Raw genomic sequence first — 72089 nt, 5'->3', positions numbered from 1 at the left:
GTGACACAATTCGAGACCCAAGCACTGTATTTACAGTAAGGATTCTTGCCCAGTTGCAGCTTATTCTCCATATCCGTTTCCATAAGGTGGTGAATTCTTTACCAAGAACTAAATCGTATCAACGACACCCTTTAGAACACTAAATGACAAGTGTTGAGCCAGAACTGTACTAAGAGTATTTTTAAGGCCCATAGTTAGTTAAGCAAAATTCTTATTGCAACAGCTCCTTGCGATTTAACGACCATGTCTCCTTTCCCAGGATCCCAAGAGCAGGACTAGAGATTTACAGCCAAACGCTGTATGCCCAGACCTGAATTCCACTTCCCCTTTCAAGATGTTCTAAAACCATCAATGTGAGCGCTTAAAAAAACCCACATCTCAACTTTAAAGGCCTTAATGACTTGTCAAAAAGACAGTTTTGCAACTACGGGAGTAGGAGGCAGGAAATAGGAATCCTTTTCTTCTCCTGTAGACTGGGATCTAGCATGAAAAGGAAACAGGCCCTTAAAGGTTCTCACAGCTGGGGAGGCACTCGCGGGTCTCCCTGGAAACCTGGCATCCCTCCTACCCGAAGCTGGCAGCTCAGAATCCTGGTGCCCGCTGAGCTCAAGCCACAGCAGTGGTTTCTGGGGTCGGTAGTTACAGACTTTTTTTGACTGCCAGGCTGACAGCATAGCAATGGTGAGAAATGACAACCTAACAATAGGAAAATCCTACCATGTTGTTATTAATCATGAAACAGGGGAGCCTGTTCCCAGAGCCGGTAGCAAACAACTACTCAATCCCACCACCCACCCCCTTTGGAGCACATTCAGAAACCGAAGAATCCGTGGGGAAAGCCTGGCCAAAGGCTGCACTTTCTTATTTTCTCAGAAAAACTATCTTTATAACTAGGGTGGAGTGCATTGTTATCAGATAAAGGCCAATGTAGCAGCAAGACAACTGAGTGACTAATAAATCGTTTATTGTTTGATGGCGATGATTAATACAACAAAGCACCAATGAATGACTCAATACCCAATCCTTATTCAGAAGATCTTATCAGGTGCTTGTTTTAAGCTTGCGTGAAAACCTGAACGATTTACCTGAATTTTCTTCTCCTATGTATATAGAGAAAGAGGATGCTCTTAGGTATCTCCTTGCTTAAAAAAAGAAGGAAAGAAAAAAGTAGTCTCTTTGATTTGTTTTCCTATTTTTTTTTCTTGTTACCCTATTCCAGCAACACCCAGGGTTCAAAGAAAGCTGCTCGCCTCTCAGAATGAAGAGAGGGACTCCCTGGGGCCCTCGGGGCATTGATGGGTTTGCACCAGCCCTCTCGCAGTAACATCACTCCCAGTAAGGTCTATGTTCATTACTACTTAGGGTTTCAAGTAATAGTGAAGAAAATTTGGAAGATGGAAATAGTAAATCACCCTAACCCAACTGTTTTCATTCTTGTAAATTCCTTTGTATTCATTGCTTATATACACGCTGACTTCCTGCACGGTAGCTAATTTAACATGCACGGAATGACACAGCTTTCTTTATTTTACTGAACACTATATAGGAACCATTTTCCTTCCTTTTGGTGGGCCATGTAGTATTTCAAATGGCTGCACCATGCCATAATTTAATGTCCTGCTGTTGAATAGATCGCTTATATTCTTCCTTTCCTTCTTCCTTGCAACTTCTTAACTCCTCCACTCTCCATTCTTCCTGTCATAAATATTAGTGCTTTTTATTTCTTTGGATTCGTTTGCACTGAGTTTCCAGAAGGAGATAACTGTGCCAACGTATGTGAAGATTTTTAAATTGTTTTATATATATATATATACACACACTGCTAAATTCTTCCAAAATATTTGTGGCAATTCACACTGTCTGCAACAGTAGATGAGTATATCAAATTCCATAAGCCTTTTCTAACAGTTTGAATTATTTTTGAATTGCCAAAAAAAACCTTGCTTTTTTTACGTGTATTTTTTTTTTACTGAGGTTCACAATTTTTTTTTTAAAGATTTATTTATTTATTTAATCACCCCCCCCCCCCCCGGTTGTCTGTTCTCTGTGTCTTTTTGTGCGTCTTGTTTCTTTGTCCGCTTCTGTTGTCCTCAGCGGCACGGGAAGTGTGGGCGGCGCTATTCCTGGGCAGGCTGCACTTTCTTTCGCGCTGGGCGGCTCTCCTTACGGGTGCACTCCTTGCGCGTGGGGCTCCCCTACGTGGGGGACACCCCTGCGTGGCACGGCACTCCTTGCACGCATCAGCACTGCGCATGGGCCAGCTCCACACGGGTCAAGGAGGCCCGGGGTTTGAACCGCGGACCTCCCATGTGGTAGATGGACGCCCCAACCACTGGGCCAAGTCTGTTTCCCTGAGGTTCACAATTTTAAATCTTTTTGTTTACTGATTATGCTTCCTCCTCTTTGAATCATTTATTTATCTACCAGTTTGAATGAATTTTTAAATAATAGGAAATTTTGATGAATTTATCAGATTTGTGGTATACATTTTTCCATAGCCACTTGTACACCTTTCTACTTTGCTTAAGGAAGGTTTTGTTTTTTGGTGCTCTGATTTTGAGATGTAAAGGTTTTCAAAGTCTCTTTGGCGAAATCTACTGATTCCTATTTTTTAGTCTTTTACTTCTAAAGTTAAAAAAAAATCTAGCTCTTAGATTTTTGATATTCAACTTTTTCTATAAGTTAAAATATTTAATTTTTAATGTAATATATAGTGTGTGGTGTAACTGTGAATGGATTTTCTCTTCCAACCATTAACCACTGACCCGTCCCTTGCTGGTCATTTGATGAGGCCTCCCTTATCATGTATTAAAATCTTTTAACCATGAAACTTCCCTAGTGCTACATACAATTGTTGCTTTAGAATATGTTTTCATATAGGGCAGTGCTGACTCTCTTTCCTGGTCTTTTTATTTCTAGAGTATTCTTTGTCTATTCCTTCCTTTAAATGACATTTAAAATCATATTATCAGATTTTTTAAAAAATCATGTTGGTTGGGGTTTGATGTTGTTACTTTAAACCTGGGGAATTCTTTCTCTGTAATTGTGATGATTTAAAGCTATACACCCCAGAAAGACATGTTCTTAAACCTAATCCATTTCTGTGGCTTGAACCCATCGTAAGTAGAGCCTTTTGATGAGACCACTTTAAGGTGTGACTAACCTCATTCACAATAGGACTTAATCCTCTTACTGAAGTCCTTTATAAACAGAATGAATACAGAGAGAGAGAGAGAGAGAGTAAGTGAGAGAAAGAGCCATGGAAGCAAGAAATTGCAAATGACAGAACCCAGAAGAGAAGGGAGAAACCAGCACATGCCTCCGTGTGCCTGGCCATGTGGCAGAGGGGCCAAGGATCACTGGCAGCTGGTCTTCAGGAGGAAAGCATCACCTAGATGATGCTGGATTTGGACATTTTTCTCAGCCTGAACACTGTGAGCTAATAAATGCCCATTGCTTCTCATGGTACCTGCTCTGAGCAGCCTAGGAAGCTAAAGCAGTACTAAATGGGATAAGGTTGTGACTTAGTTTCCTAGGGCTGCCAAATGAAGTTCCACAAACTAGAAGAATCAGAACAATAGAAACTGAGTATCTCACAGTTCTGGAGGCCAGAAGTCCAAAATCAAGTTGTTGGCAGATCCGTGCTCACTCTGAAGTCCCTAGGAAAGAATCTGTTCCATGTTTCTCTCCCCACTCTGGCAGAAGTTTGCTGGCAATCCATGGTGTTCTCTGTCTCACTTGTCACATGGCTTTCTCTCCTCTCTCTCTGTGTCTAATTCTTCCTTCTTAAAAGGCATGAGTCATATCGGATTAGGGTCCACTCTAACCCAGTTTGGCTTCAACTTAACTGATCACATCCTCAAAGACCCTATTTCCAGATAAGGTCACTTTTCTGGGACTGGGGATAGGATGTGAACATGCCTTTTGGGGAGCACAATTCAATGTATAACAGGTGGCATACAGTGACTGAGATATATAAGGAACAGATATCCTGGGCCACGCTGAATTATGTAAGTTTTTGCTCAGAACAGCCTGTGACAGACATGAACTGTGAGGCCAGCATTTATTATAGACAAGGACAGAATTCCAGATTGGTATCAGAGGAAAATAGCAAAGATCAGGTTCAAAGGAATGAGTTAAGCCTTGAAAGGAATACAGACGATCAAGAGATCTAGAACCAAGGAGGGGAGGAATCAGTCAGAAAACAGATTCTACGTGACCACTAGTGTAAAGCTAGCTTCTTGGTTCTTCCTCCCAGTACATTTCTGCAACTCCATTGAATTATCCTTTGTGTTGGCAGCATCATCCCAGCTATGTATTTTATCAAACAAAATATAAGCTTTTATAATTGTGTATAGACTGTCTGAGGAAATCCAAGCAGGACTCTTACACAAATTAACATAGTCTTTCATTGCTGTTTCTTCATTACCTAATATTGAATATGCTGAAGAAACATTTACTTTGTGATATTCTGCAATAATTTGTTTTGAAATGTGTATTTTTTTGAGAATCATAATATTTGTAAGTCATAATATTTACATTAACTGTTTCCCAACTCAAAAATTCCTCTTTTTGGCCTGACTTATAATGCTGTATTAATTGTAAACAATGTTTTCTAGGAAATAAAATATTTTCAACAACAAATTTCAGGTATATGCTATTTTCAGAAATCTAGATCAAGATAAAGGGAATAATATGCCAGATCAGTTCCCCATAAATGTGTCTTTACTTTAAAAAATGCTGTGATTCCAAATAAATCTTATTTATAAATGCTTTCTAAAATTCTCAGAAGCTTTTTAATTTCCAATAGAAACTCCTTTTTATAAATGATGTCTCCATGACTAAATACTGTTGTAGAACAAGCATCATGAAGAACAGACATTTCCATCATTGTAACACCATATTCCAGTGTTCCATTAATAGCTCAAGACCGCGATTCTTTGAAATTTTAAGGTTATCTGTGGGATTCTGGTGTGAAAGTACTTCACTGGTCCTAACATTTTGAGAGGTAGCTATAGTAGACAATTTTTTTTTGAATCTCTCACATTCTTTGGGGGAAACTTCTTCCCCTAGTCTGAGCCATGAGATCCAAATGGCAGCAGCCATCATCTATGTAATCCCAAATCCTTGGACATCATGACTGCTCAAAAGGAGAGTGGATCACCTGGGACAGTTGAAGGTACCATAGAATCCCAAGGCCCTGAGCAAAGAGCCGATTCTGGAGAAGCCTTGTGTAACAGACCCTCTTGGTTCTGTGTTCAGGTCCCCTACAGCCCCCATTTCCATGTGTGAGCTCCACTCTTCAGTGTGCTATGACTCTAGAGCTCAGATCTGTGATCCTCTTCCAAGGACAGCCTTGGGCTACTGGACATGCTTTGCTTTCACCCCTTACCTACAAGCAAGTATCAAATTGATGCTTCTCAGGGAGCCTGTTTTAGTTTCCTAACCACAAACCGGGTGGCTTAAAACAGCAGAAATGTAGTGCCTCACAGTTCTGGAAGCTAGAAGTCTAAAATCAAGGTGTGGCAGGGCTGTGCCCCCTCTGAAATCTGTAGGGGAGGATCTGATCCATGCCTCTCTCTTGGTTTCTGGCACTGATCAGCAATCTTTGTGTTCTTCGGCTTGTGGAAGCATAATTCCAATTTCTGTCCCTATCTCCACATGGTCTTCTTTCTTGTCTCCATCTTCACGTGGTAGCCCTCCCTCTTGCATCTGTCTCTTTCTTTCCCCTTCTTCTAAGGACACCAGACATTGGAGTAAGGCCCTGCCCTACTCCAGTATGACTTCATTTTAAATTAAGTAATTCAATTTGCAAAGACCCAGTTTCCAAATAAGGTCCCATTCACAGGTACCAGGATTAAGACCTCAACACATCTTTTATTTTATTTTTTTAAATGATTTATTTTATTTATTTCTCTCCCCTTCTTCCCCCCACCCCACACCCAGTTGTCTGTTCTCTGTGTCCATTTTTGCTGCATGTTGTTGTTTTTGTCCGCTTCTGTTGTTGTCAGTGGCATGGGAATCTGTTTCTTTTTGTTGCATCATCTTGCTGTGTCAGGTCTCCATGTGTGCGGCACCATTCCTGGGCAGGCTGCACTTTCTTTCGTGCTGGGCGGCTCTCCTTACGGGGCGCACTCCTTGCACTTGGGGCTCCCCTACGTGGGGGACACCCCTGTGTGGCACGGCACTCCTTGCACACATCAGTGCTGCATGTGGCCAAGCTTACCACATGGGTCAGGAGGCCCTGGTTTGAACCCTGGACCTCCCACGTGGTAGGCAGATGCTCCATCTGTTGCACCAAGTCTGCTTCCTTTTTTATGCTTTAAACATTGAATTATATAAATTGGGTTTCCTTTAAATACCGATGTTAAGATTTGATTTGTAGTATCTATTAAGATAGTTTTAGACTTGAGTTCTTTAGATGTTTTAAGATTTATACAAACACACAAACATACACATATTTATATGTATGCATTGCATATTATTGGTTTCTAATTTAAATGCTTTGTGGTAAAAGAGTATGCAATCTAGTCTTTGAAATTTATTGAGACTGGCTGCATTGTCTAGTTCATGATTAATTATTGTAAATATTCCATGGTTAATTAAGAAAGTTGTGTATTCTTTAATTGTAGAGGGTAGTGTTCAGTAAATGTATTATTTGAATCTTCTATTTTTTGCTCCATGCTTATCCAATCTATTATTGAGAGGAATTACTGAAATAAATCTCTATGCTGATGGATTTATTAATTTCATCCTTTAGTATTTTCATTTATTTCTTCATAAATTTTGAGGCTATTTTATTTGGAGCAAAGAAGTTTAGACAAGATCCCTTTATCATTATGTAGTGTATTTCTCTAGTTTTAATATAAACAATTTTGAATTAAGCTATTTCACTGAAACTATGTAGCTACACCAGTTTTGTTTGGGGTAATAGTTGTCTGGCCTGTCTTTTACCATCATTTTCATTCCAACTTCTCTGAATCCTTAAGATTTAGTGTTTCTTTTATAAACAAAAAACAGAGCAGAATTGAATTTTTTTAAAGCCTGGCAATCCTTGTCTTTTAAGTGAAGAATTTAGTCCATTTATATTTATTGTCATTGATATTTTGGACTTATTTCTTCTATTTTATTTTGCACTTTCTATTCATCCTTGCTTTTTTATGCTTGTTTTTTTTTTTTCTCTTGGTCTCCTTCTTCTGTTTTTATTGATTGATTTGTATTTTTTTGTGTTTGTTTATTCTTATGCAATTTTGCCCCTTACTTGTATGGAAATCATAGTTCTATTCTTTGAGTGATTATTATTGAAAATTTATCATACATACATATTTTAGTATTTACATTTTTTGAGTAGCTTATCTCATTTCTTGATAAAATCCAAGACTTAATACACTTTAACTTACCCCACCTGACATGCTGCTGTCCAGTACTGAAATGCCTTTTTAACCTCACAAAAAAAGATTATTTTTGCTAATGCTATTAATAATTTGGTATTTTATATAATTAAGTTTTAGATTCATCAATCTAATTTCCTTCATCATCATTCCTTCCTGCCTCTTATGCACACTTTATGGAGTTATTTTCATTCTTCTTGATTTGCATTCTTTTTAAAGTTCCTTTAGTGAGCTTTGTTGGTGATAAACTTCCAGGTTTTTTTATATGAAATGTTTTTATTTAACCCTTATTATTGAAAAATAGCTTTATTTGATATATAATTCCAAGTCAACAGTTATTTTCTTTCAATACTTTAAAAAAATATTGCATACTTTTGGCTTTCATTGCATATGTTGAGAAGTTCGATAGATAATTGCTCTCTTTTATCTGCATTTTATCTCCTTTTCAGGTAATCCTTCTCTTTTCTCTGGCTGCTTTTAAGAGCTTTTCTTTGTCTTTAGTGTTCTCGAGTTTCACTAGACAATATCTAATGAGAGTGTTGTTGTTTTTTTTAACTTAGTGTGTATTATCCCTCCTTTATTCATGAATTCATGTCTTCTATCAGTTCTAGAAATTTCTCAGCTCTTTTCTTGTTGAATATTGTCCCTTCCTAATTCTTTTTGTCTCTTCTGGAGTTCAGAACAGACATATTTTACATTTCTCATTCTCTTTTGCATGTCTTTTAATCTCTTTTCTCTCATTTCCCATCTGCGTAATTTTCTGTGTTGCATACGAGTGATTTATTCAGATCCACTTTTTAGTTCTCTAATTCTCTCTTCTTCTATGCTTAATCTGACTTTTAACCCAAATTAAGTTTCAAATTTTAACTGCTATGTTTTTGTTTTTGTTTTTTTCTAAGAGTTTTATTTGGTTACATATCTTTAACTGCCTGGGCATTTTTTGCTATTTGTTATTTCCTCATTTAAAAATTCCACCTTTTATTTCTTCATATATACTTATTTTATATTATTTATCTGATAATTCTATAACCTGAATTATAGACCTTGGCAAGACTAAACTTGTTGTGTTATTTCTGCTGACTCTCACTCACAGTAAAATTTTTCTTTGCATGCTTGACAGTTTGGTTCCTTGTGTGCTTGGTAATTTTTTTTATGTGAGCCCATAATTGATTGAACTAAATCCATAGGGATCTATACTGCAGTTATTTTCTTCCAAAGTAGATTTATTTTTTCTTCTGCTGGAAACATGGTATGGTACTACATTGATTTTCTGTTTCTGCATAACAAATTAACCACAAACTTAGCAATTTAAAACAATACCCACTATTAGCTCACAATTATATGGCCAGGAGTCCAGGGGGTTCAGCTGTGTTCTCTACTTAGAGTCTCATAAGACTGAAATCAAGGTGTTGAGTTGGACTGATCACTTCTCTGGAGGCTTTGAGGAAATAATCCACTTCCAAACATATCCAGGTTATCAGGAAGAACTCAGTTCCTTGCTTGTAGAACTGAGGTTGTCAGTTCCCTGTTGGTGGCTGTCAAGTAGAGGCCGCTCATAGCTTCTATGGGCTGTTCCACCTTCTTTGCATGAGGCCCCCCACATCTTCAAAGCCAGCAATGGGCATGGATCTTCCTCACATTTCAAATCTCTCTAACTTCCTTTTCTTCCACTAGCTGGAGAATATTATTCTTTTACAGGACTCACCTGCTAGAACTAGATGAACATATATAATCTCTGTTAAGGTCAACCAACTTGGGACTTCCATTTCAGCTGGAAAATCCTTTCACAGCAGTACCTATATTAGTGTTTAAATAAACAGTTTGGGACAGGTATCATGGGAGGACGTCTTTAGAATTATGCCTATGTAGCTACCGCCTTGGAAACACTTTAGTCCCCCTTAGACAGTCCAGGATTAATGTGGAAGTTTCTACATCCCGGAACTGGTGTGGTATTTTCTCCTTAGAGCAATTCAGGTTTTGGGGTTCCTTACTGCTCACCATCTGGATTTTGTCTGCTATGCTTCCTCATCAACTTATTCTTTGTCGTTGGGTATAGGGCTTAGAGATTCCTCCTGAGTTGTCCTAAATGATATTGCAGGGACAGATCCTGGACATTATATATCCTGCCATAATCCACTGAGGGAACTGGGGGAGAGTGTAAACTACAATGTGAATTATAATCCATGCAGTGCAAAGTACTCCAAGGTGTATTCACCAAATGCAATGGATGTGCCACAATGATGAAGGAGGTTGTTGATGTGGGAGGAGCGGGTGGGCTGGGGTGTGGGGTATGTGGGAACCTCATATTTTTTAATGTAACGTTTTTTGTGATCTATGTATTTTCAAAAAAATACAATAAAAATGTATGCTTTTTGAAATTTAAACAATATCTGATTATGTTGTAGAAGGCATTTTGGAGTATAGAGTTCCCGTTTCTGAGGTGTATGTATGTGTATTTACTGATGGTATGGCCTGGCTCCTGGCAATCCAATACCTCAGAAGCACTTTAGTAAGTGCTTTGGGTGAGACAAAGATGAATACAAAAATACATATGACATAAAAATCTTGAGGAAGATGAGGCATATTTGTAAAAAATAATGAAGACAATTATGTCAAAAGAGAGATTAAAATAGTAATTTGGAGGTCAGAGGGAGAGAGAGATTATTGTTAGCTAAGAAATCTAGAAGTTTCCATGGGGGTATGGTAGTGAGCTGAGGCCAGTGGAGACCAGGGACTCCAGACCTTTCACCATCGCAGCTAGAGAAAATCCATTTATCAAGCGCCTGGGGAGCTCCTTCTACCACTTGCACGTCAGTGGGCTGGAAAAATGGGGGGGGAAATTCTTTAACGTCTAATTTGCCAAAAGCAGGAGTGGTTCAATATAACTGTAGCTTTTCAAGAAATAATGAATGGTTGTCATTTTAGGCCACTATGTTTTGGGTTGCTTTGTTATATGCTCATAATTCCGTTTCTCCTTTGAGGCTAGCTAGTTAAAAGGGCAAGTCCCTACTCTGCTCTTTAGTAGGGTTTTAGTTTACCAAAGGGCTGCTGATACACAGTACCAGAAATGTGTTGGCTTTTATAAAATGTATTTCTTTTAGGGTAAAAGCTTACAGTTCCAAGGCCGTGAAAAGTCCAACTTGAGGCATTGTAAGAGGTGCTTTCTCACCAAAGTCACTTACTGTTGATGCTGGTGGTGTTGCCACATTGAAACCAGTGGCTGCAAATCTCGGTGAAGGTCTCTGCCTTCCCTTCCATAATCTACAAACTCTTGTAGCTCAGCTGTGAGCAACCAGGCAGGGGACTTGTCTTTGTCGGGGTCTCCTACATCATCAGTGTGGGCTGTTCCGTTGCTCTGTGGGCGCAGCCTCTTGGGGGCTTTGTGCTTAAGTGGGGACTCGGCATGACTCACTGATATAATCCAGTCAAATGCGCTTCACAGCCAAAGGAACGGATTAGTTTAAAACATAATCTTTTGCTTTTGGGGATTCACAAAATTCAAACTGTCACAAGTAGCAACATTAAATAGTAACCTGAGACAAAGGTTTCTCACAGAACTTTGCAAGTGTAACATATTTCATTTGTTTCAGTAATGTGCAGATTATCTCTCCATGATAGGTACACACAGATTTTGTGAAACTTCCTTAGGAACAATGGTCACAAGCCAGAAAGTTTTATATTAATAGTTTTTTTCAAAGAGTGAAAAAAATCCATTAAATGTCTGATTTATTTCAGGGACTTCCAACTAACAAAGAGGAATGTAAGGGAGGGTCTCCAGGACCTCTGTCCTTTCCAAAGACTTTGATGGTGGCATTTATACCACCAAAGCACTGGCCAAATTCTGGAGGGCTCATCTGAAACATCCAGATAACAAAAAAAACCTTTTTATTCTTTTTCATTCTTACAGTAGTTTCTTCTTATAAATAATATTATAAGACACTTTAGCTTTCACAGAGCATTTAATCCTAATACCTTTAACATGTGGGTGTTAGTCCTTCTTCCCCTAACCCCCATTTTATAATGAGAAAACCAAAGATCAAAGGGATTAAGCAACTTTGCCTGTAGATAGAGGCAGGGTAGGTTCCTATTTCCATGGAAAACCAAAATTCATGCATTTTCCTTGTGTTGATAACTGAGCAATGGTTTGGAGTTTGACAGTAAGTTTCTTGAAGGCCTTTAAAAATATTGATCACTTCTCTTCTTACAGAAAATATATGTCTTTTATTTGGAAAATATTTAGTGGGGGAATCAACTTATAACAATGTCATTTAATTTTTCAAAATTTACCATTGCACTGCTTTTGACTGTATTTAGCCATCATCTATTACTAACTTCACTGTGAGGTTGTTTTCATCATTCCTCCCAACTTTGTATTAAGAACACTTATAAACATCCAGAAAAGCTGAAAGAATTTTAAAGCCCATCTACTCACTGCCTAGATTCTATAAGTTACCTTTTACAGTCCTTGCTCCATCATATACCCTATCATCTATCCAAACCTATCTAGCCATCCACCCATCTGTAATCAGTTTTCATCAGAGAGTTCGTGGCCGAGGAGAAAGACTGTTAAGAATATTGCCTTTTGAGAAAGGTTTGCCGCTTTGTCTTGGTACCAGGATCTGCAGCAGAACCACTGATCTCAAAGTCAACTTCAAAGAAGGAGACTAATAAAAGCACCAACTGCAGTAGTTTCAAAATGACTTACATAGCCTGAATGGAGGCATTGCCGGCCCGATCATAAGAAGGGTTTGCAAGAATGCAACTCCCGTATGGGGCCTCAGAGAAGGTGTCTTTCCTGAAACTGTAATTCTGAATCAGAGTTTAGGCCTTAAAAAAAAAAAAGTAAAAACCTCCTTGGACTACCGTCTCAATAGTGTTATGAACAAAGATTAAAGACATGGCAGGGAATCAATTACAGGATGTCTAAAGGCAGAAGAACATCTCAGACTGCCACGGGCACCAGGTTCCAGATAAATGGCCAAGTTCACTGAGTTCAGCAAACTAGAAAACACAGACTGAAGGGGAGAAGAGGCAGGCAGTTCCAGGAGAATGGTGCAGCTGGACATGAGCTGGAAAGGTGGTTGGTGTGTGCACCGGCATCTGGGAGTCAGGCCTAGGTCCTACTCCACTAGCTCTCGTAGAACCACAGTGCCCTCATCATCCTACAAATGCTTTTATATCCCAAGCACATGTTCCTTAGTGCATTGTTCTGAACCAAAGGAACAGGTCTTATCAATGGATTTGAGACTTGTGGTGCAGGGAGCCCTGTGAGTTCTAATGTATGACGATTTATTTTGAAAATGGGTTGGGGGGATTTCCAGAAGGTACAGCCCAGCTATCCCTCCTGCCCTGCTCAAACCACAACTGCCCTGCTTGGGGACGAGCAGGTGTTTTAAAAATGAACACTTATGAGGAGATCAGGCAGAGGAACAACTTGAGGAACAGAAAGAGAATGGTAAGAGGGAATTTTGGACAGATTTAGGCAGCTGTCTTGGGATATGATCATTAAGGAGAAAAGTCTACTCCAGCTATGTCTTTTCTTGGTGCAATGTATTATTCATGGGTACTATTATATTATTCTATGCTCAAGATTATTTGGGCCTTGGCCTGAAAAAAAATGAGGGTCTCTGATAGTAGTTTTTAGAAAAGAAGGTAAAATGTAAGCCCGGGACTAAAACAATCATGCCATCATCTTTGGTGATGGCGATAACATGAGGCTACAATCATTGCCAGAGATGGATGGGGGCTTGGAGGAAGCCCACAAAGGGAAAGGGGATTGAAACTGAGCACACTAATGCGGCAGGAGGGTGAGCTGAATCCTATGAAGTTGCCATATCTGCATGTCAGCGTCCATTAGACATTGGTGGTTTTCATGCTTTTACCTCCTAGCTTCTCTCAGTTCTCCAAAAGAAGCCTTGCAGCATGTAGCCAACCAGAGGGCCCCAAAATGGAGAAATTGTGAGCTCCGTTAGCCTGTGTAATGACATAGTCTCACCACTGGTAATGGATGTGCGATCATGCTTTCGGATGGCTTTTTTTCTAGGTCAGGCGTCACGTACTTCCTCTAAAGGGCCAGAGAGTAAATATTTTAGGCTTTGTTGGTCCTACAGTTCCCGTTGCAACTATTCAACTCTGCCGTGATACTGCAAAAGCAGCCGCAGACAACATGTAAACAAACAGGGGAGGCTGTGTTCCAATAAAATTGTACTTACTAAGACAGGCAGTGGGCCAGAATTGGCTGATGGGGGACCATAATTTCCTGAACCCTGTTTGAGGGTATTGCTTTTTCTGTAAGAGCGCTAGTAAGTAGATATAAGTCGTCTTGGATTTTTGCATGGAACAGCAGGTTACTTGACATAAGGAAAGCTATACAAATTAACTCTAAGACCCAAGAGGGTCTCTATATGTTACCTAGCTTTTAGGTGAGACAACCAAGTACTGAGTTTCTTGGAATAGAAGGAATCCCATTTCAGTAGCAATTGTGAAGTTTAGAGACAGAGATGAGAGGATCCTCAAAGTGTAGAAAGCCCTCTCCTTTCTAATATAATTGGTGTTTGGCAAATGTTATCTTAACCAATACATACTTCAAATAAATCATCCAAAATCATGGTAGCTTTCATTTGCAACACCTGAGTGACTTCACTTACTCATAGACTGTTGGGGCTGGAAGGGCTCTTCTGGCTGAACTGATCCAAACTCCTGATTTTTTACAGAAGCAAATATGGACTCCAAGAGATGAAGAGATTGACTGTAGTCACACAGATGGGGGAAGTGAGACAGTGCAGGTTTGTTAACTCATGTCCGTTCATGGAGATTCCAAGCATTTAGTGAGTACCTCCTGCATGTTGGGCTTTGGGTTCAACACTGGAGATAAAAGGAATTTCTTTCCTAGAAAGGTTTAAACATGCATGAACCCATGAGCCAAACCAAAGCATGTAACTCTGAGATAACTGGGAAAAATGAACAAAGTGGGGGGCAGCTAAATGGGTTGGTTTCATTACTAACTAAAGGCTAGGAGACCTTTGTGAAATTTCTGCCTCTAAGTTTCAAGCGCTTCCATTATTTTATGCCATCATCAATTGTAAGAGTACGTGTGTTGCCAAAGCAAGGATAACTCTAAATATTCCATGTTATTACTTTTCAGGGAAAGAGAGTTAAGACTATGTTAAAAATACAGTCTGGTGTCAGAAATATAAATCATGCAAAAGGACATTTTAGATCTAAATAAATATGGTTATTAAAAAAGTAAATCTGAACTAGGCCTCTTCCTTAGTCAATGCTTTTGAGACATCCAAGAAAATATGACTCTGCTACTAATTATATATATTTTTTGAATTGTTAAAATTTGATCTCATGTGTTTAATAAATATTTGTTGAATAAATGAATGAATTAGTGTATTGGGAAATAAGCTCTTAGATGTTGCTTTCTGGTCTCTGAGCTATGTTTTCATGTCCCTTTTTCCCCTTTCCCATCATGTTGGTGAATTTCATGAGGGAGGGGCAGTAATTTCATGTCTTCAATTCATTATGTTGAACCAGAACACATGTATTTAATATATTTTCACTTTGGCAGATTTGAAATGGGGTAGGAAAATGGATTTAAGACAGTCTAAGTAAGGCCAAGTCCACTGCTGCCCTAACCAAGCCCACCTTTCCTATCTGCTTCAGCCATTCAGGTGGTCATTGCTACTGCTGACATGAGGGACTGATAAGGGAGGGCAGTAATCAGTCAGGATCTTTCTAAATCACCTGTTGGGGAGCTTAGGTGATCAGAAGAACACTGTACACCACTCTCAGAAGAAATGAAGGAAGAGACTGGCCACCTGTGGTGAAGATCTGTGAGCAGATCCCTCCACGCTGCAGAGGCCAGTGTCCATTCCCCACTGGCAGGGCAGGTCAGGTCACCACAGAGGCCACTCCTTGGCTGGAATTGGAAGTTCCATTTCCTGAAGACAGGGGAGCAAGAGATGAATGGGCACCAGTTTCAGGTACAGACCAGCAAATTCAGCTAGCTAGATTCCAATTTAAGTATAACTAAAGTTTAGACATGGCTAAGTCAGAAAGAAGCCAGCAGCCACCATTTTAACTCTGTGCCCGGCAGGAGTGTAAGTGAGGCTGGTTGAAAGTCACAGTGACTTCCCAGATGGTTGGGATCAGCTTCTTTTCACCCAGGTCCAATTACCTCCCCAGCCTGGATTCCAATCCTCCCCTGGCAGGGGAGGAAGGTGGGTTGAGCTTTGTCAGTTTCTCCTAGCAACTAAACTCCATTTTAGCCTACATGGCTTAGAGTACTGCCCACAACCTCAGCCGAGGTGAGGAAGGTGGTGGAGTTTTATCAGTTTCTCTGGGAAGCTGAATGCAGTTTCAGCCTGAATGGTTTAGAATGCTGCCCACACCCTTAGCTGGATCCCGGTACTCAGCAGGGGAGGAAGGAGGGTGGAGCTTCATTAGTCCCTCTGGGCAGCTGCAGACAGTTTTAGCCTGTATGACTTAGAATACTGTATTAGTCAGCCAAAGGGGTGCTGATGCAAAATACCAGAAATTGGTTGGTTTCTGTAAAGGGAATTTATTTGGGGTAGGACCTTACAGATACCAGGCCATAAAGCATAAGTTACTTCCCTCACCAAAGTCTATTTTCATGTGTTGGAGCAAGATGGCTGCTGACGTCTGTGAGGGTCCAGGCTTCCTGGGTTCCTCTGGGCTCAGCTCCTCTGTTTACTCCACAAGGTCCACTGTAGACTGTGAGGCTCTCTAGGCTTTGCCTCTCTCTACAAGGTCATCTGTAGACTATCAGGTGAAAGACTCTTTCTCTCTCTGGGACTCCAGCTTAAGCATCAACCTCCAACATCAAAACTCCAACATTAAGAACCCTCAACTCCCCTGGGAGAGCAGCGGCAATCCTCCAGGTGCAACGGCAAGAACCAGGAAGGAAGGAGGGCCCAACAGTGGGCTCGTGATACTAATGGTTACACTTTTGAGCCTATACACCTGCAATAAGAACAAGGCCTAGAGTAGCATTGTGCCTGGGGGTTTCCTCCTGACAGCCTGCATGTTACTCAAATGTGGCCACTCTCACAGCCAAACTCAGCATGTAGATGCGACGCATTCCCCCCAGCGTGGGACATGACACCCGGGGATGAGCCTCCCTGGCACCGAGGGATCACTACCACATACCAGCTGAAGAAGCAACTAGAAAATGACCTTGAATTAAAGATTCAATGCGGAACAGCAGAATATACCTGTCTACATATAATGACATGACTTCGGGAAGCTGTTTGACCTAATGTAAGGGGGAAATGGAAAGGAGAAATGAGATTATAAGGCTGTGAGTCTCTAAAAAAGAGTCTGGAGGTTGTCAGAAGGAATACCCCTATGTACAACTGAACAGAGTCTAAGAGACAGATAAGGTAGATACAACCCCAGGTATTGGTTCTTTTGAGGGATAAAGAGACCCACGGGTTCTATGGTCATGGCAGAAGGGGTTCACTGCCATGACAGATAGCCCTTCTTTGGAGCTGGTGTTTCTGCGTGATGGAATTGGACTCAGAGGGGATCTCTTTTCACAAGACTTGCATGCTACTTTATTGGAATTGTAGTCGGTGCTGGGTTTAAGATATATGTAGGGGATTCGAATCTCTGGACTGATAATATGACACCCAGGCCCAGAGCCTCAACAGACTTCAGCTCCTACACTTTGATTTATTGGACTTACTCCACTCAGCTAACATGGAGTTGAAGAAGGTCAACCACCACAACATGGAGCCTAGAGTGTCTACAACTGGAAGCAGGAGGAGTGCATCCAGTACCCATATGGAATCTAAGCCCTCACTTGACATAGAAGTGCAATGGACACAACCAATCCAATGTCCACAGAGAAAATGTGGAATGGGTGTGGGAACGGTAGCCATGGTGGCTGCTGGGTGTGGGGAATGGGAGGAAGAGATGAGATGTGGAGGCGTTTTCGGGACGTGGAGTTGTCCTGGATAGTGCTTCACGGACAATTACGGGACATTATAGATCCCCCCAGGGCCCACTGGATGGAACATGAGAGAGTCTGGGCTATGATGTGGACCATTGACTATGGGATGCAGTGATGCTCAGAGATGAACTTACCAGGTGCAATGGATGTGTCATGATGATGGGAGAGAGTGTTGCTGTGGGGGGAGTGGGGGGCGGGGGCGGTGGGGTTGAATGGGACCTCATATTTTTCATAATGTAATTAAAATAAATAAATAAATTAATTAATTAAAAAAAAAAAAAAGAACCCTCAACTCTGTCCTTTGCCATGCCTTTTATCTCCTTGGTGGGTGGGGACTCAATGCCCTAATCATAGCTCAGTCATGCCCAGGTACAGATCAGATCACAAACATAATCCAATATTTCTTTTTGGAATTCATCAATAATATCAAACTGTTACAAATACCAACTACACTCTTACCTCCTACACCACCCTGGCAGGTGAGAAAGATGGGTGGTGCTTCATCAGTTTCTAGGGCAACATGAGTAGCTTCAGCCTGCATGGCTTAGATTACTGCTTGTGCCCTTGGCATCAACCCCACCCCCAGCAAGGTAAAAAATTGGATGGCACTTCATCAGCTTCTCAGGTAACATGGGCAGTTTCAGCCTGAATGGATCAGCTTACCCTTGGCTCCACCTCTGCCCCAAAAGGGGAGAAAGGGCAAGAATCAGATGAATAAGAACAGGAAAAAATTGAATTGAGTAAACACAAGCTACTATAAAGTTCCAAAATCGGTTGGACCAAATGGCCAAGAGGAGCTTTAGCACTAAACAATCAACAAGAAGACTCTGGGCTAAAGAGGGAAACTGAGCTCAGAATAAATACTTTAGGAAAATCGAACACTGAGACACCTGCAAAAAATACAAACCAAGCTAAGAAACAGGAAGATATGGCTCAGTGAAAGGAAAAAATTAAACCTCTAGATGACATACAGGATTTGAGACATCTAATCAAAGATATTCAAATAAATCTCCTTAATAAATTCAATGAGATGGCTAAGGATATTAAGAAGGCACTGGGTGAGCATGAAGAAGAATTTAGAAAACACGTGTATTAGTCAGCCAAAGGGGTGCTGATGCAAAATACCAGAAATTGGTTGGTTTTTATAAAGATACTTATTTGGGGTAGGAGCTTACAGATACTGGGCCATAAAGCATAAGTTACTTCCGTCACCAAAGTCTATTTTCGCGTATTGAAGCAAGATGGCTGCCAACAGCTGCGCGGGTTCAGGCTTCCTGGGTTCCTCCCTTCCAGGGTCTTGCTTCTCTTTGGGTTCAAAGTTCCTTTCTTCCCAGGGCTTGCTTCTTCCTGGGCTCAGGAGTCCTCTCTTCCTGGGGCTGTCTTGTCTTTCGTCTGTGCTCTTACTTCCTGGGGCTCCAGCTTAAGGCTTCAGCATCAAACTCCAACATCAAAACTCCAACAACAAAAACCCTCAACTCTGTCTTTTGCCATGCCTTTTATCAATGCCCTAATGGCATGGCCAAGTCAAAATCCTAATCATAACTTAATCATGCCCAGGTGTGGAACAGTTTATGAATATAATCCAATATCTACTTTTGGAATTCATAATCATATCAAACTGCTACACTCCACCCTCTGAATTCCAAAAAGACATTACAATATTCAAAAAAAACCTTAAATCAGTAACAATGCAAGTCCTAAATCATATCACAATTAATTTAAAGAAATACAGTTTGTCTTAGGGCAAAGTCCTGTTTGCTATAGACCTCTGAAACTTACAAAACAATTTATCTGTTTCCAATACACAAATGGATAGACAAATTATAAACATTTCCATTGCAATATGGAGAAAATGGGAGGGAAACATGAGTCACAAGTCCTCTACAGTTGAGTAAACCTGCAGGGCATTCTCCATTTGATTTCAGTCTGAGAGTCATTCTTAAGATGATGGTTTCTTCTCCTTAGTGCCTTATGGGAATCCACCTTTTCCACAGGTTTACCTAACAACCATTTTCTTGGTTCCACCTTCATCAAGCATCTGGGTGTTGACCAAGCTCCAGACCTCTCCCTCCAAGAGTGTTGGGGTGGTTGCCACATCTTACCCAATCTTTGGGTTAGAGTTCTAGCCCCTCTGGTACAGTGATATGAAGACAACATTTCCCCTAACCTTTGGCATACAGGCTCAACCCTCTCGGAGCAATGAATTGACTACCTGGCCTTCCTTAACCTTTGGCATACAGGCTCAACCCTCTCAGAGCAATGAGTTGACCACTTGGCCTTCCCTAATCCTTGGGGAAAGGTCCATTCCTCTCAGCCATATGGGGTGCTGATCTTAACTGCCCTAATCCTTGGGGAATGTGCTCCACCCTCTTCAACTCCTGGTGCAAACTCACCCTCTCTGTACACACAGGTGGGGTTCCTCTCTTGGCCCAAGGTGATGTCTTAATTCCAGATCTCAGCTTCCATGGTTTTCTTCTTAAAGCTGTTTCTCCTTCAATCTCTCCTTTCTATGTCCTTTTATTCCAGGCTAATGGTTTTGTTCATACATCTCTCTCAAAAACCTTGTTGGTTTAGCATGCAGGAAGCAGGGGCCCAAGCTATCAGATAGTAAGACTTTCCACAAGTCTTTCCTAGATAACTGCATTTTCAATCCTGATTTACAAGTTCCAAGTTCAGTTATATCCTCCAATGGGGCACTTTCTTCTGGGAGCTTGATTTCCAGAGGCTTGGAATTTTCAGAATCAGTTTCTGTTTTCTTTGTACCTGACAGTTCAGTCCTCAGCATATCTCTCTCATTGTAGCAAAATGCTACAAGCTGCAAGAAGAAGCCAAGCTGCATTCTCTGGATTTACTTTGGAAATTTCTTCAGCTAAATGCGAGGGCTCGCCATTTTCCAATTCTGCCTTCCATAAAACACCAGGAGTTAATCTTGCTAAGTTCTCTGCAACTCTAAAACATGGATCACCTTTCCTCCAGTTTCTAATAATAGTTTCATCATTTACTTCTAAGGCATCATAAAAAGTCTCTTCAGCATCCATTTTGCTATCAACAGTCTCTTCAAAGCAATGTAGGTCTTTTCCATCAAGCATCTCACAATTCCTCCAAAGAATACCCCTTCCCCATTTATGAAACTGTTTCAGCATTTCGGTAATTGCAAAAACACCACCCCACTCCTGGAACCAAATTCTGTATTAGTCAGCCAAAGAGGCGCTGATGCAAAATAGCAGAAATTGGCTGGTTTTTTATAAAGGGTATTTTTTGGGGGGATAGGAGCTTACAGATACCAGGCCATAAAATATAAATTACTTCCCTCACCAAAATCTATTTTCACATGTTGGAGCAAGATGGCTGCTGATGGCTGTGAGGGCCCAGGCTTCCTGGGTCTTGCTTCTCTCTGGGTTCAAGGCTCCTTTCTTCCCAGGGCTTGCTTCTTCCTGGGCTCCGGGTTCCTCTCTTCCTGGGGCTGGCTTCTCTTTCCTCTGGGAGCTTACTTCCTGGGGCTCCAGCTTAAGGCTTCAGCATCAAACTCCAACATAAAATCTCCAACATAAAAATCCCTCAACTCTGACTTTTGCCATGCCTTTTAACGTCCTAATGATGTGGCCCAATCAAAGCCCTAATCATGCCCAGTAATACACCCTATTGACCCAAAGCCCTAACTCAATCATGCTCAGTAATAGACCAGATTATGAAAATAGTCCAATATCTATTTTTGGAATCCATAACCATATCAAAGTGCTACAACATGCAAGGAAAAATAACATGGGAATGAAAGACACAATAAATGAAATTTAAAAATACACATACAACAGCAGACTTGAAAAGGCAGAAGAAAGGATCAGTGAGCTATAAGGCAGGGCATCTGAAATTGAACCAAAAGATCAGTTAGAGAAAAGAATGGAAAATATTGAACAAAGTTTCAGAGAACTGAATGACTGTATGAGGCTCTCGCATATACATATTATGGGTGTCTCAGGGGAAAAAGAGAAGGAAAAAGGGCCAAAAGTAATATTTGATGAAATAATTGTAGAAATTTTCCCAATTCTTTTGAAGGAAATAGATATTTAATCTAAAAAGTGCAACACACTCCAAATAAATCCAAATAGACCTACTCTAAAACACATACTAATCAAAAAGTCATATGCCAAAGATAAAGAGAGAATTCTGAAATCAGGAAGAGAAAAGTGATTCACCACATACAAGGGATCCCCAATAAGTTTAAGTGCTGATTTCTCATTAGAAACAATGGGGGTGAGATACTGAAAGAGAAAAACTGCCAGCCAAGAATTTTAAATCCAGCAAAGTTGTCCTTCATAAATGAGGGTGTGTTTAGAGTATTCATATGTAAAGAGAATCTGAGAGAATTCATCACCAAGAACTACCAAAGGGAGTGCTGCAGCCTGAAAGGAAAGGACAGGAGAGAGAGGCTTGGAAGAGAGTCTAGAAATGAAGATTATTAGTAAAAGTAAATAAAAATCTAAAAAGAATGGTGAAAATAAGATAAGACCTATAAAAGTGAAAGGATAAAATGGGTGAATTAATTACAGCCTTTGCAATAATGACATTGAATGTTAATAGGTTAAAGCCCCAAATCAAAAGACACAGACTGGCAGAATGGATTGAAAAATGTGAGGCATCTATATGTTGTCTACAAGAGACTCATCTTAATAGAATATAAATAGGCTGAAAATGAAAGGCTGGAAAAGACATTTCATGCACTTGTAACCAAACAAAAGCTACACTAATATTGGGGAAAACATAGATTTCAAAAGCTTAAGCTGTTATAAGAGGAAAAGAAGGTTCTCTTGCCTTGGGACCCCAATTCCGGCTGCCTCCTACCCCTGCATGGATCAACATGCAAGTAAAACCTGGGCATTTACAATCTATAATGGAGAATTGGAATCTGTAAATCAACACTCTTTATCACTTTTCAGCCCCTTCCTCTTCACCTGGGACCCATGATCTGTTACTTTCTCTCATTTCTCTTCCTTCCCTACCTTAATAAATTACTGGCCTAACTGAAAAAAAAAAAAAAGGAGAGACAAAAAAGGGCATTATATATTATTAAAAGGGGCAATCAACCAAGAAGAAATGCCAGTCATAAATATCTACACACCTAACCAGGGTGTCCTAAAATACATGAGGCAAGTTCTAGCAAAACTGAAGAGAAAAAAAGATGTCTCTACAATAATAGTTGGAGACTTCGATACCCTGCTCACATCAATAGATAGAACATTTAGGCAGATCAATAAGGAAATGGAGAACTTGAACAATTTGAAAAATGAACTAGACTTAACAATTATATGTAGAATAATGCGTCCCCAAACAGCAGGATATATATTCTTCTCAAGTGCTCATGGATCATTCTCCAGGATTGACTACATGTTGGGTCACAAAACATGTCTCAATAAATTTAAAAAGATTGAAATTGTACAAAACATTTTTCTGATCATAGTGGAAAGAGGGTGGAAATCAATACTAGGCAGAGAACTAGAAAACGAACTAATGTGTGGAGGTTAAACAACACACTCTTAAACAACGAGTGGGTCAAAGAAGAAATTGCAAGAAAAATCAGTAAATACATAGAGACGAATGAAAATGAAAGCACAACACATCAAAAGTTTTAGGATGCAGCATAGGCAGTGCTGAGCGGAAATTTTAAGGGCTTACTGCCTACATTAAAAAGGAAGAAAGTGCTCAAATCGAAGAGCTAGCTTCACACCTGGAGGAAATAGAAAAAGAACAGCAAACTAATCCCAAAGCAAGCAGAAGGAAAGAAATAGAAAAGAGCAGGAAAAAAATGATATTGAGAACAACAAAAAAACAATAGAATCAACAAAATCCAAAGTTGCTTCTCTGAGAAGATCAACAAAGCTGGCAAACTCTTAGAAAGACTGACAAAGAGAAAAAGAGAGAAGATGCAAATAAATAAAATTAGAACCAAGAGGGCAGACACTACTACTAACTCCACAGAAATAAGAGATCACAAGATGATACCGTGAACAACTGAACACCAACAAACCAGACAATTTAGAAAAAATGGACAAATTACTAAACATAAGATAGCCTACACTGACCTTTGAAGAAATAAAAGACCTCAACAAAGAAATCACAGGTAAAGAGATTGAAACAATCATCAAAAACCTCCCCAAAATGAAAAACCTAGCCAGGACCAGATGACTTCACAGTTTAAAGAAGGTCTAATACTAATCTTGCTCAAATTTTTCCAAAACATTTAACAGGAGGGAATCCTACCAAGCTTTTCTGTGAAGCCAAACTCATGCTAATACCAAAGACAGAAAAAGATGCCATGAGAAAAGAAAATTATAGATCCATTTCTCTAATGAACATACAGACAAAAATAATCAACAAAATACATGCTGATCAAATCCAACAGCACTTTAAAAGAATTATACATCATGATTAACTGTGTTTACTCACACATATGCAAGGTTGATTCAACACAAGAAAATCAATTAGTGCAATACACCACATTAACAGGTCGAAGAGTAAAAATCTCAATCATCTCAGTTGACACAGAAAATACATTTGATAATATACAGCATCCTTTCTTGATAAAACCACTCCAAAAGATAGGAATAGAAGGAAACTTCCTCAACATGGTAAGTGCATACATGAAAACCCACAGCAAACATTGTACTCAACGAATAAAGACTGAAAGCTTTCCTGCTGAGATCAGGAACAAGACAAGGATGCCCACTGTCACCACTGTGGTTCAATGTTGTACTAGAAGTTTTAGCTAAAGGAATTAGGCAACAGAAAGAAATAGGCATCCAAATTGGAAAGGAAGAAATTAAACTTTTGCTACTCACAAATCATATGATCCTATACCTAAAGAGTCCTAAAAATCTGCAACAAAGTTACAAGAGCCAATCAGCAGTGTGTCAGGAAACAAGATTAGTATGCAAGAATCAGTAGTGTTTCTATACAATAGTAATGGTCAAACTGAGGAGTAAGTCAGGAAAAAATTCCATTTACAATAGAGACTAAAAGAATAAAATATTTAGAATTAATCTTAATCAAGGACATTGTATTAGTCAGCCAAAGGGGTGCTGATGCAAAATACCAGAAATCTGTTGGCTTTCATAAAGGGTATTTATTTGGGGTAGAAGCTTACAGTCACAAGGCCATAAAGTGTAAGTTAATTCCCTCATCAAAGTCTGTTGCCATGTGTTGGAGCAAGATGACTGCTGACATCTGCAAGGCTTTCTCTTCCATGGTCCCATCTTCTTCCAATATCAGCTGTATACTGGGATAAGTCATGTCTCACTCCCCGGCTTTTTTCTCTACAGACTCAGCGGTTCTGCTCACTCCACAAGACCAGCTGTAAACTATCAGGTGAATGGCTCATCTCTCTTCCCCGGGCCTCTGTCATGTCTGTGGAGTCATCTTTATTCTTCTGTGTTCTTCTCCTGTGTGTTTATTTCCTGGGGTTCCAACATCCAAAACTCCAACTAACTCATCTGCCTTGTTTTCTCTGTGAGTCCCCACCCCTTTTGTGGGTAGGGAATCAACATCCTACTGACATGGCCCAATCTAAGTTTTAATTGTCATTTAATCAAGTTAAGAGTGAAACCTCTGAATCCAATACAATCTAATGTACCCAGAGGAACAGACCAATTTACAAACTTAATCAAAAATCTATTTTTTGGAATTCGTAAATGACACCAAACTGCTACAGATGTAAATGACCTGTATTAAGAAACCTACAAAACATTGCTAAAGGAAATCAAAGATAACCTTCAGAATAAATTGAAGGACATTCTTTGTTCATAATTTGAAAGACTAAATATTGTTAAGATGTCAATTCTACCCAAACTGATTTTCAGATTCAATGCATCCCAAAGAAAATTCGAACAGTCTTTATTTACAGAAATGGAAAATCCAATTATCAAGTTTATTTGGAAGGGTAAGGGACCCTGAATAACCAAATATGTATATATATACACATTTTAAATGTTTAATTGCGTTGATATAAATACAACTTGAAATTCCCCCTTTTAATCAAATGTAAGTGTATCAAATATATCTTTAAAAAGAAGAATGAAGTTGGGAGGACACTCACTTCCTGCTTTTAAAGTGTATTATTTAGCTATGGTGATTAAAAAACAAAAAAATGAAAAACAAAGAAAAACAACATGGTACTGGCATAAAGACAGACATACTGACCAATGGAATTGAATTGAGAGTTCAAAAATAGACCCTCACATTTATGGTCAAGTGATTTTTGACAAGGCTGTCAAACCCACACAGCTGGGTCAGAACAGCCTATTTAACAAATGTTGCTGGGAGAACAGAATATCCACAGTTGAAAGAAAGAGGACTTTTATCTAACATCTGATGCAAAAATTAACTCAAAATGGATTAAAGACCTAAATATAAAAGCTAGAACCATAAAACTCCTAGAAGAAAATGTAGGGAAACATCTTCACAATATTTTGGTTGGTGGTGGTTTCTTAAATCTTACAACCCAAGCATTAGCAATGAAAGGAAAAAATGGATAAATGGGACCTCCTCAAAATGAAACACTTGTGTGCTTCAAATGACTGTGAAGAAGTTGAAAAGACAGCCTACTTAATTGGAGAAAATATTTGGAAACCACATGTATTAGTCAGCCAAAAAGGTGCTGATGCGAAATATCAGAAATTGGTTAATTTTTGTAAAGGGTATCTATTTGGGGCAGGACCTTACAGATACTAGCACATAAAGCATAAGTTACTTCCCTCACCAAAGTCTATTTTCACGTGTTGGAGCAAGATGGCTGCCGATGTCTGTGAGGGTTCAGGCTTCCTGGGTTCCTCTGGGCTCAGCTCCTTTCTTTTCTCCACAAGGTCAGCTATAGACTATGAGGCTCTCTAGGCTTTGCATCTCTCCACAAGGCCAACTGTAGATTAGCAGGCAAATGACTTTGTCTCTTTCCCAGGGCTCCTGCTTAATATTTCAGCATCATACTCCAGCATCAAAACTCCAACGATAAGAACCTTCATATCAAAAGCTCCAACTCTGTTCTTTGCCATGCCTTTTATCTGTGAGTCCCCACCCATCCAGGGGTTGGGAATCAACGTCCTAATGATGTGGCCCAATCAAAGCCTTAATCATAACTTAATCATGCTCAGGAATAGACCAGATTATAAACATAATCCAATATTTATTTTTGGAATTCATAACTATATTAAGCTGCTATACCACATATCCTATAAGGGTTTGATTTTCATGTTATATAAAGAGATCTTACAACTCAATGATAAAAAGACAAGCAACCCAATTAAAAAGTGGGCAAAAGATTTGAAAAGAAATTTTTTAAAAAGAAGAAATACAAATGGCCAAAAAGAAAATGTAAAAATGGTCAACATTACTAGCTATTAGGGAAATGTAAATCAAAACTACAATGAGATATCACTTCATACCTTATAGAATGGCCATTATTAGAAAAACAGAAAACTACAGTTGTTGGAGAGGATGGGGAGAAATTGGAATACTCCTTTCCTGTTGGTGGGATCTTCAAATGGTGCAGTCTCTGCATCTGACAGTTTGGCAGTTCCTCAGGAAACTAAATATAGAACTGCCATATGATCCAACAATCCCACTACTAGGAATGCGTTCAGAAAAACTGGAAGCAGGGATGCAAACTGACATTTGCATATCAATGCACCAATGTTTATAGTATCATTATTCACAATTCCAAAAAGATGGAAACAACCCAAGTGTCCATCAACCAATGAATGGATAAACAAAATGTGGTATATAAATATGATGGACTACTATTTGGCTGAAAGAAGAAATGAAGTAAGGATGCATATGACAGCATGGATGAATCTCGAGGACATTATATTCAGTGACATAAGCTAGACACAAAAAGACAAATATTGTATGGTCTCATTAAAATGAACTAAATATCATGAGTAAACTCAGAGAGTTAAATTCTAGAATATAGGCTGCTAGGTGTTAGAATGAAGGTTGAGAAGGGGGATGTGATGCTTAATGTATGTAAACCTTTTAATAAGGCTCATTGTAAATGTGTGGAAATGGATAGAGTTGATGGTCACACATTGCAGTGAGTATAACTCATTGATGATTTATAAATGTAATTGTGGCTGAAAAGGGTAGGCTAGGGACAAATGTCAATAGAAAGTAAGCTACAGAATAACCTAGGGACTGTATCACATTGTGAATTCAGTAGTGGATGAGGACAGTACAAATACAAGAATGTTCTTCTGTGAACTAGGACAAACGTATGTCACTATCACAAGGTGTTAAGAATATGGTGGTATATGGGAATATTGTAATATTTTTACATCAATGGCAAAGAATGTACTAAATGCTAAGGATCAACAATCAGGGGGTATAAGAGGGCATAGAATTTTTTCTTTTTCATTTTGGAGTAATGAAAATGTTCTAAGATTGACTGAGGTGATGACAGCACAACTCTGTGATGAAAGTTAGAGCCACTGAGTTTACACTTTGGATGGATTGTACAAGGTATGGGACTGTACATCACAGTGAACCCAGTGGTAGATGATGGACTGTGGTTAACGGGACAAATACGAGAATGTTCTCTCATGAACTATAAGAAATGTTCAATACTAATGGTGTTAATAGTAGGATGGTTTATGGGGAAAATATACCAAACGTAAGCTATGGTCTATAATTAGCAATAATATTCTGATGATATTTTTTCATCATTTGTAACAAATGTTCCACAAGGCAAGATGATGGTGGTGGAGTGATATACGGGAATTCTGTATGTTATGCCATTATGCATGATTGTTTTGTAAACTCACAACTTCTCTAATAAAAATCCCCAAAGACTTCTGGATGAAAATGGTATATTGTTATCACTATTTATGTGCGAAACTTCTTGAGCTATAAATTCCCTCTGACAGAGCACATATAATAGAACCATATTGTTAAAGAGATGTAGATATACTGTGGATAAAATTCTTCTTCTCTATATATTGTAAAAATCAAACAAAAGATGGACCCAGAAGTTGGAGATTAGCCTTAATTACCAACATCTGTAATAAAATGGTACTCTGGATTTAAGAAAATCTACTTATGTTTATGGTCTTAATATTTTTTGAAATTTTTACAGGTGTTTTAGACCAATGGGTATTCCAGTTAAAAAGTGTGGGCTCCACAGGAATTGGAAAAGCTATAAAGAGTGTTAAGAAGGAAAGCATATGGTCATGGGGTAGGGAGAAAAATAGGATTTACCTCAGTTAGTGGGTCCTCTCAGACAACCTGCATCAGAATCATCCAGGAAAGATAGTTAAAACATTTGAGGTCTATGCCCTACCCATGAATCAGAATTCCTGAGGACGAGGTTAAGAATCTCCATTTTAATCAAGTTCCCAATGTGTTTCTTTTTTTAATATATATTTTTTTATTAGAGAAATTGTGAGCTTACAAAAAAATCATGCAGACTGTGCAGAATTTCTATACATCACCCCTCCACCAACACCTTACATTGTTGTGGAACATTTGTTGTAGATTATGAAAGAATGTCATCAACTATTACTACTAACTATGGTCCATAGAGTATTGTTGGTATATCTTTCCATATCCTCCTACTATTACCACCATGTATTAATATTGCGCATTCCCAATGTGTTTCTTTGTTTTTCCCCAATGTGTTTCTGACTCACAGGTCAGGATGTGTCTGAGAACCACTGAAGTAGAATGTATTCTAGATTAAAGAACAATATAAAAGAAATACAAAAGTAAGCTAAGAAGGATGGTCCAATGATGGGACCTTGATACTGATGACTATGTTTGAAATTTCAACTAGGCCTAGAGCTGCAGGGTGCCTAAGAGTTACCTCCTCAGAGCCTCCATGTTGCTGAAATGTGGCCACTCTCTAAACCAAACCTAGCATGTAAATGCATTACCTTCCCCCCCAGTATGGGACATGACTCCTGGGGATGAGCCTCCCTGGTGCCAAGGGATTACTACTGATCACCAGCTGGTGATGCAACTAGTAAAAGACATTGAATAAGGAGGGTAATGGTAAAGACAAGTGAGTTTATATGACAAGAGACTTCAAAATGAGTTGGGAGGTCATCAGAGGGGTTATACTTATGCACATCTCAGAAGATCCCAGAGACAGCCAAAGAAGATAAAACTCCAGGTAGTGGTGCTCCTGAGGGTTACGGAGACACCCAGGTCCTATGGTCATGGCAGATGGCTCTGGAGTTCAGTCCCTAGCCAATGGGCCCTACTTTGGAATTTGTGCTTCTGAGTGTGATGGAGTTGGACTCAGATGTGACTTCTCTATAACATGACTCTTCTGTCACTTTTACTGAACCTGTGGTTGGTGCTGGGGTTAGTGTATGCTCAGGAGACTTGAATCTCTGGACTGTCCATGTGCCAGCTGGGCCTTGAGCCCCAGCAGAGTTGCAATACCTACTTACCAGTTCATTGGACCCACCCAGGTCACTTAACAGGGAGGTGAGGATGCCAACCACTACACTAGGGAATCTAGAGAGTCCACAACTGCAAGCAGGAGAATCACATCCATCAACCATGTGGGATCTAAGTCTCCTCTTGATTTAGAGGTGTAGTGGACATTGCCATCCCAGGGTCCTCAGGATGGAGAAATAAAATGTGGATTAGAGTGGAACTTACTGGTATTCTACTATAGAATTATTGTGACTATAGCAATGGAAGAAATTGTGTCATTGATGTGGAGACCATTGCCATGGGAATTGCTGAGGGCAGGGAAAGGAAGAAGAGGTGTAATATGGGGACATTTTCAGGACTTAGAGTTGTCCTGAATGATATTGCAGGGACAGATGCAGGACATTATATATCCTTCCATAACCCACTGACTGTCCCGGGGGAGAGTGTAAACTACAATGTAAACTATAAGCCCTGTGGTGGGAAGCGGACTTGGCCCAGTGGATGGGGCGTCCGCCTACCACATGGGAGGTCCGCAGTTCAAACCCCAGGCCTCCTTGACCCATGTGATGCTGGCCCATGCCCAGTGCTGATGCACACAAGGAGAGCAGTGCCATGCAGGAGTGTCCTCCGCGTAGGGGAGCCCCACGCACAAGGAGTGTGCCCCATAAGGAAAGCCGCCCAGTACAAAAGAAAGTGCAGTCTGCCCAGGAATGGTGCCGCACACACGGAGAGCTGGCACAAGATGATGCAACAAAAAGAAACACAGATTCCTGGTGCCACTGATAAGGATGGAAGTGGTCACAGAAGAACACACAGCAAGTAGACACAGAAAGCAGACAACCAGGGGGGCAAAGAAGGGAAGAGAAATAAATAAATAAATAAATAAATAATAAATAAATAAATAAATAATGCATGTGGTATAAGCAGTGCTCCAAAATGTATTAATCAAATGCAATGAATGTACCACACTGATGAAAGAGTTTGTTGATGTGGGAGGAGTGTGGGGATGGGGTGGGGAGTGGGGTATATGGAAACCTCTCATTTTTTAATGTAACATTTTGTGTGATTTATGTATCTTTAAAACAAAAAAGACAGAAAAACAAAACAAACAATAATTAAGCTGAAGACACTTTCAAGGACAAATGTTGCCAAGATTCCTTAATGGGCAAACTATCAGGCTGATCAAGGATTACACTGTATAAAAAAACCCCAAAGAGTCAATGAAAGACTTGGCTTTTGAAAAAGACAAGGAAAGTTTAAGTAAATTATTGGTTCAAAATACTGTGCTCCTAAGGGAGAAAAAATGTATTATGCAAACAATTCTTTCTGGGCTGATTATTTTATGGATTATAAAATGGGAAAACAGCCTTCATGAACTTCAGATTAAAAGACTTTTCTCAATAAGTTTTTCTGGGATTAAAGCGTGTTCTTCTGAAATTAAGAAGCAGCAGGAAATGCACTATGTAAAATCCAGTTAACTGAGTGTAAAGCTCAGACTCTGCAATCATTTGGCACTTCTAACCTGTGGTTTAATTTTTTACCATCTATGAAAAAGAGATTGGAGCAGAATTATTTATACATATCAGATATCAATCAAGCATTTTATTTCCCAGTTTAAAACCATTCAGTGATTCCCCATATCTCTAAGGACAAAGTTCAACCTCGTTTGAAGCATTTACAGGACTTTCCCTCTGTAGTCCTCTTTCCCCCAGCCTGCTGGGCCCTTCCTTTCTGCAGTTCTTCTCTGTTGGAAACCTTCCCTCTCTCCTCTCCTTCCTCTCCCTCCCTCACTGCTGGCATTTCATGAACTCTGCTGCATGCCGTCTACTTGGGAGCAGCATATCTTTCTAATGAGGTTAAGTGCCACATATCTTGATTCAATTCTTGGTTGTGATCCAGTGTGATCCTGGGATCTCCCAGAGATTGTTGTTTTATAAAGCTATGATAATAATGATTCTTGCTGTATTTCACTGATTCTGAGATACACATTTGTTTTTTACATTATCACATCCCTGTAATTTCTTTTTTTTTTTTTTAGATTTTTTTTTTATTGCCCCCCTTATGGCTTGTTCCTTTTCTTTTGCTGTCTCTTCTCTGTGTCCATTCACTATGCATTTTTTCTGTATCTGCTTGTCTCCCTTTTGTTGCATCATCTTGCTGGGCCAGCTCTCCAGCTTTGCCTTCACAAGGAGGCCCTGGGATGTGAATCCAGAGCCTCCCATGTGGTAGATGGGAGCCCAACTGATTGGGCCACAGTGGCTTCCCACTTTCCTGTTATTTTTTAATTGGTGGTTCCATTTTCCTAACTTAATGATAGATAACAGTGTATCATTTAATCAATGTCACCTTAGATTCAAAGAGCTGCTGAGAGCATTATATATGTTGGTATATGTAGGCCCTTCAAACATCACCTGCCATAGAGTGAACACTTAAAAAAATACTAGTTTTATTATCATTACTAATAATATCCTTCCTGACAATGGAGAGAAGCAGGTATGTTTGAGATATGTTTTGGAGGTTGAGTTCTTAGGTCTTTCTGAGCTTAGAGAAAGGTAAAGAAAGAAATCAGGATGACAGAGTTTTGGCTTGAGAAATTAAGTCGATTGTAGGGTTGATTACTATGAAGGAGAAAAATAGAAGTATTTGAGCATTAAAGAGTTCTTTTTGGTAGCACAACATTGTCAATGTAATTAATAGCACTGAGTTATAAATTTGAATGTGGTTAAAAAGAGAATTTTAGATTGTCTGTAAGCTACTAGAATAAAAATTTAACAACAACACATGACTAGACCACACAAACAGGGAAGCTCAGGTAAACCATAGACTATAGCTAATAGTACAATTATAATAATATTCTTTCATCAGTCGTAAAAAAGTTACCACACTAATGCAAGGTGTTAATAATGGGAAGGGAGAGAGTACATGGGAATTCTGTATTTTTGGCATGATTTTTCTGTAAGCCTACAAATAATAAACAAATAAATGCATCAAAATAAGAAGCAACAGAATTAAGGGAGTGGATAAATAACAAAGGTAAAATAAACAAAACAATCTTCAAATGAATAAAATATGCAACGTGAAACAAAAATTAACAGAATAAGGAAGAACCAAGTGGAAAACATGGATACATAAAAGATGATAGTTAAAGTAAAGTAACTCAGTAAATGACACTAATAACCCAAGGAATCTACCTGAAGAACAAACTGCTGAGCTGGGAGTTGAGGAACTCTGCCATATCATACCCAGAAGAGATAAAGAAATGGGATGCAAAAAAAACCACAAGCAAACAAACAAACAAAAAGAGTTCTAATTTAGTCTTACCATATTTAGGATGCTTATTTGGAGGAAGATGTTAACATGGCATTGTCTGCTGGAGTCTGGAATTCTCGAGAGAAGGCAGGATTGGGGATGGAGATGGTATGTAAAGCAAAGGCACTGATGAGCTTCCTTAGGAAGAAGGATGGAGAAGGATAGAGAAAAGGGCCGCTTCAAGGCCAAGATGAAGAGGAAGAGCATCAGAGACCAGCAAGGAAGAGGAGAGCCAAGGTGCAGGTGTCCTGAAGCCAAGAGAGAAGTTGTTCAAGAAAGTGGGAGTGTCGATTCTGCTGAAGGCACCTCCATAGGCCAGGAACCAAGAGGCCTGAGAAGTGACCACAGGATTTGGCAACAGAGAGGTCATTGGTGACCTGGCAAGGGCAAGCTGGTGGAAAGAGGTCAATGACAGCTGTGTGAAGCAGCACAGAGAGGGGGCAATGTGAGGCAGTGTAGTTCTTGCAGGCAATGTGAGGCAGTGTAGTTCTGCTGCATGCAAAGAGGAGCAGACAAATGGAGTGGGGTGGTGGAGATATGGAAGAAAGGAGGAGGTTATCATCTTTACTGCTGGGGATGATCCAGGAGAAAGGAAGACACTGAGAATGCGGGAGCGATACCTGCAGGCTGAGGTGCTTGAGGATACAGAAGCAATGGCCTGCAGGGGCCAAGTGATTGGGTTGACCTTTGACTGCTACAGGAGTGCTCGTCCATAGAACAGAGGGAAGGCAGAGTGGGGTGCACGTGGAGGCAGGTGCATGGCTTTGGGGTGGGAAGGTGAGGGTGACTGTTGAATACTCCTGTCTTCTCATGAGTGTGTGAGTCACTGTGATCAGCTTGGCATTGGGTGGAGATGGGATAGAAGGGTTTTAGTGGAAGAAGTGTGAAATTGCCTTGAACATGGGAAAGGGTATGTACTAGAGAATATAATGGGTAGTAGCATTCATTGCCTGTTTGCAATTTGTCATCATGAATTACACTGCCCCCTCTAACTCTGACCCCCCACTTTAGCCTATCTTAGATGTTAGCTCTGTGGAAACCTGTCTTGCTCCTACAAGTCTAGATCCGTGTCCCTCCTGTGGTCTCTGTTAGCCTCACTAAGACCGTATCCTAATTATCCATTTGCTCTGTCTCCGTTGCTCTGAACTCTAACCCCACTGACACAGGCCCTGGCACACAAGAGGAGCTCAGGAAATACTAGCAGAAGGAGGTCGATAGGGTCCACAAAGCAAAGAAGCCCACTGTAGCAGTTTGATATGGTTATGAATTCCAAAAGTAGATACTGGATTATGTTTTAATCTGGTCTGTACCTGGCCCTGATTGAGTTATGATTAGGGCTGTGATTGGGCTATGTGTGGGGACTCACAAATAAAAGGCATGGCAAAGGACAGAGTTGAGGGTTCTTAATGTTGGAGTTTTGATGTTGGAGTTTGATACTGAAGTCTTAAGCTGGAGCCCTGGGGAGAGAGACAGAGCTGTTTACCTGATAATCTATCTACAGGTGACCTTGTGGAGGAAACAGAGGAGCTGAGCCCAGAGGAACCCAGGAAGCCCGAACCCTCACAGACATCGGCAGCCATCTTGCTCCAACGCGTGAAAATAGACTTTGGTGAGGGAAGTAACTTATGCTTTAAGGCCTGGTATCTGTAAGCTCCTTCCCCAAATAAATACTCTTTATAAAAACCAACCAATTTCTGGTATTTTGCCTCAGCACCCCTTTGGTTGATTAATACATCTGCTTTACAGTGAAGACCGTGAGCTTTCTATTTCTCCCTTAGCATCAAAAATAGTTGTGTTGAATGTTAATTAAAAGTAATTCTTGGGAAACGGACTTTGGCCCAGTGGTTAGGGCGTCCGTCTACCATATGGGAGGTCCGCGGTTCAAACCCCGGGCCTCCTTGACCCGTGTGGAGCTGGCCATGCGCAGCGCTGATGCGCGCAAGGAGTGCCGTGCCACGCAAGGGTGTCCCCCGCGTGGGGGAGCCCCACGTGCAAGGAGTGCGCCGGTGAGGAAAGCCGCCCAGCGTGAAAAGAAAGAGCAGCCTGCCCAGGAATGGCGCCGTCCACACTTCCCTGCCGTCGACGACAACAGAAGCGGACAAAGAAACAAGACGCAGCAAATAGACACCAAGAACAGACAACCAGGGGAGGGGGGGAAATTAAATAAATAAATAAATCTTTAAAAAAAAAGTAATTCTTCAGTATTTACTCCCCAAACCCGTAGCCCCCTAAGATTTATAGTCAGTTCCCTCTTGCTGCAGTTCGCAAAATAACTATGTATAATTGTAAACCAGTTGTCTTTGCTTTTTAGAAAGAGGTTTCCATTTTAGCTGGCTTCCTTTCCTCAACTCTACCTTCAAATTAAGGAAGAAGGAAACATTTATTTTATGATAGTTATGGTTAGAATGAGAAAAATCAGCACCAAACTCATAAGGATTATCAGTGTGGTATGATAGGCCTGCACACCACGTTTTACTACTTGATAGTTTTCTTTTTCACATTAGAAGCCATCAAATTGCAGGTTTAAGGGAAAATGTGCCCTATATTTCCCACATACATTTGTACAATAATGAGAAACTTCTATTTAAATATAGTTATAAATTAGGAATATTTTGAGAAGCTGTAATTTAGATTTAGCATTCGTTTTAATGCAGGGAAGAGATTTGACCTACCCTGCAGGACGTGGGCCCCTGAGGACCCACTTCTCCAACGCTGCAAGTAGAAGTGTTTTTTCTGTGATCTATCCCGAGTCATTATTGTGACTTACCTAATCGAGATCCCCTGCAACATTTTACAGGGATGCAAGAGTACAGGGACTATCTCACATAATTGTTACAATACCCAACAACCTTGAGATGTATTTTTTTCCTACAATTTATAGATAAGGAAAGTGAAGGTTCAAGACTGTAAAACTCATTCCAACTGCAGAGTTGATAAAGGCAGAGCATAAATTCAAACCAAGGCAGGTGGGACCCCAAAGGTGTATTTCTTTTTACAAAGCAATGCTCTGAGCCCTTTATGGCAAAGCCCTTATAATAGTTAAGATCCCTTCCACTTCTAATATCGTACAATTTCTAAAAACACAAAGAACTTCTTCCCTGGACATCTTTCTCATCTCCTCGAATTATTAGTTCCACCTAGAAGCTAAGACACTGAGAAGTTAGAAAGATATAAGCTCTACAGGTAGAAAACCTTTTACAGGAGTCATAAAAAATAGCATTTCCTTTTATTTTACTACTTGCATACCTGTTATAGAGATCAAAATAGTTACAGAAACGATCAGAACAAATAAATGTTTTACAGATGCTTGTGAAATTGACTGTGAGTGTTTTCACATAAACTCTAAATTTACATTTTTCATTGGCTTTGTTCTCAGTTTCTAGTTATTGGGGTCCATACATACTGGGAAGGTAAATATTTGTTTCAGTTCTTCATAGCAGTGAGTTCACTCTTGCCATTAATTTATTTTCATAATTATAATGTGGCCCCAAAGTTTAACTCTGCAATTGGTAAGATACACTGTCAGCCGGTGAACATTTAACATACTACATATAGCACGCATCATTTAATTATGGAAAGTATTCATGGTAGCAAAATTTGTATAGTACTTTCCTCAGCCAAAGTCTATTTTAGGAATGAACTGATTTCACAGATAAAGAAAACAAGACTCAGAGAGGTTGACAACTTGTCCAAGTTCACACTACCAGTAAGTGGCAGGTCAGTCCTTGAAAAAAATAGTCTGAGTACCTGAGTATAAAAAAACCTTCCCAGCACAAGGAGGATGCGTTATTACCTATTGAAGGATACTAAGCTAATTTGTAGACGTGTAATTAGGTCTAACAAATCCGTGGCTCTACAAACACTAAGTGTTTAACGTCGAGCACACGAGGAGTCAAACTCTGAGTCAGGTCCATGACTCAAAGACCTGCTAAGGAGCCTGTGTGACTGTGGTAGCATAGTGAAAACACCTCTGAGCTAGTGATGGAAGCCAGCGGAGACCGATCTGTCAAGTGGGGGAGCTGGACTGAGGGGTCGCTGGGCTGGATGCCGTGTCCTGGCCCCACCAGACCCCATCCGCCAGCCCTAGGGGGCTGATCTCTCTGGCATCAGGGAGCTCCCTTGCCCCCTGGCTTCTGGGGGGTCCTGCCAATGAAAAGTCCTGGGCAGAGTTGGGAGGAATAGGGGCTTTTCCCTGGATGCCTTTCTGCGAAGTTTCCTTGGGGCAGTGCCCTGGTCAGTGGTCGCTGTTGCTCTCACGGGCTTCTGCGTTCGTTGCCTCCCACTCCCGGTCTGCCCCAGGCACTATGGGAACTCCTTCCTCCCCCCACATCGGTGCCATCAGTCCCCAGGAGAAAGAAGGCTCCTCGCCTTATCCCAGGGAATGCACCATCAGACTCCCGCCAGAACCCTGAGGCCATAGTCTGGAAGATTCCCTCCAGTTGTCTTTGGGCATAGGACTGTTTTCTGACCTATTGAACTCGGTTTCCCTGGTCCTCTCGTCCCGAGTATTGATTCTTGGCTTCTTCATGTCAAATCCAGATGCTAAGCCTATTGCCAAGAAAGGAAAGCATTCTGAGTTCCCTCCGTTCTCTTAAAAGTATAATGGCTGTCCACAATCACAGGCAAGAAAGAAGTCAAAAGTGTGTAAAATAAGGGCACAGCTTTATTTCTCTACAAGGCAGTAAATACACTGTCATATCAAAAGTTCAGTGCCGGTCATCCTGCACCACATGTTAAGGCAGCAGCTGGCTCTCGACCCTAGACTTCGGTCTCCCCAGCTGCAAACGCAAGCTCCGTGTGGCAGCTCCAAGACCAGATGCTTAGAAAGCATGGGGCTGCTGATCAAACACATGACTCCAAAATGAAAGAACAGTTAGGCTGAACTCAAAACAAAACACAGGACATCGACAACATAGATCTCCCAAAGTAGAAGTGCAATGTATGCTCTTATAAACCAACAGTAACAAAAACAACAACAAATGCAAAATCTCCCAAACAACTTTTCCAATGTATTACAAAAGGAAAAAAAAGGATGTATATATATAAAAAATAAAAAAGTCTGAAATACTAGTGCACAATTACCTAACACCAAGTTTGCTTTCTTTCTGTCCAAAGCTCTACTGCCCCTTTGAAACTAGCAGCATTCTACAGGCTAAGACCATATAGCAGCAAAACACAGTTTTCATTTGGCATTTACAAAATTAAATTACTGAATAAAAATATAATTTTTTTAATAAAACTATTTCATACAGTAGTAATCTTTTAAGCAAGCTAACAAAAAACTCATAAAATGGTTTAGTACAATAAATGTACCGCCAATGTTATTAACCATAAATGAGCATTTACAATCTGGATTTATTGTCATAAGATGTTAATCCAACATTCAGAGTAATGCTTATACTGATTTTTAAAAATCTTTGTCTTTATTGTGTTTAGTGATTGAGAAAAGTGAAATATTGGAGTACCTTTTGTAATGAAAAATTTCAAAGAGCTCATCTCAAGGAGAAAATACTGGTGTGTTGGATACTCTAAATTATAGAAAAATCACTTTATGTATAAAAAATCGGCATTAAGATATTAACAACTGATTACAATTCATTACCTAATAATTTAGGTAAGACTGTTATTTATTTATTTTTAAAAATCCTTTTAGTTGGGTGAAATCCAATAAGATTTCGTCCAACTAAATGCACTTTGTGCTGCTCTCAACTGTTGTACCACAACAAAAATAGGCTCTTCTCCCATTCATGAAAAGTTTCATGTAGAGGAATGAGATATTCCAAGTCGAGGTGAAGTGTTCTGAAAACGATAATGCTTGTCTGGGAGGTCTCACATGACCAGAGTCCGGGTTGAGAAGGCATTCACATATTTCCGAGCTTGACCGGAAGCCGTGATCTGGTCCTCCGTCTTCCCACAGGAGGCAGGCTCCCAGGCACCACTGCAAGGCTAAGGGCGAGAAAATGGCAAAGCCAGGTTAGAGAGCAGGCACATACTGGAGTCCACAAACAGAGTCCCAACCCCACCAGAGCCAGGACATGAATTAACCAGTTTATGACATTTTCATGGTTGGATAACAAGTGGTGGACACCAGGAAGTTCTTTGTCAGATGGACTCTTAACTGCCAACCCCCAGGAGTCCAGCATCCTGGAATGCTACAATTCACCAGCAGTTATGCCCCGTTAAGGGAGAAAACCCACTCCCAACAGTGCCATACGATACAACCACATCTTCATGATTTATTTCAGAGGCTTGGAGATTCTATGAGGAATATAATTCTCCAGGAAACTAAGGCAAGCAGTGGACATGTGCTCCTTAATTGGCGAGTGCTTGAATGGAGCATTGCCTACAAAATAAACGTTAGCTTACAATTATCTGTCAGTACAGCCTAATTTTGAAAGACATGTTGGAGGACACAAGAGGGAGCGAATGCCTAATGGGCCTCATCCGAATGTCGGCTACGGTGTCTGATGCTTCACACACATGATCTCATTTAAATGGCATGCTCACCCTGTGCCATAGGGTCATCCTTTCTTTGGTCAGTCTAGAAAACTGGAGTCTCGAGGGTGGAGGTAACGTGCCCAAGGCCACTCAGCAAGTAGGGGGTGGAGTGGCTTTGAATCGAGGCCTGTCTTCTGCACGGCCTCGGCCCCTACCATCTTAGACCAAAATATGTACCATTTCTGTCCCCAATTTGTTTGCACAAGTATTTAAGATGCTTACCACATAAATACAAAACCACAGGGTTTAAAAAATTCAGAGAGCAGAATCACAGGGTAATAAATGCGAGAAAAATAAATAATATGAAGTGGAAAGAGATTTGTACCCAGAATCCTTGCCACCATGTACAATGCACCAGGTAGATGCAAACCACCGGCTTGACTGAGCTCTCTAGCAGTCAGTGCAAAGAGGGAAAGAGAAACACAATCCAATAAAAGATGTGGTGTCCATAAGTTCAAAACAAATCAGTAGTTTGGAAAAAGTACAACTATCTCGGGCATCTAAGAGGAATTTTCTCTCATGGGACAAAAGAAGAACAAGCAAGATCTCTGCTCTCAGAGGTTCAGATGTCTTTTAGGAGACAAAATGAACAGACATGAAATAGGTGGAGTAAGAGTCCAGGAAATGTTTGTGGTGCCAAATCCAGGTGAGAAGGGGATGGGACAGTGAGGAATTGCCAGGGCAATGCTCTGGGGAAGGGGCAGGCAGGCACAGGCGGGCTTGAGCTCGATGGGTGGGAAAGAAGGGTTATAAGCCAGGTGAAAGAAATAGCAGCAAAGAGCCCGGCAGCTGCAATCCACATTTTGCTTGTGGGATGTAGTAGGGATAAGGTGGGCTAAAGGACACATAACACTGACCAAGTGCGTACTACATGCCATCCTTGCTTCTAAGGGTTTTGCATGTATCATTTACAGAAAGCATTTGACTCTCACACAGAACACCTGAGGAATATAGGTACAATTAAGTTCACCTATTTTGCAGACTAGGCAATTTTAAAGTGAGAGCTGGGGTGACATATTCAAGATCAACCAATTAAGACGTGATGGAGGGAACACGTGAGCCCAGGCAGAGTGAGGCCGGAGCCCACAACCCTTAGGGGTGTGACATGCTGCTGTCATTCCAGCAACGTGGTGGGAAAATGGGATCAAACCCGAAGAGTCTGGGAATCTGGGGGAAGCATTTCCATGGCGTGGGGGAGTCATCGCCTTTTTAGCAAAGAGCAACGATGGAATGAAGGCGCAGTTTGTCGGGGAGCCGGGCTTCCTCACCAAGGCGCTGGAACACGGGGCTGCGGTTCTCACTTCTCACTTCTAAGCCTTCAAAAGACACATGCCAGGTTTCTCAGCTTCTGCCTCGTCTGCCACATGCCATCTCAGTGCCAACACAAACGACACTGTTGACGTGTACGTTTACTCTGAAAACTCAGAGGCTTGAAATAACTTGAAATACTACATAGCAAGATGGATTATCTTAGCATTTTCCAGGAACCGTGTGCATCACCAAAAGGACAAAGATGCCAGACCTCCTTGGCTGACTCTGCCACTGGGTCATGTTTAATGTTTTTCTAAACAAAATCACCAAGCTATTTAGAGAATTCTTTGAAACCGTTCTGAATAAATGGTCTTTCTCTACACTCGAGCATATGGGTTAAATATATATGATCTAGTTCTCTGGTATGTATCTGTTCATCCAATTGACATTTTAGTGCAATTCACTGCTTACATGTCATTGCAGATATTTTTACTGTATTTGACCGCTAGATCAACACAAGAAACTACTGAAAAAATAAAATGTAATATTATCTTTTTATTTATTGAGCTTATGTGCATCATCACCTTAGCACTATATGACAAATAGCGACTGTCATTAGAGAGTGAATGTGATAGCTACCTACCACGGAGAACTACTCCACAGTTGGTAGAAGCAACGGGTTAGATGGACACAGAGCAAAATGCATGGATCTTAAAAATCAAGGATAAAAAAGGAAGCAAAATGAGATATAATGCGATATCTCATTTGTAAATTTAATTTTACATTAAAATACAGGCACAAAACAAAAATATTTATCTTGAAGAATACATGCAAACAAATGGAGGGAAAAGGAAAGAAATGAGAATGGAGATCAAAGTGAGGAGCACTTTTCTGTTCAGCTCTGGTTAGAAAATTTCCAGCTTAACTGGTCCTCAGTTAATCTAGAATTAATTTCCTAAACATGCAAATTAAGTCCCTTAAAATACCATGGTAAAACAATCTTATGTTTCCTTTTACTTTGCTTCCTGCTGAAAGTCAAGTTCTGATCCTTTGCAATCTGGTACTTGAATTGATTCAGATTTCCTGAAGCCTGTTTGGGAGAACGTAATACTAAATATTATCTGCTTAATACTGTTTGTTCAACCTGAACCTTGATGCTCTCCTTGTTCGAGCTCCCACCTGGCTCAACGCTTCAGTCATGTTTGGGATTTTCTAGATATTTAAAACAAATTCAAGATACAGAAGGTACCATATATTTTTAATTAGCATTTTAAAAAATGTTCCAAACAATCAATATCTCCAAAGTCAAAATAGAATTTACAAGAAACAAACTGAATTGCCTGAACTAGCTGAATTGGAGCCAACACAGGTTTTAGGGTGTACTCCCTAAGCACAGAGCCTACAGGGAGCAGGGCTGGGCCAGCTTCCTGGAACCCCCGAACCAACAAGCACCAAGGAAGAGGGCCCTGTGGGGAGGTGCACCAGGGCCAGAGCAGGTGGGGCAGATCCTTTCCACCAACACCAAGAGGAAAACAATTGGCCAGAGCCGACGAGTGATGGAGGATGGGAAGGCCGGGCGCTTGGTCAAGTGCCCAAATGGCAGCGGCCCCCTTCTAGCTAGTTCTTTCTCTCTTCTAACCTTGAAGCCCTGGGGCCTCAGGACAACTTCTCAAGCAGACAGAATAGTTTTGACAAAGGAGGAGTGCGTGGCTTTGTTTAAAGAAGAAATGTTTAACACCGTCACATGTATCTTTGTGCATCCTGCTGAGTCCCTCTCCCTATATTTTGGTTTCAATTCGTTGTCAAGAATGGGTAAGAGTAGGGATTTCTTCACAAGAATTCTTGTTAAGTTACGAGCCCATGTGCCATTCCAGACATGTCACTCTACCTAATTCATCTCAGCATTAATAAGCTGTCCTGCACATCCTCTTGCTTATCCTGTAATTTGCCTTTAATTGCCCCTGGGCAGAAGTGAACTATAAACAGGCTGTCAAGGCTTTAACGGGGATATCCTGTTAAAATACTTTAAATAAATACTTAGATAAATAAAACCATATCCACAAGTAATTTTTTGTCAGAATTAGATTTTCTTCACATATTCACTTAGAATATAATTATTTTTTTCATCATACTGAACTACTACTACTATTACATTCAAAGCCAAACTTCACTCGCTAGCTGCTTGAGGGCAAATGCCTTGATAAATGTGGTTGGAAATTCACAGACCTAATATGATACTTATATAAATCATTGAAAATGCCTTTTTAAAAAATCAAAGCAGTACTTGAGACAGTATTATTAATTTTTAAGTAATAGGCAGGTGTGGGTAGTGTCCAAAAGAATAAGACATTTAGAATGATCCGATTCCTCTATTTAACCACATGAAGAAAGTACCTATCCTGGACTAAAATTCTAAAAGTAAGAATTCCCTCCCCAAAGGATATCTTTGAAAAATGTGTCAGTGATAAGAGATAATGTAGAATCCTTTAATTATGTCTTAAAAGTCAGGGGCAAACCTTGAGAAGATAAGGCCAATGATTAGCAAACTTTTCTCATGTGTAAATGCTTCCCTATGTATAACCAGTTAAATGCTTTCAGTTTCAGGGGTATTAATTTTTCACAGAAAAGAGCCCTAAAAATTAGGGGACTACAAATAAATTGCAAATGGGGACTCAAACAGATTCTCGTATGTGAATGTGCATGGTAGCATTATTGACAATAGCCAAAAGGTAGAAACCACCCAAACACCCATCAACGGAGGAATGGGTGGACAAAATGTGGTCTATCCATTCAACGGAATATTATTCAGCCATAAAAAGGAAGGAAGCTCTGACACATACCACCACATGGATGAACCTCAAAAATATATGCTGAGTGAAAGAGATACCAAAGGACAAATATTGTGTGATTCCACTTAGATGAAATATGAAATAGAGACTGAAAGTAGATTAGTAGTTACTAGGGCAGGGGTGGGGGGTGGAGGAGCTATTGTTTAATGGGGACAGAATTTCTGTGTGTGGGGAGGATGGAAATGTTTCGGGAATGTGTTTGCACATCATTCTGAATGTACTTAATGTCAATGAATTGTAGTACACTTCAAAATAGTTAAAATAGCAGATGTCATGTATATTTTACCACACAAAAAAAGTTAGGGGAGTTGAAGGTTCAGATGGTGACCAGAATTTGCTCCACCCATAGATTCTTCCACTTCCCACCCAAGTGTAAGTTAATGACCTGGAATGAGGATGAACCTTTCAGAAATTTGTCCCTGATGTCTCTAGAGGTCTCTTCGTCTTACATGTTTATATACTTTCCAACAGTAGCTTATGGTGTCAGTTTTGGGGAAGAATAGCTATTTCCTTAGTCACACATTAGTTCCAGATTACTAAAATGAAGACAAGTGCCAGATTTTTCTAAAGCAATTTGATCTTTGCTGGCTTAAGGAAGATTCAATCTCAGTGTGTTTGTCTTCTCTAAGTGTCTGAAACAAACAGACTAAAAAACCCCACATCTCATTGTGCCTGGGGCAGGGCACTCTGACCCTGTGCCCCACAAACTTTCCCCACTCACTGAGCCTTTCTCCAGTCAACCCCACAGCTGTGCACAGCGAACCTGCTTACTTTATAAAACCAAGTGAAAGCAGGGCACTGAAGGACTACTAACAGCTTTGCGAGTTTTTACCAAGGCAAGTAGAAAAAAGTGACCAAGAGGAAGAACCGAATGAGCGTTAGACCGCCAAGGGGGCACCCCACACTGTGAAGATGGGAGCAATCCAAAGCATACTGAGCCAAAATGCTGGGGCGGGGGATGAGTTTCACTTGCTGACGATATTTTACTAAGACGTATGTCCCAGGCTGGCTGTTTCTATCACAAGTAGCAGAGAAACAGAGAAAATCAGTAATCAGCTGTTTCATCTCCAAAACACCAAAGAGATCTGACTGCCTTTATTTCAAGGAATCAGTTGAATCAGCCATCTCTTCTGGTGACCCACTGACACAGTTCTGAAAGAGGAGAAGAGGGATGAGAAAGCGCATGCTAGAGGAAACAGCACACGGGCGACAAGGAGAGCCTGCTGTTGGTGGGGCCTCCTGGCCAGCGTTTCTAAGCACAGAGACTGTGCACCATCGGTCGCTGCCTGCTAGTGTGCCACCATTTTGAGGACACTATTAAATCTAATCACTTTCAAAGCAACCCTGGGTGGTAAGTGGATACTCACTCCTCAATTTATAGACAAGAGCATTTTGTTCCAAAAGGGTTAATTAATACCAGTTTAAAGTCATGCAATTAAAAAATGGTGGGAGTCTAGACCAGACCCCAAGTCCTTATGAACCTCATTCTAGTTTATTACACTCCTCTGCAAAGCCTGTCAAGCAAAAAGGAAGGTTTGCCCCATGTTTCTTTGGAAAATCTAAAATTTCATAACTAGTTCCTATGAAGAGAGGAGCAATCCAAAGCACACCGATCTAAAATGCTGGAGATGGGGGAGGCCTGAATTTCACTTGCAAACAACATTTAAAAATTCTCTGATATGGTACAAATGTGTTTAAGCAATAATGGCCAAGAAATTTCCTTAAATTAAGTGCACTGTTTTAAAAAAAGTAAGGCCATGACAAGCCAAGTCAGGAAATTAAAATTTAAGGCTGTCATTCTGTGGTTACAAAAAAGAGGAAAGTCAGCGAGTAAAAAGCTTATGAACACATCTTTTACACTAGGGTTTTAAATAGGAATAAAAGGAAATTATAACTTAAGAGAAAAATACAGAAGTTCAGAAGACTTATAACTTAAGTATAGTTTCAGATCTATCAATAAAAATGTCTACCTTAAGAAATGGTTATTAGCATAATGTATGTATTTCAAAATGTAAAGCAAATTGAAAGCATACTGAGGAAAACAGGCAACTCTGTGCTCCTTGCTGAGGAGGGAGCTGTGTATATATGTGTGCACGTGTATGTCTGTGTGTCAGCCTCTTTGTATGGACTCCAATTTCTTCCCCAATCCTCTGATGAGAGAGGAAAGGGGGACAGAAAAAGCCAGCCACCTGTCAAGACACAAATGCACCCAGGTGGCATCTCTCTCAGGGCAAATTCTGAACGGCAGAATACAGGAGTGTTTCACAGTGACTCAGCCTTCCCCCCTCCAAATTACTAGCTCTCTTGGCTGAATGTTTTTTTCTAATTCCTCATCTGTCATGGCTTTTTAAGCTCATTTCTTTACTAGCATACAAAGTAGAGGGAGGCTGAATACTGACAATGTTCCAACGTGACTTTCTCACATATCCTGAGCCACGTGAAAGATACAAATATCAAAAACATCTTAGAACATCTTTATTGTGAGTGCCCTGTTTGCTTTTACAACTTAAAACTACAGCAACTAATTATTTTTAAAGAAATGCAACAATTGTAAGATTATACAACTCCTCAAATTCCTTTCAGAAAAAAAGACTAAGCATAAATAATTTTAAAAAACTTTTGCGTTATTTGTGCATGTCTGATATAATCCCTTTAGGATTACAGTTTATAAATTAGAGAATATATGAAAAGTACTGAATCATTAAAACTCATTGTTTCTTAATGACAACTCACATAATTATGAGTATCTTCATACCATTTCCCACTAAAAGATCTCACAGCTTGTTATGGATTGAATTCTCTTCCCCAAAAATGATATGTGAAGGCCCTAATCCCCAGTACCCTAGAATGTAGGCTTAGTTGGAAATAAGGCCATTAGGAATCAAATTAGGAAAGTTAAAATGAGGTCATACTAGAGTTGTATGGTGGGCCCTCAATCCGGTAAGGCTAGGGTCCTTCTTAAAACAAGAAATTTGTACACAGACAGACAGAGGAGAGTACACAATGTGTGGCATCTGAGGCACAGTACAGCCATGGATTGCTGACAAGCCATCACCAGAAGCCAGGAGAGAGTCCTGGGACAGAGTCTTCCCTAGAGACTCAGAGGAAGCACGGCCCTGCTTACACCTTGGTTTAGGGCTTGCAGCCTCCAGAACTGTGAGACAATAAATTCATGTTGTCTTAAGACACTCTATTTATGGTACTTTGTTATGGCAGCCCTGGCAAACTAAGACAGAGCTCCTTGAGAAACAGCAGATTCCCACAAGATAGGAAGGAAATATGGCTATTTAAATTGATATTAAATTAAATGGAATATTCTTTTCAATAGTAGCTCTAGCCATATTTCAAGTGCTCAGTAGCCACATGTGACTAGTGGCTACCACATTGGACAGTGGTATTCTGGACATTTCCATCATTGCAGAAAATTCTATTGGACAGCACTGGGTCTAAAGATTAAAAGATTTAAGAGACTCAACAAATGCAATGTGTGCACATTTTTCCAATTTCACTGAACAAACAATAAAAAAACCTTTCGTTGGATTGATGGGAAAAGTTGAATATAGCCCAGGAATTAGAATATTAAAGAATTATTATTAATCATAATATGTGATAATGGTATTATGAAAATGTTCTTATTTTTAGAGATCCATCTGGATGTATACAAGAATGAACAATTACATGGTTTGGAATTTCTTAAATATCTCATTAAAAAATAGATGAAGCCAAGATGGCAAAATGTAAATAATTGTTAAATCTAGGTCATGGCATATTGTCTCTACTTCTACATATGTTTGAAATTTATCATAGTAAAATGTTTAATTCAGTGATCCTTGCATTTTACTTTAAAAGATCAAATGTAATTCACACAAATTTATGCATAAGCAGGTACACTTATATGTATATTAGAAGCCAAACCATAAAGTCTCAGTATTTGGGCCTCAGAAACAATAACTGCTCTGCTTAAAATGCTATTGTCATGATTAAACTGAAATGGTAAAAGAGCACGGACTCCTCTTTGCCTGAAGGAGCCCACATCCACATCTGCGCATTTACTTCTTTTCTTTTCTCTCATTTCTCAATAAACTCTTTTTTAGAAAAAACACATGGAATTGCACAGTCACTATAGCCTTTTTATCAAGTATAATAGTTTTATCACTTTGTTCCTGAAAATGCTCTTGTACTTAAGTAAAGATATTTAGATAATTAGTAGGATGGACAATCGATTGTCCTACAAAACTAGTAACTATTTTAAATGTTAGCAGTATCAGAATTTTAGAGTAGTTTGGCAAATGAAGTTTAGTTGTTTTAATTGAAAAGCTCTTTGATAAAATGTCTAGATGGTTTGTCTAAAATCCCATTTAATATCTGATTTCTTATATGTATGAGTTACAAAAGTTATAGATTATTGTAGCAGTTTGATATGGTTATGAATTCCAAAAATAGATATTGGATTATGTTGTAATCTGTTCTGTATCTGGCCATGATTGAGTTATGATTAGGGCTTCTTTGATTGGGCCACATCATTAGGGCATCGAGTCCCTACCTCTTGGTGGGTGGGGACTCACAGATAAAAGGCATGGCAAAGGACAGAGTTGAGGGTTCTTAATGTTGGAGTTTTGATGTTGGAGTTTGATCCTGAAGTCTTAAGCTGGCACCTCGGGAAGTAAGCACACAGAGGAAAGAGAAGCAAGCCCCAGGAAGAAAGGAACCTTGAACCCAGAGAGAAGCAAGACCCTGGAAGGGAGGAACCCAGGAAGCCTGAACCCTCACAGACATCAGCAGCCATCTTGCTCCAACACAGGAAAATAGGGAAGTAACTTGTGTTTCATGGCCTGGTATCTGTAAGCTCCCACCCCAAATAAACACCCTTTATATAAACCAACCAATTTCTGATATCTTGCATCAGCACCCCTTTGGCTGACTAATACAATTATATAAAGTAATCTTATGTCAAATTGTCAGATCATTTAATAAATGCAAAATATGTTCATTTATACCTTGTGTGAGAAATCGACCTAATACGATTATCAATGGAAATATCTGAAATAATATTATGTTTAAATAAACAAAATTACCATATTGCATAAAAATTTATAGAAATACTCTTGAATCAGGAGTTTATGAATTATAGGCAATAGAGGCTTAAATATTTAGAATTATTTGCATTTTAAAATATGTACTATAAAAGTTTAAAACATTTTAGAAATCACAAATTTCTAACGAATCAGAGGCTAAATCTCCATAAAACCAAGAGAAGGAGATATTTGGTGTATACCATTCATTCAGTGAGTTGTTTTTCTTAACTGAATCAGATACCAGTTATATCAGATTATTAAAACAGGTTTGAGCAATGTAAATCAGTAAACCATAAAGTTTAGATAAAAGCACTGATTCTAAAATTACCTTTTAAGTCTCAATTATTCACTTTGGTGGAACTGACTCATGCCACCCTCACCATATGCTATGCCTAGAGCCTTAACCTCAGTTTACGTATGTTTGCATCTTTAGAGTGCCAAATATGACTCATTGAGATACTAAAAAATATGAATTAATGAAGTATTTTTTTACTTTATTTAATTTTGAGTTTCAAAGATAACCCATATTTCCATTAATAAAATAGAAATATATTGATGACAAAGTCCCATACTGATTATTTTTTTAAAATGCTATTGCATTTTAAATCTAAGGTAAAAACCTGGATAATCTACTTTTCATAAAGACTAACATTCTTATCAAAATTTTATAAAATATATATTTTATATCAGCAGTATGTTCAGCTCTGAATGGATTTGGCCAAAAGATAGTAGGATTCAATTTCAGAGAAATAACCAGCCTTTCTCAGCTTACATAATAGTAACGATGCCCAAATAAATTAACGTTTGCTCTTGGAAATTTAGAATGCAATTTTTCTGTTAAAATCAGGTTGGGCTCATAGCAGGTTACCAAAGGTACATAAAACTTAACCTAGCTTAACAAAAGTACTAACAGAGCCCTGACAGTACTAATGGTCAAGTTCCACGTACTGGAAACAAAAGGCCCGGTAGTGAGGGAAGAGGGAAAGAAAAACCAAAAAAAAAGGGTCTCCTTCTGGGCCCCGGAGATTGAGGCCACAAGGAAAGACTCTGAATTAATGAAGTGCACAACAACTCTTCCAGCTGCCTTTGTATTAAAAAATAATGCTAAGGTGGCATTGGATTGGGAAAAGTGGACATAATGGACAAACGGTATGGGGAAAGGCAGGAAGAGATGAGAGGTGGAGGCGTCTTTGGGACATGGAGCTGCCCTGGATGGTGCTTCAGAGGCAATCACCGGACATTGTAAATCCTCACAGGGCCCACTTGATGGAATAGAGGAGAGTATGGGCCATGATGTGAACCAATGTATATGAGGTGCAGAGGTGCCCAAAGATGTACTTACCAAATCCAATGGATGTGTCATGATGATGGGAACGAGTGTTGTTGGGGGGGGGGGGAGAGGGGGGGTGGGGGGGTGGGGTTGAATGGGACCTCACATATATATTTTTAATGTAATATTATTACAAAGTCAATAAAAAATAAAAAAATTAAAAAAAAAAATAATGCTATATCTCACACACAGATTTCTAACCGGTGGGATTTCAGGCCCAGTTAAAAAAGGGGAAGCTCTAAGATTCTCACAATTTGGAGCCAGAATACCTACACAATGCTAAGAGAGCCCTGACAGGGAGGGGCAGGCTGCTCAGGGTAGGCACCTTAACAGAGAGTGAAATGTGCCTTTCCATTCTGAGTCCAGTTCTCCACGTGCTCCAGGGTTTCTGAAATTTCTCTCGGGGCAGCCGAGGGGGCAGCGGGGAGGGCTATGCAGGTGGCTAGGAGCGGGGCTAGTTAACGTTGAGAACGACTTTAAATAATTTGGGGGAGCATGTTTGCATTCCTTTTTGCATTTGGCTCAGGATTCATGTGGGATTTGTTGTTTTTCATCAATATACACCCACTTCAGGGTTCCAAAGGAAATATCTTTCGGTATTAAAACCTGACAGCAGATGGTCAACTGTGAGTTATCCACACAACATTGAGACGTGATTCCCTGATAGTCAAATACATTGCAATTATTTTCTGTCTAGCTTATTTCATTTATAATCTGTGCTTGCTGTGTTAGAGCATACAAATTAAAAATTTGGAACAAACGGTAAACTATATGGCCCAACTTTTATAAGACATTTTAAAGCAGAGGAAGGAGAAACTGACATGAATGTGGCACATGGTCCTACTCTCTGTCATTGCTTGAATTGTTTCACTTCATTACGCTTTGGGAACCTGTTCAAAAATTTTAATAAAATTTCCCAGTGTGTCTCATATGAGCACCAACAAGGAATTTTAGGAGTTTTTTAGACATCAAGAAGTTGCTGAAAATCATCATTTCCCTAAGTCTAACATGTTAAAAAAAAAAAAAATCACGGGATGATCAGTGTGTTGGTGAATGAATTTTAAGATAATAATGTCAGAATAGTTAATTACCTGCAAGGGACTCACCAGGGACCTGCTTTTAGGTGCTGTAAATGCTTTGAGAACATTGTCTTCATCTTCTGATACTGGTGTCATTAAAACGGAACTTGTAAGAATATTCTAAAGGGAAAGAGAAAATTTGAAATTTAAAGGAGGGTGGATAATATGAGAGTTAATACAACACTAACATTTTAGAGACTACATTATCAGGATGTGATATACGTTGCATGAGAAAATGCAAGCATCTCCCAGAATTTCTCTTCCTAAAATGAGAACTCGCCTATTTACTAATCCTGAACTTATTGTGGGAATAATTGTCCAAATAAAAAGCTTAGGGGTCTGCAATAGCTCCAGGCACGTAGTAGACACTGAATAAACATCTGTCGAATGAAGGAATGAATATCTGTTCTTAAAAATGAAGCTCTCTTGAGGAAACTATTGATTTCATATATTGGCACAGAAATATTTTGGAGCTACAAATCAGTGGTTAAAAGGATGGAGTTTAGAACCTGACTTCCTGAGTTCAAGCCCAACATCACCACTTACTAGCTATATGACCTTGAACGACTGACTGCTCTCTACCTGTGCCCCAGTTTCCCTGTCAGTATACCAGATCTATTAATGTTACCAACCTTACAAGGCTGTTGTGAGTATTAAATGAATTAATCCATGCAAAGTCCTGAGAACAGGACCTGGCGCTTCATACATGCTAAATAAATATTAGCGATTCTTACTAACTCTGATTCTCTATCAGAGATAAGGGCAGCTGTTCATAAATTACAAACTTAAAAAGCTGGGCTACTGAAGGCCAAAGCTTTAAAAATGGTGGTAACCAAAGTGATGCAAAATTGGGTACAAAATCAGGCATCTGTTATAAACCAAGCACTGTGGCTGTCACTGGGCTGGATGCTACATAAAACTAAAGAAGAGGTGATTTAACAAGAAGGAAACACCAAGTTTAGAAGATGAAAAAAATCAATGAAAAGAAAATGTAAAAACCAACATTCTGTTTTCATGGAAACACATATATTTGTGCAGCAGAATTTCCGAGTGACAAGGAGTTTCAAATCATAAGAAAATAATGAAAAATTCTGTTTCCACTACAGAAATAAAATCTCATCTTCTCACTCAGCACTTTAATAACCACATAAAAAATAATCATGTGGAAGAGCAGATCTTTAGAAATAGGAGGTGTTCAAGAGTGCTGAAACCACAGGAACATCCTATGCTTCGCACGGAGTTTTGTGAGACACCAATGTTGCGTAACAACACAGGTGCCTCGTTCTTGCCAGCAGACTTACTGGTACATCTGCCACAGGCGATGACTGTGTGAACAGCTGAGCGTTCAGACTCTCCCCTTCCCAATGGTTTGAGCAGAAGAAATTTCCCGCTTTATCAGTTGGTGATTCCACCTAATAAAAAACAGGAAGTGCGTTTTTGTTTCTAGAACTTTCCATGAAACTTTTGGCGCTCTAGAATAATTTTCTGGCACAATCTCAAACACTTACATGAAAATAAATTCTAGCCTGTTAGCAATGCATCTTACCACCATGCTAAAATTTTGATCTTCGCACGTGAGATTCCCTTGCTTTTGTACTATGAATTGAGGATACTAATATTTTTATCTCTATTTTTCTTTTCCATGACATCTGAAAATTAAATATATACATGTATGCATATATATATATATCAAATATGTCTTGATATACTTGTATCTCCATCAAAATCAGTGATTAGAAAGTACAGGAATGGTGATGCCTTCTCTGTACCTAGTTGAAAGGGGGCTTAGGTCCCTTGTGGCAGATGGATGGGACACTCTTGCTTACAGTTGCAGACTCTCTCTATTTCTTGAGATGGTTGTTGTCAGTCATTTCTCTGATAGTTGTCCTGGGTGAGTCCATTGAACTGGTGCTGCAAGTTTGTTGAGATTCAGGGCCCAACTGGCACATGCACAGCCCAAAGACTTAAGTTTCTTGGACATACAACTAACAACTCTAGTATTATAGGCTAAAATAGAGGGGCAGCAGAGCCACGTGTAGGCAAAACAACTGAGTCCAACTCTCTCACACTGGGGAAAGTAAATTCCAAAGTAGGGCCCACTGGCAGGGCGCCACACTCCTGAGCTGTATGCCCTGTCTATAGTGTCTGGATGTCTCCAGAGACGATGGACTAGAGTAGACTTGCAGTTGTTCTACTGTAGACTTGTGATCCTAGCAAGGGAAGAATTTTATCATGGATGTGGAGGCAGTGACCACTGGGTTTCTGAGGGGAGGGAGAGGGGAAAAAAAATTGTAATTTGGGGGCATTTTCAGGACTTGGGAATTATCCTGAATGACATTTCAGTGACAGATACAGGCCATTGTACATCTTGTAATAACTTGCAGAAATGTGCAGGAGAAAGTATAGACTACAATGTGAACTATAATCATCGCTTCGTGGCAATGCTCCACGACGTGTTCCTCAATTGTGACAAATGTACCACACTAACGAAGGATGTTGCTGATGTGGGAAAATGTGAGAGGGCTAGAGAGTGGGGCATATGGGAATCCCTTGTATTTTTTGTGTAACATTTATGTAATCTAAGTTTCTTTTAAAAAATAAATAAAATATTTTTTAAAAATTAAAGTATGGTAAAAGCTGCCTGGCCTCCTTTCATTTCCTTTTCCACTCTAGCATGTTCTTTTTACCAACGGGAGGTAGACAGAGGTGGCCTGGCTTCTAGATGAAAGGTGTGTGCAGACCACTCCCTGCAGGATGGCCGTCCCCTTCCCTTAACCGCCGCTTGTGTGGAAATCCTAGGAGTGGAGCTGTACTCAGGTGGAGGGCAGCCTCCTCAAGCCAACAGGGCGGGCAGCAAGGATCAGGGTTCATCGCTCGTTGCTGCCAGAGGATCTTGTGCTCACCTCTTGCTTGATTTTCTTCAGTAAAGGCGGTCCATTTTCTTGAAATTCAGCAACAATTCCAGATTCATCAGATTCCTGCTTGATCACATCCTGCAGGTCTTCTACGAGATGAGATGGGGTCTGAGGCTGAAAGGCAGAGGGGCATTTTTGCATCAGAGGAAAACTGCTGTCCCTGCTGATAAACCAATTAAACCCAAGACACTTTCTAAAACTTACTAGCATCTTCAGGGGACCGTACTTAATTTCTTGAGCTGCAAGTGCATGTTTGAATGGTGTAGGAGTTCTTGGAGAGCTTTCAAGGATTGACCTTTTGATAGCTGGAGTTCTAAAACTTTAAAAAGATAAAAGCAGTGCAGGGGTCAGTATAGGAGAAACTATGTCCCTTACATTGCCCTACTTATTAAATGTATTCTTTTTCTACTGAGTGCAATAGACTGTTATTGTTAGGGAAGTAGGTAGGCAAATTAATCATATATATTGATTAAGAAAAAGATAATATGTATATCACATATTTTTCAGCTATTTAAAAATATTATACTCCTAAGACTAAAAAGATTAATATATTTTCATCTTAAGCGGTTCTGAAGCCATGTATGGTGGCCCTAAGTATTTATGCATTGGAGCTCTGATGCTATTTGCAAATCAATTTTATCTACCCATTAAAACATGGCCCACACTAGAAAACATTATGTTCATCTCTTAAAATTTACTTCTTGTACTTGGAAATAATAAGATTGAATTTCTTTTAAAAGTTTCTTATAATTCACACTGACTCTCTCTGCCATTTGTTTGAATTGGCAAAGATTTTGTGGAATATAAATAATGACTTAATCAACTGTTGGCTTCTAGTCATAAATAATCTGGAAGATGTCAGGAGAGCCCTGTTATATGTAAATTTCAAAAAGAAAAAATAAGCTTTAAAAAATAGAAACAAAGTAAAAATCATTCTCATTCTGAAGTTTAAAATCAGAGAGGAATGGCAATTGAAAATCTTTTTCTTGGTGAAGAAAAGGCCTGATTGAATGAAAAGAAAAACTGACTGGCAAAAGTCATATGCAAATAGAGGAAATTCTGAAATAGCTACAAAAGGTAATTTGGTTTATTCTTCTACCTTCTACCTCCAGGTACAACAGGCCAGGACAGACATATTCAATGTGGGAGTGTGTGTAATTACATACGAACATGTGGTTTCACTATGGGAACAAACAAGGGTTATATATGTGGATTAGAAATTTGGACTAAGGCATTTGGGGACTATATTCTATTAATTATCAGTAAATAAGATACATAATTTTATTCTTGAGCCAAAGACTTACATAGTATTTTCCTTTTGCGTTTTCACAGTCTGATCTCTATGAAATGGTGTTGTAACAGTCAATTTGTGACCATTGAGAGGGGTGGAAGTTAAAGAAGGCATTTCCAAGTCTAAGTTTTCATGGTTACTGGAAGTGTTTAAGAACTAAATATGGGAGAAAGGAAAAAAATTACTTATATTAAACAGGGATTCTTTCTTCAGCACAATTTTTAAAAATCACACCTTGATAACTAGTAAGTATGTTTTACTGACCCTCTACATGAAATAATAAAGATATCAACAAGCACATAGAGTCGGATAGGGTACTGTTTTGTTTCGAGCGAGCACACCCAAGGCTTGGAGTGTGGTTTCCAAGAATTAAAATCTTGCGATGTTGAAAATTTTGCATATTCCTTCCCAGTAAATAATACTTGCCATTAAAGAGAATGAGATGCACTCTTTATTAATGTTAAAAAGGTTGAAGTGATTTTAAAAAGAAAGTAAGTATAATTTTTCTCTCATACTGTTTCCTCTCTTTAATGGTCCATGAACCAAAACTGTTATTTCAGTAGGTTTACGTTATATGGAAGATTTTCAAATACTAACCAGTGTTTTGAGATAATAATAGGTGTTCCTTAAACAAATGGTTCTGAGTTAAAATAAATTTGGGAAACACAGCATGTCTTGATCTCCTTCTAGAAATTCACTATTAAAAACTTGGAAAGTTCCTATAGTAAAGAAATCAATTTTTAACTTTGTTTGAGTCATTGTTTCCCAAACTTATGTACATACATATTTAGATGTTTTTTTGGAACGGCTATTAAAGTATTGCAGATAACATTCTGCAGAACACATTTTGGAAAATATAGGCAAAGAACAAGATAACATGTTTTTGTGAAGTCTCATTTGTTCATACTTGAGGCTGGGATTACAAGAAACTCAAACAGAAATAATTGGAAAAGTATTTTAAAGTGCCAAATTATCTATTAATTGCAATTATATAAAAAATTTAGAAACACAAGTCTCTGAAAGTAATAATATTTTCCATGCCTTAAAAAATTAGATGGAGCAAGAATGTTCATTGGCTAACAGAGTATTATGGCACAACTCTAAATAGCCAATGTTGAAATTACAATTAAAATATGAATTATTTTCCTTGAGCATTCTCATCCTCTTCCAAAACACAGAGAGGGAGTGGGACCTTTAAGGTCTCTAAATTTTAGACACAATCCCAAATATTTTCGAAACGTTAGTTTGGTTGCCTCCTCCCCTGGGTCAGTGAATCACATGATAAAAAGTGAACAAAGATGCAGAAAATATGTTAAAATTTTAAAAGGAATGGGAGAAGAAGAAGGGACAGGAATGTTAAACTCTAGTGTTGCAGGAACTACAAGCACATCCCATGCAACTAGCCAGCTTCCAAAACACCCAAGAGTAAGAGAATTAAAACAAAATCATCCGTCTACAGACAGCCTAAACTCTGGGAGGTAGCATGACTTAGCAACAGCGAGATTCGATGATGGAGTGAAATCAGCGAGGATGACAGTCATTAGTCATTTGTTCCAAAGGATTAGTTTCGAGATGATTAAGACTCAGGTGTCTGTTGAAAATTAGTAACAGCTGTGCACAAATGGTGCTCTACCTGCGAGGGAGAGAAGGGTAGGCTTTTGACAGGGGAACGCTTGGGAGTTGAATTGCTGATGTCAGCAAATATGAAGGAGCCAGCCGAGGGGCTGGCCTGCCCCCGCTTTTTTCGCAGGATGACCAGTGGAACTGTGCTCTGCCTTGCAGGAGGGAAGGGCGCGGGTGGGTCAAGTGCAGCCTCCCTCAGCCTGCGCTTGTTCAACCTGCAGCTAGGCTCTCGCGCAGGGCTAGTCACATGGCCCTCTCTCTGCTGGGGCGCGAGGGCTCTGCCTGCGTGGTGTTGGCTAGGTGGAAAAGCTGCTTCTTCAAAGAATTCAAAACTGCTGAGGTCACCCCGTGATGAAGGATCCTGAAACAGTGTGGGAGGCACAGAGCTTTGAGACCGACGACGAGCGCCACCATCTGCAACCCAGAGCTGAGAAAGAGATGCCAAGGGCAGAGCAAACACAGGGCCCCTCTGCTTGCCTTCTGGAGAAACAGCTTCAGGTTAAGGCTCATTCTGGTTCCCTGAGTTGGGGGCGGGCCGAGCCGCCTCCAGGGACCTCCTGGCCTCTAAAGTTGGCAGGCAACTAAAGCAAAATACACTTCAGGCATTAGTCGTCTCCTGGCCAATGGACAGGCAGTAAATGCTTTTTAACCAACTGGGAAACCAAGGAGATGAACTCAAATTTGGTTCACTAAAGATGACTTTTCTCGGTGGCTCCATTGGGAATGGTAATCAACAATCAATATTTTGCGGAGAAAACCGCTTTGCAGTTCCACCAACCCACTGATTGCCACTGAAAGATTGCTTTAAACTAGGAGTCAACATAAATTTTAATGTGCTATCCCAAAGCAAAGCAAAGTTCTAGAGAAGCACAGAGAAGTAAACAAAGTAAAAAAAAAAAAAAAAAAGTTAAAAATACCAAACTACCAAACACCATTCCCATAACCCTAACTCTACCGATAAGTTGGTGTGGCGTCACTATTTTAAGAAACATGCACTTTGAAAGAAGAGTGTGAAAAGCTACCTTTTATCTGAAACCAGATCTTTGGGAGGAAAAAAACCTTCTACACTGAGACTGAAATCTTACTTTTACCCTTTTACATTAATATATAATAATAATAATAACATGCTATTTGCTATAGAAAATGGCAACAATTTAAGAACGAGGTCATCTGACTCCTCTTCCCCAAACCTTAGCTTGCCTTCACGGTTCTACTTACAGAATCTATAAACTGGAGTGTTTCTGCAAATTCTAAGAGGTTCTTAACATTGTCCAGAATGGTGCCCTGGTGGACGATCATGCACCTCGCTGGGGACGCACTCTCTTCAGGTAGGGAGCCGGGCTCCACCGGCAGCGATGGAGTGGAGTGGTGTTCCCCCACACAGGAAACAGGTGCACTGTCTCCATGAGGTCTGGTGTGGTCGGCGACGGTGGTGCTGTGCCACCCGGGGTAGCTGCACGTGTGGTTCTGTGTCTAAGGAAGGAGGAGGGGGAAGAAACGAAGACGAGCGGGGAGAAGACAGGGAGAAGGAACTTAGCAATGAAGTTGCACAAGGTATCAGATGCTGTTGGAGGAAAGATAAATGTAGTTGCATCACCCAAAACTTACGCCTATGAAACAGTCGTCAAGATGTTTCCTTTTATCAATGCAAGACCCTGCTTTTGAAGAGTGGTATGGTTTGTCACCTACGTGATGACCTTAATGCCATCATTTTGTTAAAACTGCAAAGAATGCAACTGTGTTGCAAGGTGCAATGCTCAATGGAGCGTCTTAAAAACCCCACTTTATCATCATTTCTGAAAGGTCCACTAGTGTTTGCGGTCACTTAAGAATCGAGCTATTGGCATTCTAACCTACCAAAAGGCTAACAGACTCGAGTTAGACTTGATTTTGTCTGTTGAATTCTTGTTGCTTCTCTCCCTTTCGAATGCTACAGATTGCACTGAGGCTGTGAAAGGCTGCCAAATCGACGTGGTTAGGAAAGCAGAAGAGCAAATTAACAGAAGTCTCTGTTCAGCATGACCATGCAACAGGAGAAATTGCAAAACCTTAACTAAAGTTAAAAAGTGGTGGGACTAACATATCATGTGCATAATCATTTTATTATTTAACAAAAAAAGATGTATCCCCAAGAATACCTCCTGGGTATCACTTCTCATTCCTTATCTTAGTTGGTTAACTACATATGTTACCGAGTTAAGCCACATTCCCAATTTTGCTGCCCAATCAGTAAAAAGGACGGCAGAATTCATTAATGGCCCACACAGCTTTCATACATGCAAGCAACTTTACTTTGGAAGATTTACTTATACATATAGCATGCATGGACTGAATATCTGAACATGCATCAAATCAAGTTTGAAATTATAAAGTATGAAAATCTAATTTAAGAAAACTAATAGAAAAAGAAAAAACAAACAAGTAGACACCATATATTCATTACAAGATTCACGGCTTTTTAAAAATGAAGACTTTCATGCAGTTGATCTTTGAATAGATCACATTCTTTCCGGAGGGAAATATCAACGACGACAATCAGGAGTGGACATTGGGGCACTACTGCAACCCAAAAGGGCTACTTCCAATGTAGTCAACACGCACTCTGAGGCCAAATGCATTTTAAAGCAACTTCTTAGGTTTAAACATTGTTCTCTGAAAAGTAGAGCCTCGGTTGACATAATATTTACAAGAGAAGAACGAGGATAAAGAAGAGCTCTGGGGTAAAGCTATTTGTCCCTTTCCAAGCCTTACTGGTAGCACCTGCTGTCCTTTAAGTTCGTTCTCAGTCGACATTAGGAGCAACTCTAGTTCCTTTATTCGCTTTTCCTTCTCAGGGTCTTCATCATTATAGTGTCTCTAAAAAGAAAAGTTAATGGGGAAAAAAATAAATATGGGAAGCTGTAAAGCCATGGCTGTTTCACACGTGGTCCAAAGAACCGAACTTGGCCCTTTGTGAAATGCTATTCCAGAACATCATACCAATCTTTGTGAATGTTATTCCAAACTTAAGGGAGCAATTTGAAATCTGAGGCTAGACTGGGTGCTGCCTGGCAAGTGCTTCAAATTATCGCATCAGAGAATTCCGGAGCAAAATGCCTGCAGCAGCGAAGATGGGGGCCCTTGCCAACCAGAACTGCCTCCTCTCTGCTATTACCTTTTGTTTTTAATTTCAAGTGGTCGGGTGCATGTAAACATTTAGATGAAAGAAAAAAAGCGATTGTTAAAAACAGTGCCTTGGAGAGCTAATGAGTTTCTTTAAGAAGCAATCTTAGAATGGCCTTACCTGAATGGCCGCAGCAGCTGGCTGAGGGACATTGACTATATTTACATGTAGCGCTACAGGGTACGGAACATGGCCGGGGACCTAAAGCAAGAAAGCAAAACAGAGCCAGTCACTCACAGTTGCCTTTGCTTCATGAGACCTGGCTTCCCGAGGCGTGGCTCCAGGACTAGAATAAAAAATACTGATAAAAATCACTGAACAATAGAAATTCGTTCTCATTTGAAATTAAGTCAGGCAGTTAAAAATGGCTAGATAGCTAAAGCAGCAGCATAGCAAAAGAATTTTACAGTGTTTGACAATCCCAGTGGGAAGTCTTTTTTAATTAGAGAAAAACACACAATGGGAAATATCATCTAAAATACATGCACGAGTGTGTGAAGGGAATTTGGTTGGGAAGAGCTGATGGTATTCGCTCTTTGTAAAGGAAAATATTTTTCTTGGAATAATTATGCATTTTAATAAAGAACACCGAACCTCTTATGATAGCTTATTCACCTGAGATATTTCTGGAAAGTCTGTAACCAAATACATGAAACAGAGAAGAGTAAAAAACTGTATATGGATATGTTTTGCATAGAATTTGCATATAAGCTCTGTATTCTTGGGTAATTCATCATTTATTATTGTAAGTTTTAAGGTGGCATTTTCTTGATTTTTTTCTCTTTATTCTTTCTTTTCCACCTTTTATGAATTATTTCTTTTCTAAATATAAATATCGACATGTGAGGAAGAAATCAGGCTGATCCAATCAAGGATGCAAAGAACTCAGAGAATTAGTGCTGCAAAGAACAGGAACACATACTGCATGAGTAAGTCCAGGCATTTCTGCTAGATCACTATCAGAATCGACCTTACAGTGATGAGTAGCATTTCAGTTAAGTCAGACTGCCTCCTCTTTAATGTAATAGCATCTTAACTTTTCATTTCAGAAAAGTCAAATATGCGGCTACAAAGGCATGCCCGTTCCTCCATTTTTCTCCAGCAGGACTTTGCTGAGGCAGCTGACATTCAGAAGCTAACTTCAAATTACATTCGAAGCAGTGAGTTATCAAATGGCGGTTTCAGAATCCAACGACTTGGATTCTCATCAGCACTGTCTTCAGAGCTGTGTAACCGTGGACAACTCACTCAGCATCCTCATTTCTGGATACATAAACATCAAGGGCAATCCCTACCCTTGCCCACATCAAAGGGTTAGTCCTGATTGTGTTTAGGAAGCTCCTGGAAAGCTAGACATCTGCAAGGTGTTATTATTACCTGGAGCTAAAATAACCACCTCTCTCACTAGATTAAATTCTCAGGAATGGCTTACGTTTTGGGCTTCAGAAATGTGGTAATAGGAATAGTCGTTGTTTACTGAGGGTTGCCCCGTTGGAGGGAGGTGAGTTGAAGGTGGAGCATGAGCAAAACCCATCAAATGACTGTTCTTCTGAAAACCTGTGGCCACTGTTGGCTGACTGGCTTTAGCCTCCTGCAGATAACCTTCCTGCTCGACCTTCCGACGCATTGTAGAATTCCAGTGGTTCTTGATAGCATTATCAGTTCTGCACAGAAATAGATCACATAAATTTTTTACAAGCAAAAAATTTCAATGCCGATTACAATTAATTGACAAGAAAACTATTTCTAACAGAGATCTTTTCTTTTTGCCACAAATTCAGTTTTTAAGTCATTTTGCTCTCTTGCCTAAGATCATGCTTTCCCTTGAACCAATGTAAAATCTACAGGCTTTCTCTTCATAGAAAAATCTAGACTATTATGTACTTTTCCAAAAATTTTGGTACTTTTGATCACTTTGTTTCTTTGATAAAGGAGTATTTTCAAAACAGGGCCTTTAAATTCACTCTGTTCAGTGGTGCAAGAAGGATTCTGAGTGTCCTAGAAGCCCCTACCACAGAGGGCCTGCCCATCGCCATCACCCCTCGGGAAGGCCTGTGAATGATAGTGCTTCTGCTGCACTGTCCACTCTCTCATAGCACCAGCAAGATATCTGGAGTGAAGAAAAATTCCCCACTTTTGAAAAACACCCAGATTGTCCTGTAACCAGACAGAGGTGAGAGTGGAAAGTGGGATCCAGGAGGAAAAGATGGTAACCCCCAATATATTTTCAAGCTGCATAGCATTTTTACTAAAGTCTTTCAATTCTCAGGAAAACAGTTTCTCAATTCAAATAACCGTTTTAAGCCTCTCTTTTACTATTTCGGTGGGGGTAGGGGATGTAAGCTAAAGAAAGAGGAAGTTCAATGGCCCCTTTAATTTTCAGAAGAATCAACAACATATCTCTCAGACCAACCAGGATAAGAGACCTCCTTTTACCAGTTTCTTGAATTTTCTAAGCTTCTACTGAAGTCATAGGGAGGAAATGCTTTGGAGCATCACAAGGAAACACTAGCTACATTATCATAGACATGGGCTTCTTTGAATCAACCCTTTCTCCACTTTTGGGTTATGAAGCTCAAAAATAAAAATATTTTTCATGTTTCCAATGTTACATTATTTTTGGATTGTGATAGTAAAATATTGTTTCCAAATTAAACAAAATCTGTTGTTATGTTGTGTTTAAATGGGAAAAGTGGGGGGAAAAGGAGCTTCCATGGTTAGCTCCAATAATGAAGTCATGTTCTTCTCTTGTTCATTAAAAAGAAAGCATTACACTGGCATTATTTAAACACCTGGGAGCAGAATGATAATTCTAGAAATAATTTATTGCTTTACTCAAAAGAAAAAAAAATTAAGCAAAGTGGTATAATGAAATGAACACTGGTATAAGGAAAATGGTGGCCGAGTTCCTTCTCACCCCTGAACCAGCCGTGCGAACTCAGACCAGAGACAAACTGTCCTCTTTCCTCAGTTTCCTCCTCTGTGTTTGGAGTTTTAGAGTTTACAAAGGGCTTTGACATTTATTTTACTTGATCCTAACACTGGCCCAGCCAAGTAGGTTATTATTCATTTTGCAAATGGGGAAACTGAGGCTTAGCCCAGGGCTCTCCACTGGGTGAATCCTGGACTTTAACTCAAGTCCTCAACCAGATAAACTTTAAGATCTCTTCCAGTTGTAAAAGCTATGGCTCTGCTTTATCCAATGAAACATGATTGACAGAATGTAACTCATTCACCATACATTTGAAATGGAATGTCCAATGCCCACTCCCTCATTTTCCCCATTCCATATATTTTTTGACATATTATTACCGTCCAGGCAGTAGCTTTGCGATTTCTGCCCATCTGTTCCCCAGTCTCTTGTGTGCCTGGTAAATAATTCTGTCTTCCTCTTCTGTCCAGGAGGTTTTCTTAACTTCTGGATTCAAGTGGTTATGCCACCTCTCCCTACATTGTTTTCCAATTCTCCCCTTTAAGTGCTTGGCAATAACAGACCAACGTTTCGGACCGTATTTCTGTACAAGCTCTATCACCTTCAGATAAACACACAAAAATAACCTAGGTTTTAATGTTACGCAATGAGTCAGTGTAATCATTCTTCAGTGTAACAAGATCTTTAGAAAATTTCTAAAACTCTGCTTTCATTTATTAGAAATATGGGAATAGAGTCCTCTACTTCCGGTTTGCACACTTTACCTGTTTCCTCAAGTTGGACAACATTCAACAAAGATGTTTGAGGAATATTCTTAATCGTGATTTGCACAGCCAATGAAGAAGGGACTTACTCTCTGATCCTCTTCTTTGGTCCAAGGACCCTTGATGAGCTCAGGGTTTAGCACTTTCTGCCATCGGTGCTGGCACTGCACATCTGTCCGATTCTAAACAAATGAAGTAGGCACGGTCACGTGGACATGACTTGACAGGTACATGAAGAACTGTGTTCTAATGTGACTCATATACAGAGAACACTCAGGAACATGTTAAAGCAAGCTTGGAGAGCCCACCTATTCCTCACAACTACAGCTAAGGAATATGCAAAGAATGTATCCAGGTCATATCTACAATCAGAAGTTCTGACTCTGGAAGGAAACAGTCCTGCCACAGGCACTGAAGGAACAGCACATTGCCGTGTGCCTGTCACAGGAACTTAAACTTGAGTTCAGTCTGCTCTGGGTGGGAGTACCTACATGGCCTAAGTCATGTTAGATATTCCGACTGAACATCAGCCTTTTAAGGAAATCTTCAATGGCTAAAATTTGCTTCCCATTCAATGTAAGAGATGTACTTCAATTCAGGGCCCCAAGTACTTATCTTTTACACGGAACAAAGATGAATCAAAGATCAGTCCAACCTTATAGGAGCTTATAAACATATAAGAAGGAAAAGACAACTATCTACTTAATTCTAAGAGAAGGTAGCCTTTGAATCATAGCACAATGGCATTGGGGCAGGCAGAGGAGGATTCTGAGACAGAGAAATTATGTCTGCATGGGAGTTTGGAAAAGCTCTTGATAGGGACTTGGAAGTGTAGACAGAATTTTAGCTGGTGAAGAAGTAAAGAAAGAACATTCTAAGTGGTGGGATCATCAGGAACAAAAATGCAGAGAAGGGGAAGCAGAAATGAATTTAACCAGACCTGCTTATAGAGGAGGTCGGAAACAGAACTGGAGCTATATGTTGGGGCCACTGAGCAGGGCCTTTGTATGCCAGGCTGAAGCAATTTACTAAATTGGAGTGACTCTAAGTTGCTGTTGTAGGTTTTGAAAGCATCAGGTCCAGCTGCATTATTGGAAGCTTGACCTGCTCACAGTGTGTGGGATGAATTGGGACGAGGAAAGCTGCAAGTAGGGAAGCCCACTGGGGGACGGTTGTACTAGTCCAAGACAGGGGGAAGGGGTCTAACAAAGGAATTGCAGGTTTGTCATCTAAATGCTTAATAACCGCTTGGAAGCAGAGGTGGAGGGGATAGAATAAGTCCAAAAGGATTCCAAAATTCTCAACCTGGGCACCAAAGGCACGGCTGTTGACAAAAACAGGAAATTTAGAAGAGCTTGTTGTGGGGAAATTTCACAGGTTTATTCATCTATAGTGGAATAAACCTCCAGATGCTAATTTATGTTAACCGAATCAATGAAAAGAAAAAGCAAGAAGCAATCTCTTTAGAAACCCCTATTATATGCATTGCAATATAAAATAACATTATGGATAGAAGATTTCTTCCCCTATTTCTTACATGGGAGCAAATCTATAATGACCTTAGTAGTCTCCCCTAGAATATCTTATTTAAATATTTGGGAGAGAGATTCTGGTTTGCAAAAATAAAATTTTTAAAATGTGCTGACTTACCGGGAGATAATTGGCAATAACTTTCCAGTCATCTGTTCCATTCTGCTCCACCAGCTTCTTTAGTTTTTCATCCTAAGACATTTAAAATATTCCTAGGATATCAGTCATTTACTGTATAACTCTATTCAAATTTGCCTAAAGGAGAGAATGAATCCAATGTTCCAAGCAGAAAAATACTCACTCAAAAATATCCAAATATAACAGATATTAATATACTGGTTTAGAGCATGAATTTATTTAGTCACTCAAACCAGATTTGAATCTTGATTCTGCTTTTGATTTTTTTATTTTATATGTTTGTGAGTACCATTTTACCTTTCTCACCCTTAGCATTGTCATCTATAAAATGGGAATGCTGATATCAACAGGGTTATTTGGGAATTACATGAGGTAATTATGCAAAACATTTAGTATACCTGGCACATATTTTGTGTACAAAATACATTAATTGTTAGAAGTTTCACTTGCGGAGAAAAAAAGTAATGAACTTGAGTGTTGGATTCACTAGACATTTAACTAGGGCAACAAGTAGGATGTTGGGTGAAAAATATAATATTTTCAGTTATTCAACCTCTATCATACCAGCAATGGACGATCATTTTTCTTAAACTTTACAGAAAGCATGATAAAAGAAAATAATTCAATTTTGCATCCATGCATTCACATTTATATGAGGCCAACCTTACTGGAGTTTAGAAGCCACTAAGCATCTGTCCTTTCACTTCACAGACTGTTCCCAATGCCACCAGTTGGCAAGTATTGTAAGCATGTTCCTCCAAGAGAATGGTAGCTCTTATGCTTCTGCAAAGGTAACACTCACACACAATGTGGGGCACTTGGATGATAACAGGCAGGAATTAGGCAGCCACTGTTTGCACCGGAACATCTGTATCCCTCAGGATCACATAAGGGCACAGTCTCAATAGGTAGAATATGCATCTCCTACGGCCCCACTGGAATCCCATCTGCCTGTCAAAGGGGGCTCTGATTTACATGAGTCCGGCATGGGCTGAAACCCTAGAAGTGTCAATACCAGTGATTCTAACACGAACTCCTCTCAAATCAGTTGCCAAAGACTTGAGATCATCAAAGTAAAAGAAACTTAAGAAACTTTTCCCCACACAATAATTTTGTTTCCTAAGTATTTTTTCCATTTCTCTAAAGCTCAAGCTTTTGATAAACTATCCAAAAGAGAATGTTGGAAGCAGCTACATCCCCATCCATTACTGAATGCTTTTAGGATATACACACATATATGGCTCTGTGAAATTGCATGTGTCAAGAATATTAAATTAATACATTATGAAGAGATGAATTCAACTGATTCCTCTTTTTTTACTTGTTTTGGAAAAGCAATTCATTTATTCAGGAGTATTTATTAACACCCCATTTTGTGTAATTCTGTGTTCACAGAATTCAAAGAGAAACACTTTGGCCCGCCCTCAAGGGAGTTGCAGTCTACTGGGGAAAGCAGCAATGGCACAGCAACGATCAGGCAGAGGATGTACCCTATGACATAGGGCACAGGACAATGCACCCCCCCATCTGGGTAGGCTGGCAGCAGCTTCACAGCAGAAGGGATGCCTGAGTATGGCAATGAAGAAGGTATTTGGGGATATGGAGCCAAGGAACGAGGGCACAGAGGTAGAAGGAAACACAAAGGAAGCATAGAACTACAGATAGTTTGGAAATGGGGGGTATAGTATATGTGTGGGGCATGGGTGGTGAGAGGTGAGGTTGTGCAGGCAGGTCAGATTGGTCAGATCACCAAGCACCAACTAATGACTTTGGGGCCTACTGTGTCACCCAGAGTGTGATTTTCACCAAATGATGCACTCCAGGGTTTTTTTCATGTTTATCAAGTGATGAGTTACCTCTTCCCTGGTCCACCTAGTTTTCCCCAAATGACGCTTTCCGGATTTGGGAAGTAGCCCATCATAGTCATGATCACACATCTCAATGTCGTCGTCATCCTCGTCGCTACTGTATATGCTGCAGAAATAAAAATGGGCAGATGGAGACTGGAACCAGAGGATTTAAATGATTGGATTACCATGCTTACACAAAAACTCCTCCACAATCTTTTCAAAGGTTATGAAGGTAAAACTTTGAAAACTTGCACGACAAGATCGTATTGTGCGTTCTGTTGCTCTAGCATTGTAAACTGGTTCTGCTGTTATTGGTATCCACAGATACGGCAAAGGACCTGGCACCCTCTCATCACTCTGCATGTTTAAACCTGCTGCCACTGTTAGGACAGTGGCAAGTTACACATTTGGCAACCTTCCAGCCAATGAAGGTCTAAGTTTAAAACTTAATGTGAAGGACAATAAAAAGAACAAGGGTTCATATCCTTTATGTAAGTACACACTCCAGATCTTTAGCATACCTCACATCGCTTAAAGAGTATTTCCCAAACATGATCAACAACTCGATTATGTTATGCCACTGGGACAGGTGTCTTAATAAAAGAAAACTTCCAAGAAGTAAAACACTCAATAATGTAATTACCATCAACTCTGAAAGATTCGAAGATGAGGAGAATCTAAGAGGAAAGCATTTAAAAATCCAAGGAAGGAGAGGACCATCAAGTGATCAAACTATTTTGTAAATAGCTTTACTATCAAACTGTTCAACACTCTGGGTCAGGCAGACCCTGCCTGTGGCCATGCTTCTGCTGCTCAGTCTCCAGAGGAACCAAGGGAATAATTAGGCCATTTGATAGTTGGAATCCACTTACTCTTTTGTTTTTTCTGCCTCAAGCAGAATGGTGTTTGAAATATCCTGAAATGTATCTCATTCATTCTTCCCAAGAAGAAATCCATGGGTATAAGATAGACCCATTACTATTTTTGAAAGAGCTTTTTAGCTTTCCTACTTGATCAAAACTAAGACTTCTGATGACTTTTAATGACTCTACACTTAACATTTATTAATCACATACTGAATACATTAAAATTAAACCAAGTAAACCACAGTTACTTAGCGGTACAACTTTATTTATAAGACTTAAGATACGAGGAAAAAGTGTACAGTCTCAGAAACATCATTAAAATTTATCATTATGACATTGAGAAGCCCACCAAACAGTGGGTCCAACAAAAACAATGATATAAAGCAGTATCATGATGCAAGTTATTGTTTCAACAAAGGACATTTTAAATCTACATCAGGTTTTGTCTTTCTAAACTAGTGTATATTATCGACCTCCTACAAGTTAAGTGAGTCCCTCCCCCCAAATCCTGGATTTGGGGTTCTTATTTAGAACTTTATTTGCAGTAACAATCTCAAGGTCCACCATACATGGGGACAGGCAGGATGTGATCCCAATTTGAAGTGCCACCATGCACACACAAAAGTCCGCTAAATTGTATTTATAAGCTCTAACCATTTCTTTCTTTCAGTGACTACCTTTTTAAACAAGAGACTAGTTCTGTTTTATACTATAAACAGGAGGCACTAAATAATATTCTTGATACTAATTACTAATAATCACAACAGTTTCCCTCGAATATCAAACACAGGCGCAGGAAGACGAAAAAGAAAAAAGTTCTCAGAGAGCCAGAACAGTAGGTTGGCATCCTTTGGAAGGTTCATAGGGTCCTCCTAGGAATGTCCCCAAATGGGACCCTGGGAAAGATCAAGGACAGAAGAGAAGCAGAGTAATCTGCACGTGCAGTAACAGACTTAACACAATTTAACTTTTTAGGTTTGGCCGGATCTGGAGATCACATTTTCAGAACGGAGGATGAAGTTTTCCACACTCCTCATGGGGCATGTCTCTCTTGGAAACTAAACAGCTCAACCTCCTAGGGCAAGCATCGTACGCAGCTGCCCACAGGGGGCGGCCAAGGTCAGGCGAGAGAAGAGGAACCGACTAGGAGCGGGGTTCTGCAGGCAGAGGTGTCCCAGTCCCAGCCCACCTCGCTCCAGATACCTGACTAGGACTAGTCATTTGGTCTCTCTCAGGAACTCAGTTCCTTGCCTATAATGAAGGGCGTGGATTCACTTTCTCAGGTACTTTCCAGCGCTAATAATCGATGATTCCATTCCTTCCGTGCCTCTTAAAAATTAGGCACTGACGCAGGGAAATGCAAAACCAGGGTCACGGGGGGGGGGGGGGGGGGGGGGAGGGGCGGGGAGCCTGACATGCCCTTTCTGCAGGCCCTGAAGGGCCATGAGGAGAACAGGGGGACCCGGGCTGCCCCCACAGGCGGCCCTGGGCGCCTCCGCCGCCGGCTGAGCGAGGGCTCACCTTTGAGTTTTGCATGCGATTTCCTTGCTCTAGGCTGCCCGGGGCGGGGGCGGGGGGGGGGGGGGGGGGCTAGGAGCATGATTAATTTCTACTAAGGACCTGAAATAACTTTTCCTTTATCTGCTCAGACAAAATCTCAGACCCAACAGTCAGAGGATTTTCAAAGGCTGTCTTCAGGCTTGATGCTCTCGACTCCCCACCTGCTAGACCCGGTGTGGTTACAGGAGTACAACTATGAATATGACATTCTATCAAGGAAACAAACCGTGCAAAGAAACGAAAAAGAAAAGAGGGTGGGGGGTTGGGAAGAGGGAGGGGAGCGAGAGGAAGTGCTTTGTGGCCGCTTCTGTGATTCTAGAAAAGGGGCTCAGACTCATTTCGCTGACCTGTTTAATAATCCCCGCCGAGGTGACGCGCGCCCGGCAAGAAACGGCTTCGGGCCGTCAGCCGGGTTTCTCTTCCCCCGGGGGCAGGTTCAAGGCTCGCGCCCCGCCCGGCCACCTCCCCTCCCGGCTACCTGGAGCCTCAGGGAACCTGCGCGGCCCCGCCCCGCGGGGACAGCCGAGACCTCTGGGCGCGGGCTCCCTCCTCCTCTTCCCAGTTCCTGCTCTTAAAAAAAAAAAAAAAAAAAAAAAAAAAAGGTGGGGGGACGACTCCGCTGCTCTACTGTAAAGTCCTAAAGGCCAAGGTGAACCTGCTCCAAAGCAGCACCCCGCCCCGCGCGGCCGTGTCTCCCCCTTCCCCTCCAACTCCCAGCCCTGCCTCGCGCTGCACCCCGGCCCCCGGCGGGCCCATGGGTGCTGCTGCAGGGCGCACACCCACTCTTTGCAACTTCCGAGCGCCGCGTCCGCCGGTTCAAAACAAATTATTACCAGCAAATAAAGCCAACCCGAGGAAAGGCAGGTGGATAGGAACCTACTCCCCGCCCCCAAGGACTTGTCCCCAGTGCCTCTCGGGTCCTAGGGCCCGGAAGACCTCAGGCGGCAGGAGCAGGGCGCGGGGAGCAGCGGTGACCTCGGCCGCGTCCACGTGTGCGCGCCGCGCGGGCACCTCGAGCCGCGGGAAGAGCCCACGATTGCGTCCCGGTTGCGCGGGAGCGCCTGCGGGTGCTGCCTGTCGGTCCCTTTCCGCAGAGGGGCGGCCGCGACGGTCGCCGAGCCAGCCCCCCACTCGGCCCCCGGCGGGGCGCTGGGCGCGTGCGGTCCGGGCAGGTGAGGACCGCCGGAGCTGGTGCGCCCGCAACTGACAGCTCCGCCGCGTCTCCCTCCTTTTCCGCTCCTCTTCCCTCCGTCCGGCCCAAATGTCAGCGAACTTCACCGAGCGTCCCCGCGAGCCTCTCCCAGGGCAGTGACATGTGCGGCGCGGGCATGCATGTGTGCATGTGCAATGTTTGCCCTCGAAATAAAAAGCTCCCAGGGAGTAATGAGAATCCCGAACCCAGGGCTGAACACAGTTTGCAAAAGTGCAGATCCCTCTCCTCCCCCAAAGTCTTCCTTCCAGCCGCCTGTCAGCTGACACTTCGGCGCCTCCACCACGAATGAATGAAATTGAACTGAACTACCTGCGGCTACTAAACAGTCCGGCCTTTTCCCTATATCTGCCATATGCTCTGCACCGCCAAGTCCAAACAGATATCAATGCATCCAGCAGTTACGGAGCGACTCCCCCGTCGACGCCCGGGGCAGCAAACGGGCACCTGGTGGGCTCCCGGGACGGTGGGCACCTCTTGGTCCCCCCCATGGGACGTGCTGCCTTTTTTCCTCCCGAAGAGCAAGGTGTCCCCGTGCAACTTGCATACTGAGCCGCAGGGTGTCCTTCCCCAAGTCCCGATCCGTTGCCCTCACCGACGCCTCCCTGCATCTGGCTCTCTCGGTGGCTCCGGCCGCCGCGGCAGGGGGTCCGGGTCCTCGCGGATCTGACAGCCCCGGAGCAGAGCCAGGCGCCAGCGTCCACCTGCTGGCCGCGCGCCCCGCGCGCCCCCGCCCTCGGTCGCCCACCCGCTCGCGCTTACCTGGATCGGGGTCTCCGTGCCATGGCGCGGGCGGGCGCGGGGCTCCGCCGGGAGCCGCGGGGAGCGCACGGGCTGCCGCCTCCGCCGCCCGCCGCCTGCCTGCGTCCCTCCCCGGGCTGCGCAGCGCGCTCCGCACCGGCCGGGCCAAGTTTCTCAGGAGAAAGAGGAGGAGGAGGAGGAGGAGGAGAGCGCGGAGGAGGAGGAGAAGGAGGAGGAGGAAACAGGTTGATATTAAAGTGTAAACTCTGTAAACAGAGATGCCATCAAACAAAGAGCTTTGGACACTCCCCCTCCCGCCAAATCT

General features: G+C 40.7%; 1 protein-coding gene across 3 annotated transcripts; it reads right to left on the bottom strand.

Annotated features, from left to right (window-relative positions):
* Positions 1–37740: 37740 nt before the first annotated feature.
* MYB (MYB proto-oncogene, transcription factor) lies at positions 37741–71882 on the bottom strand. 3 transcript variants are annotated; one of them, XM_004465272.3, is made up of 16 exons: positions 71786–71882; positions 67394–67511; positions 65520–65591; positions 63959–64051; positions 63486–63706; positions 61606–61837; positions 60294–60374; positions 59762–59866; positions 58229–58483; positions 57021–57371; positions 55401–55543; positions 54301–54415; positions 54085–54210; positions 52483–52593; positions 51209–51301; positions 37741–39045 (listed from the first exon to the last, which is right to left on the bottom strand). In XM_004465272.3, exons 1-16 carry the CDS (start codon positions 71806–71808, stop codon positions 38929–38931), a joined length of 2256 nt encoding a protein of 751 aa, XP_004465329.1. In that variant the 5' UTR covers positions 71809–71882; the 3' UTR covers positions 37741–38928. The 3 variants fall into 3 exon arrangements, with proteins under 3 accessions (XP_004465329.1, XP_004465328.1, XP_004465337.1); XM_004465271.2 differs by having other exon boundaries at positions 51194–51301; positions 71786–71869; XM_004465280.5 differs by lacking the exon at positions 57021–57371 and having other exon boundaries at positions 38804–39045; positions 51194–51301; positions 71786–71869.
* Between the last annotated feature and the right edge of the window lie 207 nt (positions 71883–72089).

The sequence above is a fragment of the Dasypus novemcinctus genome, chromosome 11, assembly GCF_030445035.2.
Source record: "Dasypus novemcinctus isolate mDasNov1 chromosome 11, mDasNov1.1.hap2, whole genome shotgun sequence".
NCBI classification, from domain to species: Eukaryota; Metazoa; Chordata; class Mammalia; order Cingulata; family Dasypodidae; genus Dasypus; species Dasypus novemcinctus.
The sequence above is the reverse complement of the archived record's forward strand: the minus strand, read 5'-3'. Positions and strand labels throughout refer to the sequence as shown.

Coding starts and splice junctions, on each gene's coding strand:
- MYB (XM_004465271.2), bottom strand. CDS start 71,808: ATGGCACGGAGACCCCGATCCAG. Junction 60,375..61,605: donor ACATTTCTGAAGCCCAAAAC/GTAAGCCATTCC, acceptor TTCTTGCTTTAG/GTCCCCGGCCATGTTCCGTA. Junction 52,594..54,084: donor TGAAGAAAATCAAGCAAGAG/GTGAGCACAAGA, acceptor GTTTTTTATTAG/GTGGAATCACCAACTGATAA.